The sequence below is a fragment of the Lissotriton helveticus genome, chromosome 1_2 (genome assembly GCF_964261635.1).
Source record: "Lissotriton helveticus chromosome 1_2, aLisHel1.1, whole genome shotgun sequence".
Taxonomy (NCBI): domain Eukaryota; kingdom Metazoa; phylum Chordata; class Amphibia; order Caudata; family Salamandridae; genus Lissotriton; species Lissotriton helveticus.
Genome location: NC_136058.1, coordinates 149,038,371 through 149,110,459, shown reverse-complemented (window position 1 = coordinate 149,110,459; position 72,089 = coordinate 149,038,371).

Below are 72,089 nucleotides of genomic sequence, written 5' to 3'. Positions count from 1 at the left end.
TGCCGGGAGGTTTTTAGGGTGTGGTTAATGGGGAGTATGATGTAATGCACATTATGCGAGCGTATGCTGAAGAATAAAGTAATGCTTGACCGCATGTGGCGTAAGTCATCTGCATGCTCCTGGGCGGGGAGACCCTACACAAGGGAGATGAGTGACAAAATCTGGTCATCTCAACAATTGAGAGAGCCGCATCTGGTTTACCTGATGTAAGTGGCAGCATGGAGGTGGTGAGGAGTGCATCTGATGTAGCATGAGATGTTTCACAACCTGCCAAAGCTTGCACAGGTGTGGCTGTGAGGAAGAGTACAAGGAATAAATGTGCTCCTGCAAAGTTTGATGATTAAGGGTTGTGACTGATGCCTATTTCATATTTGGCTGCTGTTTTTGTGTTTGTATGTGTCTCTTTGGTGTTTATCTCTGATGTTATTAAAGCAGAAAGATCTGTCGCATTTACCAGTGGTAGAATGTATGTTAGAGTATGGAATGATGGAATGTTGGCAAGTGAGTGGAAGACAGAATGTTGGATGTGTAGAATGTGTGGTTTTGAAAAGACAGTTGGAGTTGGGTTGATGTGGTGTAGAGACATGTGTCCTGTCTGCTCCTTAAAAAATAATAATTATAATGCTGTTTAAAAAAACATACACATAAAAACCCTGCACTAGTCCACTACACATCTTGAATTTCCAGATAAATCTTGACAGTAATCAGTGCTTTAAATGGAAAAAAATAAGTGCAGGTACTCTCCAAATTGAGATGTGGACCAGGGGGCGGGGCTTGGGGTGGGGCTAGGGGCGGAGCTATGGGCAGCGCAAAGGGATCTGGCCAGGGGCCCATTTAAGCATAGATGCACGCAGACAGGGTAATCGGTACATGTATTTTAGAAACGCTTACATTCGCTGCTGCCCACATTAATAAACCTTGATTCCCACCTGCTGTGCTACAGCATTACTATCGCCACCTTCATCCTATGTCTGGTTGCAAACAAGTGCTGCTGTACTCTGCTATGCCAGCAGGAATCCTTCTCTTCGATTTCACGAGAGTAACGAAATATGTCTGTTAGCAGGCCCTGCTCACACACGTACAGTTCTATGCACTCCACAGAGTCTAAGTGGACACTGTGCAGGCACACAACGCCCATTGAGCTCAAAGGGCTTCAAAGGGCTTCAGCAACCCCCCTCATGTGTGGCAGCCCGGGCTAAAACAGCCTTCCGGGCACACCCTCAGGAAGAATGAATTACAAACTGTCATTTACCGGCTAGACAGAGCATGCCATGTATCCAGTATCCCTGATGACTCAAAGCCTGGCGGCTTCGTCTCGCGCACACCCGTATCTCCCTCTCTCTCCACCTGCTAATCCCTGCCCTCTCCCTCAATCCGCTCAACACTTCTGTCCTCTGCTTGAGGACTGGCTCCCTGTGACAGCAGCTCAACGGGTTAGGCGCCCGCTGCTCGTGTGTGCACAGCCTTCAGTCCCTGGCGACCTGTCCTGTTGTTTACAGTGCACTGAAACAAGTCAGCGGAGGTAGGCGCTAAGGTATTCATGGCGATCCTTCTCCCTTCTCCCTTCATCCCTTTACTTCCTTCAGCAAAGAAAGGCAGGCTCAGGAAGTTTGAGTTTTCGAGCCCGGGCTGAGACAGCTCATGGGCACACACACAGCCGCACCACATCCGGGTACTTCACAGGTCTTTAGAAGACCATTTGCTTGCTAAAAAGGCTTTGCTCTTTTTCTCCCCCTTTCTTAGAGCCCCTGCATCTCCACTCCCACTCTGACTATTGCTGGGAGAATTAGCCAACCCTCGCCCCCCCAGATCTTGCTCTAGTTGCGCCTCTGACACTGTGTCAGTAATCACAGTGTGAGTCGGCCCACTCCCAAACTTCCTGCGAGCACTGAATGAATGCCTTCTGAAGGCCGAGACATTAGCACTTTGGAAAGCGAGATTAGCACTTGATCAGAGTGTTTCATGTAAACGGATCCACTCCTTGTCAGTGTTGCAATTCTCTTTGAAAATGCCATTTTCACTGAGCTTGGCTCATATCCCCATGAGTACCGGTACTCTCTTAGGACAAAGCGAAGTTCAGGTACTTAAGCGCCGAAAATGTTGAAGTGGCGGTATTCAGTAAAGGTGAGTACCGGCCCATTTAAAGCACTGACAGTAATACGCACCTATTGAAACAAGGGATACCTGGTTCAAAGAGAATACAGGTTATAAAATAGCAGCAATTCAATAGAACACAGAAATAATCCATCTCAATAGGTAAACCCCCTTCTGAAGTGACATGTGATAAATAAATTAGCCACAATTCATAATTCTAATATATATAAAAAAAGCAATCTCAGCAGCTGATCTCTTTTACCCATTAAAGAGCCTAGTGCTGTGACAACAGGCCACCATATCAGAGATAGCCCCAACAAATCCCATCTAGAGACATACTAACTCCATCCATCACCGCCCAATAATAAACTCTCATCAATTATTTATCAAAGTGACTGGTGTAATAGCAGCTAAGACCCATATCTAAGGTATCTTTAGGCATCGAATAACTGGCCACAAAATTAGCCCACTTAGTCAATCGATCCCAAATTCTCTGCCCTTTCTTGAATGCTCGCAGGCCCTTTCTTGCATAAATAGCTTTTCTTAGGTTATGCACCAATAATACCCGGGCAAGCCACTGCTGAAACGCTGGGGTATTAGTATTGAGCCACTCATAGGTAAAACCTAAATATTGCCATAGACACACACAACAAGGCGTCACCCTCTTGTACCCCCTCTCCATCTACAACTCTCAACAATATCATGGAGGGGGTTAATGTCACCCCCAAATTAAGTTTTTCTTTAAAAAAACTAGTAATCTCATTCATCACACTAGAGAGAACAGGACAAGGAGTGAAAACATGGACAATATCTGCCCCATATAGAGCATACCGGGGGCAACAGGTTCCTCTGCCTTTTTCCCATTTAGCGATCCTGTATGATGTGTAATATAAGAAAAAAAGAGGTTTTGTAAAACTGAGCTTGCAGGCTGGCAGCCATTAAAACAGGCTGTGCTTGTAAAAAGGCATGCTGAAATACCGACTACGTTATACCTAATTTATCTTGCCATTTTAATGCATATTTTTGCAGTTCATCTATCATAAAGTTATTTAAAAGATTGTATAATGTACCAATTCTGCATCTCTCCTGGCCCCTGCATATCTACAAGCTCAACCAGCAGGCCAAGCTCCCTTTCATTAGAAAAAAATCTCTTATTTGGAGGTATTTAAAAAAATCCCTCTGACTAATATCAAGTCCTTTTCTAAGTTCATTGAATGGAATTATATCAGTAGAGGAGAAAAAAAAAGTTTAGTTAATTCAGTCCAGCTGATATCCACGCTGTCATATATCGGTCCCTAAAAATCTCTAGTAGGTTATTATTATTCCAATGGGCATATACAAATTCAATCTGCCTATGCCCAGCAATCTCTGCACCATCGTCCATACGTTAAAAGTGGCCAACAAAATCTTAAAACGCACTCTTTTATTATAGCAGAGTTCTAGTGTCGCCAAAGACAACCCCATGCCTCTACCTCAATTAATAATTCAAAAGGAGAGGGGATATTTTCCTGCAGCGCTCCGCCATGCTACTCTCTGAGTCAAATAGTGCAACATTGTAAAGTAGTGGCCCAGTAATATAACATACGATTCAGAAGGCCCCCCCATCCCAACCTCTCTTTAGAAAGTGACAAAAATGTCAATGCTCTTCTTGGTCTAGAGTAGTCCTATAAGAATTGAGAAAATATACCTTTGAATTTGGTTACAAAATTCTGAGGGTATTGCTCGAAACAAATATAACCTTTTTGAAGAAAAATGTATCTTAATTACATTACATTTGCCCACCAGAGAGAAATGGAAATTATTTAACCTAACAAGCGCGTTTTTAGTTCCACCCATCAGGGGAGGTAGGTTATCCCTAACTATTTCATCCATGTTAGCTGATAAACTAACACCTAAATACACAGCATTTTTAATAACCCTTATATCCACCATTGTTATTTTTTCATTAATAATAATTTGGGTCTTCTCCCTATTAAGAGAGTACCCTGAGGTGTCCCCAAACCTTAATGCCTCTTCCTCAACAACCTTAATGGTCGTATCCGGATTGGGAGCCACCAAAGCGATATCATTGGCATATACCAAGATTTTGATATCATAACTTGCAATTGTACCCGTAAAAAGTCTTTATTATTTTCCAGTTTCCTTATAAAAGGGTCAATATAAATAGCAAATAACAATGGGGAGCAGGGACAACCCTGCCGCGCCCCCCTAGTGATCTTAAAAGGCTCCGATATTTCTCGATTTATATAGCCACTAGCAACCGGCTTAACATATATTGCTTTGACTACCTGCAAAACATCCGGGCCAATACCCATTCTTTGCATAGTGGCCCAAAGATATTGGCAGGAGACCCTTTCAAATGCTTTCTCTGAATTGAGGAGAATTAAAGATATAGGATCTCCTGTTACTTGTGCAACTTCAAACAGAGAGCTAGCTCTTTGTATGATCTGTAGTACCTCTCCCGGGAATAAAGCTGTGTTGCCATTTAGAAACGATTGTATGTATCACTTGTGACAAACAAGTAGCTAATATTTTGGAGTACATTTTTGAGTCCCCATTAATTAGAGTGATAGGTCTATAATAACCAAGTTCCTGAATCCGTTGGTATAAAATCTGTACTGGTAGCCTTCCCTGTAGGTAAGCTGGTCATCGCAAGGAGAATCTCTTCCCAGGATGGTGGCCTTTCTAGAAATTTTCAGCAAACTTACAGACCTTTACAATGCTAAGATGTCAGAGATAATGAATTTGAAAGCTCTGTTAAAATTGAAATGAATTCTGGAAGAAAGATTAAAATCCTTGGTTCAGCGGAGCACCAAATGACGAAAGGCATAAATTGAGACTAGCCGAACGGAAACAGACACAACTACTGTCCCAGCTAAAACTGCTAAGAAAGACTAGAAACACCTACAACAAAAGTATTCTCAAATCAATTTTTTTTTATTTAGGATGGAATTTGAGAACACTAAAAACAGACCATGAAAATTCTTTGAATTGGTAAAACAACTATCGAACAAAATGGCCAAAACCACGCTAGAAACAACAAAATCGCAAATTAGCTATGAAGAATTCTCATCCTTCTTTACAGCAAAAGCTAATTCTATGGAAAGTGAACTCAGCAGAGCAGCTGTTACCCTCTCTAACCTGGAGGCTTCACAAATCATCGAATCAACACCTCTTCATTAATCAGTACCCAAAAATGAAGCTCAATGGTCAACCTTCAAGTTATATGACTACAATGATATCTCCACAACTCAAGCGGCCATAAAACCAAACAACCACTACAATGAACCACTCACCACAAAATTCGTGATGTCAACCACAATATCATTTCCAGTTGGACTTCGATAGTCAATGCTTCCATGTCTCAAGGGGCCTTTTCAGACTCCCTAAAGACGTGTCAAGTCATACCCATCATAATTATTTTTACTGAGGATCCCGCAGACCCAAACAATTTTTATCCGGTATCCAACATTCGCCTATTAGGTAAAGTTCTAGAAAAGTGAGTGTAGCAACAACTCAGCCAACACATCTCTAAATTTAAACTACTAGACGATTGCCAATCAGGGCTTAGATCAGATCATAGTACTGAAACGGCAATACTCCACATAGTGGACAACGCCTTACTCGCACTGGACTAGGACAAAACCTGTCTTTTAATCCTTCTTGACTTATCATCAGCGTTCGACACAGTTAACCACGATACGTTGCTAGACCTTCTGGAATATAGGATGGGTTTTTCTGGGGCTGTTCTAGAATGGTTTAAGTCCTTCTTGAAGAACAGAACACAAAGATTTCTGGAGCATCAAATTCTGTTAGCACCTTCCCCCATTCAGATTGGAGTTCCACAAGGCTCAACTCTCTCCCCCTCACTATTCAACATATATGTGGAACCTCTAACAGAAATACTCCGCCTCGCCAACATCTCTTTCCACATGTACGCCGATGACACACAGATTTACATTAAGAGTTTGTCATTGGAGGAAATTAAAACAATGAACGAGGCATTAATGGTGACAATGCAATGATTAACAAGCATTCAGCTTAAACTAAACACGCAAAAACAGAATCCCTATTGACTTGCGTTGTGCTCCAATCACCATACGAAAAAACACAGAAACACAGTGTTAAAAGCTGCTAATGTAAGCTAGTCATGCCTATCATCGCCAGATATGCTGCTCATAAAGAAATAACAGTACACCAACAGCATGTTCATCCATCCAGATAAACATGTATTCCATAGTGCCTTTTCCTCCCTAGCATTTATTCACTTATGAGTGCTGCTGAGACATTTAAATTTAAAATAGGATGTTAGGAAAGGTAGAACACCACAATAAACAAGGAATTGTTCTACTTTTTTCTTATAGAGCGGTGCCTCCTTTTTCCCTGAGCCGTGGCCAGGTGAGGTGAGGTAGCATCGTCATACATTTCGGGTAAGAACAAGTGGCATATATCCATTATTGGAGTTGGGTAGATGACAATGTCTATGTCACTACATTGTTAATTTTGAAAACACTATATTCTATGTTAATGAACTCAAATGTGGCGCACTTTTTCCTTTCCTATGTTACAGATACTGTCAGATGTACGGGTTTTGTGGAGGAAGGATTGTACACTCCGTATTACAGGTGATTCGGTTGTATTGTTTCCAACTGCTTCAAGTGAACTTGTACTAGTTAATTTTCTACTATTTGTTTTGCGTTTTGCAGTATCAATACTTTGGTTGGTCCTGATGAAGGCTCTGGACAGATCGATGTCCGGGTGTGCTGAAACATGTTGACCTCTTTTAACACCAGAAAGCTATTTGGTAAAACTGTTGTTTGCTCTGTTTTTAATTTGAACTGTGAGAGACAATAATACATATAGGGTCTGTCGCAATTCAATTTTAATCTCAATTATCACTGATGCACTGCACTTATTTCCCACACAAGTCAACTGCTCTCATCTGGTAGTTTAGATAGCTTTCCTCCCTTATCAGTTCAATGAAAACATCCTCGGGCTCCCCAATCATTATGATGGAGTTGTAGCCTTAGTGTCACCAGAGTGACTTTAAGAGGAGACCCAGATGATGAAGCATGTCACCAAGTTGGTGAGTGATGGGAGTCCGTAAATGTAATGAATAATTTCCTATTGCGGCGCACATATTTGGTTTTTGTTTTGTAGAGTTCATAGTGCTTAGAACATTGTTGTAGACCCTTGGATACTCGAGGTATGTGAGTACTAAGTAGAAAGTTCCCAAAATACACAAGCATTGCTCGGGTCTCTCAACTCAGGTAGATTGACGACTCTTCAACACTAACGGGAACCGATATGCGCATTGAACTTCAAAGCCCCAGTCCCATTTTGTCGAGTCTGGAAATGCACCTTTAGGCGATTCTCAATGTATAATCTGGCATTACCCCCCTCAACCCCTTTGGGTATCCCCAGAAACTGTAAATTATTCCTCTGTTTTCATGATCTTCAAGATTCCACAAAACATCTGACATGATGGCATCTTGGGATGTATTTTGGATCAATAAAGAGCCAACATCGGTCTCAGGGCTCTGCGTCTGCCCTTCCACCATTGTTAAACAATCAGCAATGTCTACCCAGGTCTTATTCAATTTCCTTACAACCCGGGAGCTTTTTAGAAGCACCCTTGCCTGCCGACTATCATTCCGGGTTTCCTCCTGTAGCTGTTTGATGGAGAGAAAGATGGTAGACAAGAAGGGCTCCAAAGGATCCCTTGCCGCAGAGTTCACCCCTTCAGGTCTCAAGCTTCTCCCCATCGTATTAGGGAAGCTGTGAGGCAGAATAGTACCACTTCAACTGTAGACTGCTCACGCCCCCCACTTTTTTTTCTCTCACCAGTCATTTTTTCCTTTGGGTTAGTACTGAGTCCTAATTGGAACTACTGCTGTTTGAGTCTGAGACTGCTTCATCACTGGTCGAGAGGTTATCATGGTTAAAGAATTTGGAGGCATCTGTTAGAGAGATAAATCTTTCAGCCAGGATCTCAGGTGCCATAACCACTACTTGCCTTCGTTCCTCTAGGCCACTCCCTGTAATAGCAGAGGAAACAACAGTAACTTACTGTTATGCTGCCTCTTGTTTATATTCGGATGGGACCAGTCGCTCTATATCGGTTCTGGAGTGCTGTTCATGACAATGGGATTCAGAAAAGGGGGTGGTGATGGACAGAGCATCTGAGTTAAACAGAACACTCATACCCAGTCAAAAGATCAGGGCTTGATCCATCACCGTTTTTAGCTCACTGCACCATCCCAGTTCAGAACCTGGCTACATGCAAATTAGTCTGTCCCTGGCCCAGTGCATCATGGGAACAGGGCAGACCAAACTACTAAGCCAATTCTTTACTGGAAAGGAAACAAGCTTCCGGGGACCGGTTTCTGGCATTGCAGCCGTCTTCGGCCCGGCTTGCTTGAATCCTGATGGTGCAGTGAGCAAGGGACTCATGTCTGAGCATACCCTGCCACTCCTATAGTGGCCAAAACGATTCAGAAAAGGGGGTGGTGATGGACAGAGCATCTGAGTTAAACAGAACACTCATACCCAGTCAAAAGATCAGGGCTTGATCCATCACCGTTTTTTAGCTCACTGCACCATCCCAGTTCAGAACCTGGCTACATGCAAATTAGTCTGTCCCTGGCCCAGTGCATCATGGGAACAGGGGAGACCAAACTACCAAGCCAATTCTTTACTGGAAAGGAAACAAGCTTCCGGGGACCGGTTTCTGGCTTTATTCAGATACTCTGTCCATCACCACCCCCTTTTTGAATCGTTTTGGCCACCACAAGTGTGGAAGGGTATGCTCAGATGTGAGTCCCTTGCTCACTGCATCATCAGGATTCAAGCAAGCCGGGCCGAAGACGGCTGTAATGCCAGAAACCGGTCCCCGGAAGCTTGTTTCCTTTCCAGTAAAGAATTGGCTTGGTAATTTGGTCTGCCCTGTTCCCATGATGCACTGGGCCAGGGTCAGACTAATTTGCATGTAGCCAGGTTCTGAACTGGGATGGTGCAGTGAGCTAAAAAACGGTGATGGATCAAGCCCTGATCTTTTGACTGGGTAGGAGTGTTCTGCTTAATTCAGATACTCTGTCCATCACCACCCCCTTTTTGAATCGTTTTGGCCACCACAAGTGTGGAAGGGTATGCTCAGATGTGAGTCCCTTGCTCACTGCACCATCAGGATTCAAGCAAGCCGGGCCGAAGACGGCTGTAATGCCAGAAACCGGTCCCCGGAAGCTTGTTTTCTTTCCAGTAAAGAATTGGCTTGGTAGTTTGGTCTGCCCTGTTCCCATGATGCACTGGGCCAGGGTCAGACTAATTTGCATGTAGCCAGGTTCTGAACTGGGATGGTGCAGTGAGCTAAAAAACGGTGATGGATCAAGCCCTGATCTTTTGACTGGGTAGGAGTGTTCTGCTTAATTCAGATACTCTGTCCATCACCACCCCCTTTTTGAATCGTTTTGGCCACCACAAGTGTGGAAGGGTATGCTCAGATGTGAGTCCCTTGCTCACTGCACCATCAGGATTCAAGCAAGCCGGGCCGAAGACGGCTGTAATGCCAGAAACCGGTCCCCGGAAGCTTGTTTCCTTTCCAGTAAAGAATTGGCTTGGTAGTTTGGTCTGCCCTGTTCCCATGATGCACTGGGCCAGGGTCAGACTAATTTGCATGTAGCCAGGTTCTGAACTGGGATGGTGCAGTGAGCTAAAAAACGGTGATGGATCAAGCCCTGATCTTTTGACTGGGTAGGAGTATTCTGCTTAATTCAGATACTCTGTCCATCACCACCCCCTTTTTTAATCGTTTTGGCCACCACAAGTGTGGAAGGGTATGCTCAGATGTGAGTCCCTTGCTCACTGCACCATCAGGATTCAAGCAAGCCGGGCCGAAGACGGCTGTAATGCCAGAAACCGGTCCCCGGAAGCTTGTTTCCTTTCCAGTAAAAAATTGGCTTGGTAGTTTGGTCTGCCCTGTTCCCATGATGCACTGAGCCAGGGTCAGACTAATTTGCATGTAGCCAGGTTCTGAACTGGGATGGTGCAGTGAGCTAAAAAACGTTGATGGATCAAGCCCTGATCTTTTGACTGGGTAGGAGTGTTCTGCTTAATTCAGATACTCTGTCCATCACCACCCCCTTTTTGAATCGTTTTGGCCACCACAAGTGTGGAAGGGTATGCTCAGATGTGAGTCCCTTGCTCACTGCACCATCAGGATTCAAGCAAGCCGGGCCGAAGACGGCTGTAATGCCAGAAACCGGTCCCCGGAAGCTTGTTTCCTTTCCAGTAAAGAATTGGCTTGGTAGTTTGGTCTGCCCTGTTCCCATGATGCACTGGGCCAGGGTCAGACTAATTTGCATGTAGCCAGGTTCTGAACTGGGATGGTGCAGTGAGCTAAAAAACGGTGATGGATCAAGCCCTGATCTTTTGACTGGGTAGGAGTATTCTGCTTAATTCAGATACTCTGTCCATCACCACCCCCTTTTTTAATCGTTTTGGCCACCACAAGTGTGGAAGGGTATGCTCAGATGTGAGTCCCTTGCTCACTGCACCATCAGGATTCAAGCAAGCCGGGCCGAAGACGGCTGTAATGCCAGAAACCGGTCCCCGGAAGCTTGTTTCCTTTCCAGTAAAAAATTGGCTTGGTAGTTTGGTCTGCCCTGTTCCCATGATGCACTGGGCCAGGGTCAGACTAATTTGCATGTAGCCAGGTTCTGAACTGGGATGGTGCAGTGAGCTAAAAAACGTTGATGGATCAAGCCCTGATCTTTTGACTGGGTAGGAGTGTTCTGCTTAATTCAGATACTCTGTCCATCACCACCCCCTTTTTGAATCGTTTTGGCCACCACAAGTGTGGAAGGGTATGCTCAGATGTGAGTCCCTTGCTCACTGCACCATCAGGATTCAAGCAAGCCGGGCCGAAGACGGCTGTAATGCCAGTAACCGGTCCCCGGAAGCTTGTTTCCTTTCCAGTAAAGAATTGGCTTGGTAGTTTGGTCTGCCCTGTTCCCATGATGCACTGGGCCAGGGTCAGACTAATTTGCATGTAGCCAGGTTCTGAACTAGGATGGTGCAGTGAGCTAAAAAACGGTGATGGATCAAGCCCTGATCTTTTGACTGGGTAGGAGTGTTCTGCTTAATTCAGATACTCTGTCCATCACCACCCCCTTTTTGAATCGTTCATGACAATGGGGCATCATGAGCTGGGTGTTCCAGCAACTCTACGTGGCACCTGGGAGCTTGAGTTTAACGTTCTTTTTCTTTTCTATGTTTGAATTTCCGGCGATATGGATTTATCCTGAGTATCCCCTTTGCCTCCCCTCATATTAGAGGTCCCAAACATATGGATAATAGAAGGCTACGAGTACCCACATTCTGAGTGTGTGGCTCTGCAAATGACCCGCTGCGCTGTTTTTTTCAACCCTTCTTCACGCTTTCCTCTATATGCAACATCAACGGTTTTCGCCTCCTGTCCCGCATCGCGGTGCGCCGGCAGCAGCGCCATGACCACCGTCCTGTTGTGGGCGCGCAATCTCTTACGTAATCTGAATGATAGTGGCACATCCACTTTGCAGGGTTGAGTAATAGTATTAACCTCAAGTCTATGAGGTAATGTGTCCCAAGAGACAAGCTTCAAACAGCATTTCAAAATTTCAACAAGAAAAGACTGACTCAAGAAGAAAGTTCAAGATCAGAAATTTAGTGAAAACCATGTAGGTCTATTATAGTTTTTAAAGGGCAATACAGAAATAAGGAAAATGCAATAGCAGAAGTAATTCCATTAAATTACATAGGCTTTCTCCAATGCGTTCTTTGAGAACAATGTGTCTTGCAAAATAAACACTGCGGGCCCGATTCACAGAATGAACTTAAGACTCAATGCTAAACTTGCTACTATTTTGGTATTCACAGAATGAACTTACTACTTTTGGTATTCACAGAAGTTAGGATTTTGTCTTAAGTTTGTCTTAAGACAGACTTAAGACAGACTTAAGACAAAATCCTAACTTTTGTGAATACCAAAAGTAGTAAATTCATTCTGTGAATGCCAAAATAGTAGTAAGTTTAGGATTGAGTCTTAAGTTCATTCTGTGAATCGGGCCCTGCATAACTTGTTGAGTGAGAAATATATATATATATATTTTTTTTTTTTTAAAGACCTTTATTGTGTCAATAGGAGTGGTACACAGCTTGTGTGCCTACAACCTTTAGTATACAGGCCGGCAGCGCTTTCAAAGAGTGTCAAGTCAAGCAATACAATTCTATATGAGGAGAACTTAGGGAACACAGCATGTCGCCTACAACCCAACAGGGCCGGCCGCGTGGAAACGTATCACAAGCAGGTAGGACTATCGGTCAATGCTATTTCAATAGTGTAGAGAGAGTAAACAGGTAACCTATGAGGTCTCATTTTACAATAACTCATAAATCTGAACAACAACTCGGGGATCAGTGTAGCCCTCCCGCTCATCAGCAGTCCCACCACACGCAGTATAAGGTGAAGAGTATCAATCAGCACTTAGTGTCTCTGCACTGCAAGTCTTGCATGTGTTCAATCTAACGTGGGTGAGTGCCTGCTGGCGTTGGGCGAGGAATTGAGAGTAATGGAGGAGGGAGGCTCTAACGTGGTTTGCGTTATGGTTTATGAAGATATCCAATATGTAGTGTCACATATCAGTTAGATGGCGACTGGGAAGTGGTTAATGAGTGGGGAGTGATAGGCGAAAAGCGGAGGAACGTGTCGACTAGGGCCCTCGTTGGTTAGTAGAATGTGGCTATCCTACATTGTGGACGGTAGTCATGTAAGGGTAAAGCAACGGTATGAGGGCGCGTCTAGAGTGTTGGGTTACAGATAGAGGTGCACCTTGTATATGAACCCGTATCAGGCCGTTCTTGTTGTGTTGCATTGTTTGTCGTGTGTTCAGGCATCATGCGTGGGTCTGATTCTGGGTCAGCCTCGGTCTGGTGTCTGAGTAGGTACGCTGTGAACGGGCCCCAGAGGTCCTTAGGACGTGATGTGTGTGGTAACAGTTCTGCATAATTATGTAATTGATCCTGCCAGGTGGACATAGAGGTTAGCCAGGTTTTAAACTTGGGGGCGCGGCCGCGGCCCCATCTGCAGGCAAGTTGTCGCTTCGCTAAGAGAAGCCCCAGAGCAAACAATTTTCGATTGTTCTTCAGCTCGGGGGGAGTGAGTCCCAGCAAGGCGATTCTCGGACATGGTGGTATTGTAGTATCCACAATGTCCGACATAGCTTCAAACACCTCCACCCAGTAGGAAGCGACTGGGGAGCAGGTCCACGCCAGGTGCATGAAGTGGGCACCCGAGTGGTTGCAGCGGAGGCATCTGTCATCCTCGCGTAAGCCAAAGCGGTGTAGTTTAGCGGGAGTGTGATAGAGGCGGTGAAGGAATTTAAAATGCAGTATTCTGAGGCGGGCATTGCCTGTCACTGAGTTGGTATGGGAGCAGCTCAATTCCCACTGGTCATCCGTGAGTGGTACATCCAGGTCTCCATCCCATTCTGCGCGCGCTCGTAGGGTAGGAGGTGTTGCGGCCGAGTACGCATACTTGTATAACATAGAGACGACATGTTTCGGGGCTGTAGTCTGGAGTAGTGCATGTAACGGCGCTATAATTTTGGGCTCGTTCGGGAAGTCGGGAGTGACTGCCTTAACGCCGTGCCGCAGTCGTGCGTAAAGGAAAGTGTCCATGGTCGTGGGGGCCTGATCCCCGAATAGGTGGGCAGAGGACCGGAATTTCCCTTCCACATACAGATCACCCCACTTATGAAGTGCTAGTCTGATAAGCATTTTGCGACCTAGTTCCTCGCAGGCGATACTCAGTCTGGGGTCGTGTGCGATAGGCATAAGCGGGGAGTAGAGGAAGGCAATGTTCGCCCGGGTCGCAATCCTATGCCAGGCCAAAACAGTACAATCCACAGTGGTGGGATCACGCTCGGTCACACGGGGTTCCGTGTAGAGATATCCTGATGGCATAGCAGGCCTCATATACCCATCCTCCACGGCTAGATGTGCCATGAAGGGCGGAGGTCGGAGCCAGTAGGCCGCGAAGTGAGCCTGTGCACAATCAAAGTAGAGGCTGAAGTTAGGGACCTCGAACCCGCCCTGATGGTAGGGCAGTTTCAGCGTCGAAAGCGCCAACCTGGCCTGTTTACCGCCCCAGATCAATCTGGACAGTTGGGAATCTAGTGAGCGGAAAAAATGTGACCCAGGGCTGTAAGGGATGTTCGTGAATAGGTACAATAGTTTGGGGAGTATGATCATTTTGATCAGGGAGATACGCACCGCCATGGAGAGTGGGAGATGAATCCACTTAGTGATAGTGTCCGTTAATTTGTCCAGGACGGTGCCATAATTCGCCCTAATGAGGGTTTTGCGGCTTCTGGTGATTGTTATGCCCAGGTACTTAATCTCGTCTCCCTCCCACACCAGGGGGTAATCGAGAGCGAACTGCGTGGTTCTATACGTAAGGGGGAATAAGGCTGATTTTGACCAGTTGATTTGGACCCCGGCGATAGCTCCGTATTTAGTGATCTCCCGTAGGAGAGGGTTCAGATTGTCTTTCGGCTTATGGATATATAGGGTCATGTCGTCAGCATAGAGCGAGACGAGTATCTGCCTTTCAGGGTAATTCAAAGAGCGCTGGTTGTGGTGTTGTCGAAGTTTGGCGGCTAGGGGTTCGATAGCAATCGCAAAGAGGACCGGGGATAATGGGCATCCTTGCCGGGTGCCTCTTTCTATTTCGAAGATGTCGGATCTAGAACCATTCAGCAGGACCGCCGCGTGAGGTCTAATATAGAGAAGTTTAATCCAGGCTATAAAACTGTAGGGAGTACCCATGCGCTCCAGCAACGCAAACAGATAATCCCATTCCAGGGAGTCAAAAGCTTTGGTAGCATCTAGGAAAACTGCCGCGGCTTCACATCTGGGAGTGATGTCTTGTAAGATTGTCTGTAGCGTGCGTAAATTATGAGATTTAGCACGATTCGGGACAAAGCCTGCCTGATCCGGGAGGACCAATCGCTCCATAAGGAGGTTGAGGCGGGTAGCCAATACATTAGCCAATATCTTAACGTCTGTGTTTAGTAGGGAGAGGGGTCTATACGAATCGCAGCGTTCGGGGGGTTTGCCTGGTTTCAATAGGGAGGTGATGAGGGCCTCTCTCATGCTAAATGGCAACGTACCCTCCTCGAAGGCGGTATAGTACACTTGTAGCAGAATAGGAGCTAAAACGTGGATGTAGGCTTTGTAAAAATCTATAGGTAGGCCGTCCGAGCCAGGGGCCTTGCCGGATTTCATACTCATTATAGCGTCCTTGATTTCGTCGAGTTCTAACGGATGGTGGAGGAATTGTTGTTGGGTCGGGCCCAGCCAGGCTATAGCTGTGTCTGCGAGATAGGAGCCCAGATCGAGTTCCTCTCGCCGATGTAAGGAATAGAGCGTCTTGTAGTGGTTGGTTAGGACATCGAGTTGGCTGGGGAGGTCCCTATGTGGGGTGTCCTCCTCATCCATCAGGGTAGTAATATAATTGTGGTGCCTCAGTGGTCGAACGGTTGAGGCGAGCGCCCTGCCTGGCCTGTCGCCCTCCCCGTATACACGCGCTATGTATGGTTTCCCTAGAAAGTTGCATTCCTTCTCAGCTTCAACGGCGTATTCGTCAATTTTGTGTCGAAGTCGCACCCTAGCCGCATTATCTTGCCCGCTGTGGACCAACTCACGTTCCAGTTCCTTGATCTCAAGTTCAAGGCGTCGCAATGAGCCTCTAAGTGCTTTAAGGACCCCTCCATCTTTTGATAGGCACCACCCCCGGACAGTGACTTTAAATGCTTCCCAGACCGTGGCCATGCTAGCAACAGAGTTGATATTGCGGTCAAAAAAGTCAGTGATGTCCTGTTCTAATTCCGCTTTAAAAGCGGTGTCAGTGAGGTGTGCGGGGTTCAACCGCCAGGATAGGTATGGGGAGATTAAAAGGGGGACACGCAGGGAAAGGAGGACCGGAGAATGATCCGATAGAGTGCGCGCAAGGTGCAGGGATTTCACAATCCAAGGAGCCATGCCAGGAGTTAGGAAAATGTAGTCCAACCTGTTTCAGGGAGGGATTTAGGTGCCGCCAAGAGTCTATTAAGTGATGGTCGTCTACTATGCCCTGTAGGGTGCGCTGAGTGTGGGTGTAGTGCGTTGGTTGCGGATGCGACCTATCTAGCCCTGGCAGTAGAGCGGTGTTAAAATCCCCTCCCAACACTACGCGGGCAATGTCTAGCGATTGGATCTTACCCCACATATTGAGAAGCGACTCTGGGTCATCAATATTGGGGCCATAGTAACAGGCAAAAAGTACCCGATGGGTATGTAATGTGCCCCAGACCATGCAGTACCTCCCTCCCGAATCCACCTCCGTCCCTTCTGGAGTGAAGCCCAATCCTTTCTTCACCAGTATAGCCACGCCTCTGGAGTAGGTAGAGTAGGATGCAAATACCCTGTGAGTAGCCCATCTCGAGGCAAAGAGGGGAAGCCCAGTGGGGGGGAGGTGCGTTTCCTGCAGCAAGGCGATGGAGATTCCGTGTCTGTCTAGGTAGCCCAATATCTGCCTTTTCTTTCTAGGGTCATTCAGCCCCTAACATTCCACGACACCAGATGAAAGTCAAGTGCGGGGGGTCTAGCATTCATGTCTTCCATCTAACCCATGATAATAAAGCATAGCAAGTATATTCGACAAACGCGATCAGACACTTAGAATTAAGATCACAAACCATTGCAATTCGTAAATTCGTCCCATCTACCCCTCCCCGTTCTCGGGACAATGCAATATCTGTAGCATTAGAGCCTAGGTAAGACATAACCAATCCCAAACAATACAACCCTTTTTCACGCCGAGACCCAGTGTAATTTGTCATGTACGTTAGTCCAGATAGCATGCAGGTGGTTGGGTCAACAGACATAGTGGCGTGACATTCCCACCCACCCCCACCCACTACGGCATCCCAAACCAGCCAAGAAATAGAATCCCACCCCCTCCCACAACATCCCAAGAAATTAAAAACAATAAGCATTAACAACCCACCTCCCAACCTCAGAAGGGTAGAGGTTTGCAGGGGAACACACTTTGGGGGTTTTGAACTAGGGGCACCAGACCAGCCTCCCACCTCCCTACTTTCACCCGCCCAAAGGAGCGGGACGGAGGTGGGTGATCGAGCACACAGGTTTACATTTGACCAAAATATATAAGCATCATAACGAGCATCTCACCGGCACAAGTAACAGGTGCGTCGCCACTGACGCATCTCCAGCCGCTCAAGGGGTTGGCAGTCCAAGATGCAATGGAGGGAGTAGTTCAAAAAATTCGGAGGCCTCTGACCATCTCGTGTGACTTCCGGCTATAAAGAGTCAAGGAGTCAGTGGTGGCAGGAGTTGTAGGTGAAACATCCATGAGTAGAGTCAGTCTTGTTGTGACAATGGGGATTGCGACCTGGAGCGCTGTCGCTCCTCATCTGCGCGGGGTCGTTCCTTCCGCAGCTGCTTCAAAAAATCCTCCACTTGTTGCGGGTTTTGGAAAAAATGTTGTTTTCCATGGAGGGACACTTTTAGTTTGGCAGGATATAGCATGGCGTAGGGGAGTTCCATAGTTTGAAGCTTCTTTTTGAATCCAGCAAATTTATGCCTGGCTTCTTGGACCGACGGGGTAAAGTCGGGGAAGAAGGACAGGGTAGTGTTGCCGTATTTTACTGGGCCCTGCTCTCTGGCACATCGTAGCACGGCATCACGGTCTCTGTAATTTAGGAATCTTGCCATAACCGGTCTCGGTTGGGCTCCAGGGGGAGGCCGCGCGGCGAGTGACCTGTGCGCGCGCTCAACAATTAAGTGTGGGGAGAAGGCCTCCCTACCGAACAGTTCGACCACCAGATTTTCCATAAAGACCTCCATCTTCCCCACGTTCGTGGATTCCGCAAGGCCCACGACGCGGACGTTGTTGCGTCGGGACCTTGCCTCCAAATCCTCGTTTTTGTCGGCGATTATTTTGAGGAGTCTGTCCATTTGGGTAGCCTGTTTGGAGCTGGTAGCGGCGCCGTCCTCCAAAGAAGATATTCTTTCCTCTGCCTCCTGGATATGCGTGTCGTGGCGCTCTAGTTTAGAGACTACGCTATCAATGCGGGAGTTAATAGCGTCCATTTTAGAGTCGATGGATGTAAGGCTCTGCTTCATGCCTAATAGGATGGTTTTCCAGTCTTCGTCCCGCGGCTCTGGCGGCGGGGGACTCCTCTCCGTAACAGCAGCTGAGTTGGGCGTGGGCGTTTTCTTGGCCTCGAAGGGGATCTTCGACTGCCTGGTGTCGGTACGGCCCATAGTGTCCTTTGGTGGCGGCAGCGCTGTAGGGGAGGCGGTGACCAGAGCGCAGGGCAGCGTGGACCAGGGTAGAGAGTCCTGGGGGGTCGTCAGGTGCACATAATCACAGAGCGCAGCAATGTCAGAGGTACCCACCCACGGTAGCGTCAGCGTCCGACCACTTCCCGCGTTGGCACTGGCAGGCTCAGGCACTGCCACCGCGGTTCAGATATGGTTGTGCGACACCCTGGGCCTGGGGGAGGAGGCAGAGACCAGTCTGGCGTGTAGGTATTAGCCCCCACAGTGAATTCGAACAGAATCGGTACACTAGGCTGTAAGCCGCTGGATGGGAGTCGATGGGGCAGGTCGCAGCCAGCAAGATGGCGGTTTGGCGCCCAGCAGAGACGAGACCTGGTGGGGCCCGGCGTCCCAGAGGAGGCGGCCGCACCAGCAAGCAGCGAGTCCTCACACAGCAATGAATGTAGGCCGCTCCTCGGGCCTCTTAACCAGTGGAGTCTTAGCGAGGGAGGGGTGAGGCCGGACAGGCATGCGGCACTAATGAGCAGAGTGGGGACAGAGTGTATCAGGGCTCGTCAATCCTCGGCGGGAAGAGCAGCCCCGTTCCGTCCCCCAGGCTCCGGACACCTAGATGGGCTATCTCAGCAGGTATTCAGGCTCAGAGTTAGTCCGGTAGCCCGGGGGGGGGGGGGGTCTCACCCACCCCTGGGGCGCCGCCGGATCAATTCAGGCACAGGCCGAGGGAACGTGGCACGCAGCGGGTATCCAAGTCCCGGACCGGGGGGGGAGGGGGCCGGGCCGCAACCGCTCCACCGCCGGGTCCAACCTCCCGCCTAATCGTGTCCTGGAGCGGGCGGCAAGGTCAGCGGCTATGGTCCCAATCAGGCTGCGTGGAAGGCTGCGGCAGCTCAGTGAAGTCTGTCGGCCTATTCGGTCCACCGGCCAGTGGTGTTCTTGGAGCTTGCAGGTTCTCACCTCACTTGGCAGCGGGGGTCTCCTCAATCGTAGCGAGGACTCCAACGATCACGGATCTCCAGCCATCCGCTCCCGTGGTGGGGGGGTGCGGTTCCGCCTAGGCCTCAGAGCCGCGGTCTTTCTTGGCGGTGTGACCCGGCCGGGCAGTGAGCGCGAAGCAGCCCGGCAGTCCGCCCCCGGGTTTCAGCTGATAACTCGGCCGTTGGTTGGGCTATCGCGACGCTCCCGGCACCGCTGTGTGCGGGGGAATGTCGCGGATGATACGGTGTGTCTTTCCGACGGTATATGCAGGTCAGGATGGTCTTTTGGATGATGAGGGTGCTCAGCTAGTATATGGCGAGTTAAAAACCTTTGTAGAGAATAATCATCTTCTGCACCCCCAACAATCAGGATTCCGTCCCGGCCACTCCACTGAAACCGCCTTGATTGAACTATCTGACTCCATCAAGTTCTTGCAGGATGAGGGAAGACAGGCTGTACTCATTCTGCTTGACCTAACAGCAGCGTTTGACACCATCTCGCATGTCATTCTTATCAACAGAATGCGCGAGATTGGTGTGACAGATACTGTACTGACATGGATTACATCTTTCCTTTCCAATAGATCCCAAACGGTTTCATTAGGTCCCTACTCCTCCAGAGAAAGACCAATTACATCAGGAGTCCCCCAGGGGTCTATACTTAGCCCTCTTTTTTTTAACATTTATATGACCCCCCTCCTTGAACTGATAGAATCCCACGGAATCCTCATTACATCATATGCTGATGACACTCAGCTTGTCGTTACCATCGATAAAAAATGCACGGATGCAGTCTTTAGATTTAAGAACTGTCTCTCCGAGGTCTTTCTGTGGTTGAATAATAACCACCTCAGATGTAACAGTGCCAAGACTGAGATCATACCCCTAGGGAAAGACTTGTCCTTTTCCCCAAAAGATTGGTGGCCAAAAAACTCAGACGCCCCTCCTAGTGCTGTCTCCTCGGCACGCAATCTCGGCATCCAATTTGACGCATCCCTCAGCTTTGATGACCATGTTCGCATCACTGCTGGGAGCTGTTTTAGTCTTATTAGAACACTGAAGAAATTCTTCGACTTCCTCCCCATCTCAGCCAGAAAATCGGTCGTGGTTGCCTTAGTCCTCTCCCGACTCGATTATTGCAACGGACTAATGGCAGGAGTGAAGAAGTCCACCTTGAGGAAACTGCAAAGTGTATAGCATGCGGCTGCTAGACTCGTTCTTAAACTCCCCAGAAGGTCCTCAGCCTCAGCAGCCCTCAACACCCTCCACTGGCTACCTCTTCACAAAAGAATCTTGTTTAAACTCCTATTCACTGTGTTTAAAGCCACTAGAAAAACTGGTCCCTTGTATTTTACCAAGCGCTTTATGTACTACAATCCTACGCGCTGCCTGAGATCCTCAGGAACCCACCTTGTTGTTATCCCAAGATTCAAGTTAAAAACGCGTGGGGGAAAGACTTTTTCCTTCTTAGCATCTAGAGCCTGGAACAACCTTCCCGTTAACCTCAGGCTAGCCGCCACTGAGAGCCACTTCAGGAACCTCTTGAAAACCTGGGTATTCCAGCAATCCGACTCCTCAGTCTTCGCAGCCATCTGACCTGTCCATCACTATGTTTCTTTTCCTGCACGCTCAGCGCCAAGATGCTCCTTCCGGAGCGATAGTCGCGCTTTACAAAATCCCATAAATATCAAATATCAAATATCAATCGTGCGAGAGCCTCACGGCAGTGCGGCCATCTTGGTTTGGCGCCACCTAGCGCCCCCGTTGAGTGAGAAATATAAACAGAGAATGAAAATCATGATTCGGTAGCCATTTTAACAAAGAAGGAGACAAGGCCTAAGTAAGACCTAGAGGCTTACGTCAGAAAATGGAACAAAAACACATCATAATGATTTTGTTTCAATTGCAATAGCTCACGATAATACACATGTGTGAATTCAAACTCAGAACTAACACGCATTTTAGTTCAATTGTGGAAAGCTTCCATAAAATCCCCCTTTCGTTATACATCGTCACAAACCCCAAATTATTTGCAATACAGTATGCATAATTAGCTGCTTCTTGCATCTCGATTTTTCCAACATCTTAAGTCAGTCATGGACTCATTTTTTTACGTCTTTCAACTCCATTTGCTCATTCTTCCTCTTGGACATTGTTATCATCTTCTTCTTCTTACCCCCAAAATCTAGTCCCATCGTTGAGAAAATGAGTTCAGAGAATTTAAATAAAAGGAATAGAACAATCGAATAAATCAGCACAATAATTATAGGGATTAATATGGCATACAGCATTTCCCCACCAAAACTATCAAATCACTCACCAACTTTCCTAAAACACTTTCTAATCTCACCACACCAGGAACCAACCGATTCCTACAAACCAAAGTCTCCAAAGGCTTTTGTTTCACAAGAGATATTAGTAATGTTAGTTATATAGTCATTAATAAGCTTACTGTTATCCAAGATGAAGGTAAAGCACTCTTGTACCTCTAAAACCCGCAGACTCCACCCTCCTTCGCAAGAAGGATATATAGCGCCAGTGGTTCTGCATAATCATAGCACACATTTACAGTACCTCCTGATTTATTATTGTTAGTGCTCCAAACGTAATTGAAGCAAGACGACCTACAAGCATAGATAATCATCTATTTTTCATGTCATTCAGAGCCACACCAACACACTGAATCATAACATCCAATACAAATAAAACAATTTGTCCATATTCACGCTTCACTCTCTTCAAAACAATACCACCACTCATCTTATTCACATCGTCAACCTGAGGGAATATCAAAGCAAGATAAAAGCTTCCACCCAATTACGAGTCCAGTTAAAACAGGCAGTCTTATCACAAGTATAATAAATTTATCTAAACATTGGTTCTTCACCAACCAAAAACTCATTATACAACACATGGCACCTTTCACACTCAGTCTCTCAGACAAATTCTATTGACCTAATTATTTGCGATTCTTGACACACCATGCACAACTCTCCCTTCCTTTAATGTTCCATTCTTGAACTTAGATGCACATTTGAATTTCTGAAATTCTCTTCAGCTTCAATTTATTCTCTAATTTCACTCAGATCTTTCCAATTTCTCAGTTTTCACTCTCCTCTCATTATATTCCTTAACAAACTCATGCTCTTTTTCACTCAGACTGTATATGTTCCTTTCCAGTGTTATTAATTTTCGAGTTCAGTTGTTCAAACTTCCTTAAATACTTAGAATAAGTGATACAATACCCAGAGTCTTCAACTAGAGCAAGTTCTTCCAGCAAAGCGTTGAAATCTGAAAGAGATGGCAACAAGCATGCTGACAAAAACAATCCATGGTAAACTATATGACAAAGGCTACTGGAAATGCATAACAGCCTCTTCAGCGAAGGATGGGAAATATATGGATACGAAACAATCTTTAACATTCATTATCTGAACATATTCCCCTAAGAGATTTGAATACTGATCTATCCCTATGTGTTGATATCATGTGTTCTATTTCATTATGTCTGGCAGTTAGTTCTCCTCATGAAGGAAAAACAGATCCAACCAAAGAAATTAGTTCTAACATAATTGTTAATATCATTATTAAAGAAATCATACTACAAATTTTACAGCATCTGCTGCATGCCATCTTTTCAAAAATGAAAAGGTACAACAGGGTACAAAGTACAAAAAATGAAATACAAAAAAATCAGGAATCAGGTTTTTATTTTATTTTTCTTATTATTTTTAACTTTAAGCTCAAAGTTCATCAGGACTTAGCAAAAGTTCAAGGTGGTTTTTCTAGTTCGTCTTCAAAGATGAACTGACAGCAATTTGTTAGATTAATAATTCCATAAAAGATGGTTACTGATCCTTTGTGGAGGCAATGCTGGATGCGGGACCTCACGATAACGATTAAACTACATTGTCTCTCACTCAACGTTTCATTTCTCGTCATTAGAACCCAAAATATTTACTAGTGACGAGTTGCAATGTGCCATTCTGCTCCCCTACAGTTGTGTGGGATTTTTGTTTGGAGCAGTTTCTGGGAGAGGTGTCACCAAAGGTGACACTTCATCTGGGAGTCCTGCTTGTGCTTCCAGGAGAGGTATTTGGCAAGGGAGGCCCGCTAGCTGCGAAAGTACAGGCATGAGAGCAAGCTGCCTAGAACAATGATGCAGTAGGAAGGTACTTGTGACAGACAGCCAGGAGCATCTACTTGGTCACGCTTCAGAAACATGCTCAATCAGCTATTGAAAACTCCATGATTGACGTTGAGCAGACATTTTGAATGGTTGGGAAGTCCCTCATTCATAGCAATGTTAAACACGGCAAGTGTGATGCCGTATTGAAGACTGGGCTAGTCTTCAAAGTTCTTCTAGTTGGAGTTGGAGTAGTGCTTATTCGGTGATAGGCACACCCTATCACTATTTCTGTAGAGTGAAGTGGGTCAGCAGAAGTGCCCTCCACTCGAAGTGGTTATTTTACGGCATGTAATTTCGGTGACAGGCACACCAATATTTACTGTTGAAGAAAGTGTTTAATTAAGCAGCGTACACCTATGGTGACAGGCACACCCATAGTAACTGTACAATTTTTTTAGTTTAGGGGCAAAGCTTATTTGTTACTGGCACTGCTACATTTATTTTAAAGTACCTTTAAGCAGATTGCACCCAGCTGACTGGCATATACCATAGTAACTATAAAATTTGTATCTGATATTTTTCAGTGGTATATGCAGGCACTGTTGTTCTTATTTTGAGCACTGGCTTTGGTGAATAAGGGCATTTAAGTTTCAGACTAATCAAAGCATTCAAACATCCATACGTATAGTGTTGTCAATTTCATCTGCAGATACTATGGCCTCACAACAATTTATTGCACAACCTCAGCCATTTTTACAGTCTTCTGGCAAACCTGCTATAAAGTGGCATACATGGTTAAGAAACTTTGAGAACTATCTATCAGCCATTGATGCCAGGAAATTTCATCTGGAAAGAAAGAAGGGAATTTTATTAAGTTGCTTGGGGGCTGCTGCTCAAGACATTTTTGATAACTTGCCTGAGAGGGAGCAGCCTACGGGCGAGTCAAGGGGTGATTTTTGAGAGGCTGTTGCTAGATTAGATGCACAAATTGGAGAGCAACTTAATGTAATTGTTGAGAGGTTTAAATTCTTTTCACGGAAGCTGGCTAGTGATGAATCGATTGATGAGTTCATTGTGAATCTTAAGATTTTAGCGGCATCTTGTGACTTTGGTGGCATCATGGATATTTATCTTTTTGATCTACTCGTTTTGGGTTGTTTTAGTAAAAAGATCCAGAAAAGACTCTTGTGCACATGCAATCAATTTTTCACGTAGTTGGTTTGGGTTGCTAGAGGAATTGAGAGATGAATAGTGTCATAAAAAATATTGTCTGAATAAGAACAGTGACGGTGATGTTCGAGACAGTCCCATAACAGGTATTGTTTTCGCTGTGGCTCCAATTCACATTTCACGAATGCTCCTAATTGTGTAGCTGTGAAACGCAAATGTTTAAAATGGGAAAAGTGGGTCACTTTGCCAAGTTGTGCAGGTTAAAGGAGGGTGGTGGCATCCTTTGAAGGAAAAAAGAGGTATAATAAAAGTACGAGGGTTGCTACTGTACAGGTTGAGGAGGAGTACAAAAATTTGAGTGGATGGCTTGAAAAGTTCAAGAATGTCCTTCTCATGATCACTGCTGATTGTAAAAACATGGTCAGAGTACCTTTTTTCAGCTTTAGCATTGATATGGTAGAGTTAACAGTTATGGATGTCTTTGGCTCACTCATTACTATATTGGATCAGTCTACATTTGTAGATGTGTGGAGTGATGTGGAGTTAAAGGAGCGCAACATTTCACCCAGAGCGTTTGGTGGGTTTGAGATTAAAATGTTGGCTTGGTTTGAGGAAATGGCTTCATTTGAAGGTAGGAAGTTTATTTCTAAGGTATATGTGGCAGTGAATGGTAAAGATGTCTTTGGGTGGATGGACCAAGCCAGACTAGGGATTATTCTAAAACCAGGAGATCTGCTTCCTGTGCAATTGGATCTAAATTGGGTGAAGTTTGTCAACTCTAAACTGTCTCTTATAAAAGTTGACTCTGAGTGTGGTGGGCATATTGATGTGTTACTTAAAGAGTACAGTGCTGTGTTTTAGGTTAATATTGGCTGTGTCACGGGTTTCTCACATAACAATAAATGAAATAAAAAGGTTATTCCTACTCTGCACAAGGTCAGAAATGTGCTGGAGAGTGTACGCGATGATGTGAAAGGGTTGTTGGATAAAATGTGTACGAAAATTGTTATTGCTCCAGTTGAGTGCTTGGAGTGGGAGTATTGTGATCTCTCGCAAAAAGAATGGGTAGATTAGGTTGAGGGCCGTTCTCTGCTCACTTAACAAAAACATCATTGTTGAGTTTTGCCCTCTTCCCAAGATTCAGGAGATGTTGGCGCAAATAGGTGATGCTTGTATTTTCAGCACTATTCATTTGAAGGCTGCATATCACCAAAATAGATTAAAATCCCAGTTATTAACCACTTTTATTACTCCATTTGGAGCATTCGAATATTTGCGATTACCATTTGGCTTGGCATCAGCTGCCAATATCATTCAGAGATGTATATATGGCTTGTTTAGAGATGTGACTGGTGTGATGACCTATCAGGATGATATACTCATTTTAGCTTCCACTTTAGCTCAGCATGATGCTACCCTACGCAAGGTGTTCAGTAGTCTTCAGAACAGAGGAATGACTGTACACAAGGATAAGTGTAGATTTAGAGTGACGGAGATCCAATATTTAGGTCACTCCATCTCGGAGAGGGGCATTGAACCCAAAGAGGATTTGTGGGAGGCAATTCCCGATGCCCCAATTCCCAAAAATAAAGACCGCTTACGTTCCTTCATTGGTTTAAGTGAGTACTACGCAAGATTTGCCTGTGGATTTGATATGACGTCGGAACAGTTAAAATTGTTGTTGAGGATCGGAAGGCAGACTGCTCCTCAGGGAAGCTGGCCGAGGCATAGGGAAGATAGACAGGGCAAGAGCCTGGGAAAACATAGTAGGTGAATTAGTAGCAGAGAGACTTGCTAGCAGTGGAGTAGGCTCCCCACCACAACCAGCAAGTCCAAAAGGAAATGGCGGGCAGGGACACCGAGAATAGGGGAGGCAGGAGCCGTAGTAAGCCAGAACTGGCACCTTGCACACAAGAGCCCAATAGTATTTGAAGAGCAGATTATATCCACCTAAGCGCAACTCAAGGAGGGAGGGGGGATGGTTATGTTTGGGGGTAAGTTCTGAATAAATGCACCAGGAAGCAACGCCAGACTGTTTTATATACTTGTCTGATGATGTACAAAGCCTACGACTGTAGATGATGTATTTGAAAACCAATAACATCTGGTTGTAAAAAAAACTGTTGTTGAGGAAAAAGGTGAAATTGTGCTGGACTGAGATACAAACCAAGACATTTGAGGAAGTGAAACTTTGAATTTTCCAGTGTGATTCTTTAAAACCGTTTGTGCAACGTAGAGTTGGTGAAGTTACAGTGGATTCCAGTGTTTCTGGCACTTGTGCTTTTTTATATCAGAGGATTGATGGAAAAGAAAGGACAATTGCATTTGTTTCTCATACCCTGAAGGGTGCTGAGTTGAAGTACAGTACTATAGAGAGGGAGACTGCGGCTTTTGTATGGGCTGTAAGCCAAATCAAGACATATTTGTAGGGACAGAGATTTAGGATTTTTACTGATCATAAGTCGTTGATGTATCTTATGGATGACAAAGGTGTTGATAAATAATTTTCCAGACTACTCAGATTAATCACTTCTTCACAAGAATTTGACTTTGAGATTTCTTACATTCTAGGGAGTTTGAATGTCCGTTCTGATTGTTTGTCACGGTTGCCTGTATAATGTAGTGATAACTGTGATGAATTAATGTTGGATGAGTGTGTGATTGCAGCAATTGATGAGGTGGAGGGTTGCAAGTCTGCAATTCTGACTGAGGAGTGATGCAATATGGGTATTGCAGATATGTAGTATCAGGAACTTATCAATCACATTAATAGTAAGATGGTGAGAGTGTCAAGATGTGCTTTGGGTAATATCAAAGATTTTTACTATGTGTTGCCTGAGCTAAGCGTGGAGTCGGGCATTGTGTTGAGAGGTTGTTTATTTGTTCCACCTGAAAATTTGAGAGGAAGGCTTATTGCACTTGCCCCTGAAGGTCATCTCGACATCTATAAAGAAGTTTCTGCATAACCACTATTTGTGGGCTGGTATGGACATGATGGTGGACACCTACATATGAGTTTGTCAAGAGTGTCATTTGTCAGATAAGAGTTGGCATGTGAGTAAAACCCAGTTGCTCAATGTAGAGATGCCAGAGCAACCTTGGAACAAGGTGGCGATTGATTTTTTGGGGTCTTTTCATAGTTTGCCTCTTGACCAGAGGTATTTCATAGACATAACTGATTATTTTTCCAAATGTATTCATTATAAGGCTGTAGCGGCACTCACTACTGAGTCGACAATTTAATTTTTTAAGAATGTATTTTCTTTGGAGGGTACTCCAAAAGTGTTAGTGTTGGATAACAGCACACAATTGACTTTGACAAAACTGTGTACTTTTATAAAACAAAATTGCATCAAAAATTTCAGAGTGGCTCTTTATTCTCCACATTCTACTAGTTTGGTAGACATGGCTAATAGGCTGATTAAAGAAGGTGTCCAAACTGCTATCTCATCCAGTTTAGATGTAACTGAGTATTTGAGGTATAAAATTAGAAGCTACCATAATACGCCTCATTCTTCTACTGGTGCATCACCTTTTGAGTTGCTATGCAAACATATTGAATGTTCCTAAACATTTCCTCCTGTTGATGGGTTTGGGAGAAAATGTGGTTAAGGACTTATCTGAAGTTAGAAAAACAGTTGAGGTATCTCAGGCTAAAAGGATGGTGTACTATAATAAGAAATAAAGGGTCTCATTTGGATGTTGGTTTGAAATCCATCCAAGTTTTAAACTCCGACCGCCCATTTACAAAGAGGGCGGTTGGAGTTTAAACCAGCTGATCAAACCGACTGGCTTCTGACGGGCTCAAGGAGCCCGTCGGCCAGTTGTAAGCCGCACATAATCCCTTAAAGACGGCCTTTCCACCTTCGGGATTATGATGTCAGGGCTCCCTTCCCTCTGTGGCCTCCGGTTGTTGACCTGGGGGGCACCTATTGTGCCCCCCTGTGAAACCCTGCATCGTGTGGCAGGCACCTTGAGGTACCACCACATGGTGCAGGGATTTACAGTAACTTCCATTTCTCTAGGGGAGCTTGTGCTGTTGACGGTTTCCGACCGCAGCACAAACTCCCAAGGGAAATAGGAGTTTGCAACGGCATGATGTGTGGTTGCATCGTAATTGCGGTTTGGGACCGCCGACCCGAGGTCGGTCAGTTCAGACACTGCAGAGATGTCGGTCAGAGGCAACTCAGACTGACATCATAATCAGGCGCTTAATGTGAAAGACAAAAATGTTCATGTGGGAGATTGGGTATTAATACAAAAGGCCAATTTTGTACCCAAAGGTGCTTCCAGGTTTCAGAGACCATTTCTTGTTGAAAGGGTGAGAAGGTTGATGGAATTTAACCAAAGTCATTCTCAATAATGCAAAACAAGCTGAAGTATTAAGTAAGTGGTGGAAGGGAAGGTGGTCATGAGCATGTTGAGCATCCACATTGTACATCTGCTCAAGATGGGCCTGTATCCAGAATGTTTCAGACACTTCTGTACAGAATGTAAACCAATGTACCCAGGACTGTGTTGTTAGACCGGGGAGGAGTACTGTCTTACCAAGTAGATTTAAGGACTTTGAAATGTGAATTATAATTTATGTATTTTTTCTGTTTTGGGAAGAGGATGTGTTGTATCCATGGAATTGTTGTGTGTTTGCGTCCTCATGCTTGTTTGACTCATTGTTGGGCTTACTTAGAATGCACTGAGAGAACGGTGTCCCATGAGAGACAGTTGTGGAGGCGTTGCTGGGTGTGGGGCTTCATAATAACGAATAAACTATGTTGTCTGTCACTCACCATTTCACGTCTCGTCATTAGAACCCAACAACAGTGTGGACAAATTCACCTGCTGAGAGACAGCTTTCACCACATCAACCAGACCTTTACAATAATCCAATACAATTTCATCTTTAATTGATACAAGTGTTGCTGAAGGAATGTATGGGATCCACATAGCTCTGCCCATGTGGGTTTCATGAGGGGAGAGGCCAGTCTTTTTGTTTGAAGTACTTCTAATGATCATCTAAACAAGAGAAAGAGCTCCTAGCCATTTCAAGGTTGTTGAGGTGCTCACCTTTGCAAGTTTGGAGTTAACAGTGACATTCATCTTCTCAAATATACCTGATCTTTCTGGTCGGAAATTGCAATGGAACATTTGCTTAGTTTGTAAGGCTGTACACAGTAATTTCAGGACCTCATTTGTAAAATGAGTTCCTCAATCTCTCTCAATAGAAATTAACATGCCAAACCTTGGTACTAACTCCCTCAGCAAGAGTTTGGCTATAATTATACTGTTGCTTCTTTTTGTTGGATAGGCCCACGGCTTCTAGTATTGAGAGTACTCCTAAAAGAAAATTGCATGTCCTTGTCGCAAGAAGTGAACTTATGACAACCCATTTAGAAAACAAGCAGACAATTGTGAGAATATATCAGAGCAAATTATAAACAGGCATTTCTAGAAAGTATACCTGAAGAGTATTAAATGACCCTTCAGATTTACCTATGTCACTCATCGTAACTAATGTCAGTCTTTTAACCACACACATGAATAAAGTACGAAGTCCATCACCATTCTGTATGCAGGGTAACCTTCAGGAGGAATGCTCTCACCTTCCACAAAACAAAAACTAGGGTTTTAGCCTTTCTCAATACAGCACTCATTATTCTCACTCAAAATAAATCCCAAAAACAAGATATACAAACATAATCTCACCCAATTCTATTTTGGTTGTGGCAAAGGTCGGCCAATCACAGCACGACTTTCAGTGGCAACTCACCAATGACAGTATGACTTGTGAATACGTCTCAACAATCTCAGCGCGACTCTTAATGTCAGTCCGTAAATTGCAGCGTCATTCTTCTTGGAAGGGAAATCAACAAAAAGCCTTTCAATCTCACATACACAAAAATAAACAAACACAAAGTTGTCTGCTCAACCTTAATAATAAAGGAAAAGTAGAGAGTAGATGAAAAATAATCCCAAAATTGGTAGAAACAGAAGCGGTACCTCTGCAGCACCTGTCATTCACAAAATTTGCACTAAGATAGTTTCCCATCTAGTGGTATTGCACCCCTGATTAGCACGTTTACTCCTGTGCACCAAAGAATAAACAAGCACTATCTAAATTATCCCTTTCTTTGCATTTTCCCCCTAGAATGCCAAGCCCTTTTGGGGTTGTTTGGGGTAGTTCACGCTTAGGCCTCCATTACTGTTTTTTCCACATAAAATCTCCACACCAAATTTGCTTCCTTTTTTTCCAACATATTGAGTATTTCAAAGGTACACAGGGTTTGTGGATTCCCCTGAAGGGGACTGAGAAAATAGTAAAAAAAAATACAGATATATTTTGGATTTTTGGGGGGAAAAAGAGGAAAAAAGTGCTCCACAAAAAAATTGCCTTCTTTTTTTTTATCAAAAATTACATCAGCAAAAGGCTTTCTAGAACATTCAGAGCTGAATCAAAAAAATAATTTTTGCATTTTTCAAAGACGTAGCCCATTTTTCCTAATTTTTGTCTTTCAACCTACTTCCAGTTTGAGATGGGAACCGGGGTGATCCTGGAAAGCTATAGATTTCCAACTGCTAGACAAAATCTTAGTTCAGCAAACGGTCATTTGTGTAAATCCCACAAGATTTTCTCAAAGAAACTAACTTTTGAAATAAAAGAATAATGAAAATGAGTAGGAGAAAATGGCCATTTGTGGCAATATTTTAGTGTGTAACTTCTTGTCACGATGGGTGATTTACAAAAGCCATATAGCAAGATGTCAGCTAGACCCTTCTGGTTGCCGGTATATGTAGGTTTTTTCCAGGAACTTGAGGTACCCAGAGTCCAACAACTGAACTGCACCTTACAACGCTTTTTCATTGTGCATCGGCTATTTTGCAATTCGTATGGTAAAACATAAAGAGTGAAAAATTGGTATCAAGGAAACCTATGTATTTTTTAAATAGACAGCAGATATGTAGTTTGGGAGCAGTGGTTATTTGCTCATCTCTGAACTTGTGGGTACCCATACTCGCATGTTATTAAGATGGCATTTTTCAAAATGTCTTCTTTCTTACACCCTGGCTCACATTTGGACGGCTCAAATGCAGAGAAATACAATTGATAATAATAAATGTTCTTCTAATCTGTATTGCCACATGTCTCCAGAGGAAAATTATGCCTCATTAGTGTGGGTAGGCCTAGTGCCTGCTACATGGAAGGAATCAAAACACAACATGGACACATTACATTTCTTTCACTTAAAGCTGGCCCTTTTTTTTCAATGTGGGTAGCTGCTAATTTAGGGCCATAGCTCAGCCTTCACTTAAGTAAACCTAACAAACGTGTGCATTATTTAAAGTAGTCTCCTCAGGAATCCTGGGTCGAGCAACTTGTGTGGCTCCCACCAGTTTTTTGCCCAGAATACCTTGCAAACCAAAAACTTTATATAAATACACACATTTTCTTCACATTTCTGTGACGAAAACTTCTGGAATCTGCAAAAGCCACACATTTCCTACCACCTATCCTTTCCCCAAGTCTCCCGATAGAAATGTTACCTCATTTATGTGGGCTGGACTTGTGCCCGAGACAGGAAAGGCACCAAAATGCAACATTGACACAACACGTTTTCACATAGAAAAATGACCCTCTTTAGGTCTCGCCTGAGCCAGCGGGCATGCGTTGCTCTGCGGGACGTTTTGTAAGGGGGCTTCAAAATCTGACCACACGCTCGTGCTTATGGTTAGTTTTTGCTCAGAGGCTATTGGCCTTTGCGTGAATCTTTCTAAGAAAGACAGCAAGCAATTGAGCAAAGGCCGTGAAGGCATGACCTGGGACTTTGTCACTTCGGTTGAAGACTTCTCTACTTTTGAAGTTGAGTTCAGCGTGAGTGATGCCTCATCATTTCCAGACAGCGCTGACGTCACAAATGACGAGCACAAATTAACTGTCATCACTGAGAGCCGCAGGCCGCCATTTCTTATTTCTGTGTCCTGCCTCAGCTTTCAGCAAAGCGCTGCTCCCAGCTTTGTGGAGGGAGGGGCATTGTGTGGAGGCCGATGTAGGAACAAGTTTTGAATTACCATTTATGTAGCCGTTGATCACAAATCACCCCAGCCAATTATAGTGCAGGCCCCATCCAGCCCTTGTCAATGAGAAGCAATGCAACATCATGCATGGGGCATGCGCTCTCCGCTCTGCGGAGCTCAGCACGAAGAGCGTTCCTTTATTCAACGTATACACGAGAGAGGCCCGGAAAGCCTTTATATTTGCATCTGGTTTTTCTCATTTATGTTGCAGGCAACACATGTTAAGGGAAAGTCAGCGCACGGCGCCCATCCCCAAGCCTCATTAGGCTACAGGGACCACATCCCCTGGAGCTGAATTGAACTAAAAAGGAGAGGGGCCAACATCCCCCGGGGTCACAGGTGGGTGCCCCATTGCCTACAAGGGGCACCCTCAAAGCAGCGGTTGGGGATTGCTGGGGGAGACCCAGGCCCCCAAGGCCCAAGCTGGCTGCCTGCATGATGCGGCAGCCGGCATTGCTCCTGCTTGGAGGAATCAGCTGTGTGACTTGTATGCTCCCTCCGCATTGAAGCAATATCTGTTCAAATCAGTGATAGTAATGTATATTTCACTGAATTCCACCATAATATTGCAATTTAACTTGATATAACAAAGAGGGAAATGGGGCCCCACACTAATGATGTAGTAAGAATAACAAGCATTGGATAGCCAATAGGCCTCACCTTTGGGACCTTATATGTTTTTAGTTATGCAGCACAATATCCTTGGTGCAATAACATTAACTGTTGCATGGCTAAGAATTTATAAGGTCCCAAAGGCGAGACCTATTGGCTATACGAATGCTTGTTTTTGCAAAGTGGCTAGCTGTTGATTTTGTGCCCTAACTCAGCCGGCACCTAGGGAAACCTTGCAAGCCTGCACATTTTTTAAAACTAGACTCCCAGGGGAATCTAGGTGGGGTGACATGTGGGGCTCCCACGAGGTCATGAACCCTTGCAAACCTTAAACTTTGACTAAAAAAACACATTGTCCCCTCATTTCTGTGATGGAAATTTCTGGAATCTATATGGAGCAACAGATTTCCTACCACCTACCATTCCCCCAAGTCTCCCTATACAAATTATATCTCACTTCTTTGAGAAGTACAAGTACCCGCAACAAGGAAAGACCCCAAAATACAATGTGAAGGCATCAACATTTCCTGTCATAAAATGTATCTGATTTGGCAATGGGGTTAGCAGCATTTTTCTTTGGCCGGGTATTGATGGCCACCCAGACATACCCACCAAACCTAGACATTTCTGAAAACTGAACACCCAGGGGAGTCAAGGGTGGTGTGCTTCATGTAGATCCCACAAGGTTTTCCTACCCACAATGCCCTGCAAACCTCAAAACGATGCCTAAAATTGCACTTTGTCCGTGATTTTTTGTGGCCATACCCCTAGCGCTGATTTCTCCACATTGTGTTTTGGGGCATTTTGTATTACCTACGCTAGGCCCAGCCATTAGGTGGAGTAACATTTTTATCGGGACAAGTGGTGGACGGCAGGCTGGTAGGCAATTAGTGGATCTCAGAAATGCAAGTTTAATTTCAAAAAGACTGTTGCACCCTTTCTGGGGTGAGAGCACGGAGTGCAGCCTTTCTGCCCCCCGGAGGAAAGGCCCGATTCACAGAAGTAACTTCAGACCAAATCCTAAACTTACTACCATTTTGGTATTCACAGAATGCACTTACTACTTCTGGTATTCACAGAATGCACTTACTACTTTTGGCATTCACAGACTGAACTTACTACTTTTGGCATTCACAGAATGAACTTACTACTTTTGGTATTCACAGAATGGACTTACGACTACTAACTTTACGTCCGCACTCGGGCGGAATTTCCGCTTTCGGACCGGAATTTCCGTTTCCGGGCCGGCCGGAAGATACGAACTGTGGCATTTGATCATTTTAGCCAAGGGTAAACACCTGTCCAAGTACCTACCATCCCCCGCCATGCATCAGCTGAAACTCTGCAGCCAATCCTAGCCCTGCAGCGTGTATAAATGCAGAGCAGACACACATAAACCCTTTCAACATGTCACTGAATGTGTGTGTTGCACTGCCCCTTGCCATGCGGCAAAAATACTTGAGGAGGAGGAGGAGAGCAGAGAGGATCTTCAGACAGAGGATCAAACTATTTGGAATGTCCATCCAAGATGTAAGGGCCAGGTACCGTTTACTTGCAGAAGTCATCTTGGATATGGTATGTGAGTGGGAGCAGAAACTTGACTCTGTGACCTGCTGCTCACATGCAATACCAGCATATCTCAATATCCTTTCTGCTCTCCATTTCTATGCCACTGTGTCTTTCAAAAGGGTCTCCAGTGACCATGTGGGCATTTCCCAGGTGAGCCAGTTGCGGTGCCCGCATCAGGTACTGAGATGCATCACTGCTAGAGCCCACAACCACATATACATGCCACATACATTGGCCATGAGACAAAGGGCAGCAAGAGATTTCTATCTCCTTGCAAAATTCCCACGTGTGCTGGGTGCAATTGATTTTACCCATGTGGCCCTCAAGCCACCACGCAGCATTCCACACATCTTCCGCAACAGACACCAATGGTATTCCATCAATGTGCAAGCTGTCTGTGAAGCCAGTGGGAGGTTCATTAATGTGCATGCAGTGTTCCCAGGGAGTACCCATGACAGCTTCATTTTTCGCATGTCACCTCTTGCCCAGTGGATGGCTGCGGGAGAATTTGGCAACATGTGGCTACTGGGTAAGTACAAAGCACTATAAAAATGTGGGATATGTGTAATTGAAATGTCTGAATGCCCCCCAACAGTAACCATTGTACAATAAGAATCATGAAGCTACATACATGGCCCAACAGACACTGCATGTACTAAAGTATAGATCATGTCCTGTGAAAATCAAAGAGGGAAATGTAACCAACTGCCCTTTCTTTACTCCTCAGGCGATGCTGGGTATGCACTCTCCCCACATCTCCTCACCCCTTACAGGTGTGCAAACACTGTACCTCAGCGTAGGTACAATAGGGCACACATACAGACTCGAGCCATCATAGAGCGCACTTTTGGTCTGTTGAAGTCGCGATTCTGATATCTCGACCATACAGGGGGTGTGCTGCTGTACTCCCCAGAAGTTGTGTGCAAGATCATATTAGCCTGTTGTGTTTTGCACAAAATTGCTTTAACGCATGGCTTACACATACCTCTGGAACCTCGGCTAGCTCTGAATCTGGGAAACCAGGTCACATAACCGAGGTCAGGGCATGCAAGTCCGTGATCAGCTTGTTGCCACGTTTTTCACATGAGCAACCTGTAGTGTCATGGACAAAATGTGGTTTGCTGTCTGTTGTCAATGATGAAACATGGATAGATACAACTGTGTCAATAAATGTCATCCTGAGACAACATTGCAAGCCACACTAACTGCATGTAAATCACAGCTGCTGACAGTAGTCAAAAGGTGTAGCGTGCCTCAGGTCATGTGCCCATGTCAGTGATCCGTGTAGTGGATGTCCCTAAAAACAACAATTCACGCAGATGACAAACGATACATGTCCTGAGAGACCTACCTGGACGTCATGAGGATGGGTCACTTAATCACAAAAGGCCATAACCATTGCATACTCAGGCCTGTGCCCTCAACAGATTTGACTCCCCCACACACGATGGGCCCAGAACGTGAGTGATGATGTCATGGGTGAATCAGGCACCAAGTGTCTGTGATATATCCACATTGCTCCACCCAGGGCACAAGTCGTAAAAAAAGAAGTGGGGGGACGCCGTCATCGGAAGTGACGTCACGACAGGAAGTGACGTCACGAAAGGTGCCGAGCTCCTCATCCCAGAGAGGCCAAAGAGTGAAGTCCACCTGTTTGGCAGGGGGGACGGCGTCCCCCGGTAAAATAAGTGGGGGGACGCCGTCCACCCGCGTGGTACCCCGACTCGAGCCCTGGCTCCACCCCAATGTTACGTAACACATCACATATCTCTGATAATGAGCACTCAATATGGACTACATGTAACATAATGCAAAGTAGGAGAAAATGAAACTGGGGTTTGATGTTGTTCAGCCTTCCCTTTCCGTGCAGAAATGTCATTCAATGGTCTGTTCCCCCTTTTGTTACATATTCATGATTCTCACCTGCACTGTCATTTCAGTTTTTTTAACAACAGAACAGCAGGATGGCAGTGGATTTGATTACTGATTGTGGATGGATCAGGATGAATACAAAATGGCTGCCAACTATTTCCTGTGATGTATTTCCTGCCTCCCACTTCCTGTAAAACATTTCCTGTATGAAATAATGTGTTCCGGGTAATTTTTGGAGGTTACAGACCGAAAACGTAATTTCCGGTTTCGGAGCGTAATGCGAGTGCACGGACGTGGTGTTTCGGAACCGGAAACTACATTTTCAGGCCGCAATCTCCGAAAATAACCCAGAACACATTATTTCATACAGACAATGTTATACAGGAAGTGGGAGACAGGAAATACATCACAGGAAGTTGTTGGCAGCCATTTTGTGTTCATTCTGAGTCATCCTCTATCACAATCAGATCCTCTGACATCCTGCTGCTCTCATCTCGCTTATTTACCCCAAAATGGCTGAGGGCCTCCCTTTCATGGAGAGGGAATTAGCCATCTTGGTAGAGGGGGTGCTGGCCAAATATCCTCAGCTATATGGGGACCCTGAATACCAGCTGAACACTGCAGCCCGGGCCAGGCTATGGGCCAACATTGGTGAGCGCTGCAGTGCAGTGGGAGTCCACACCAGGAGTGCTAGGGCATGCCGCAAGCGCTGGGAGGACCTAAAATGCTGAGGAGCTGGTGGGCCTGTCTTCCCAGCACCATGTGTGTCATCCTCGGCTCTCCCCACTGTACAGGAGGGTCCTGCGAGCAGCTTGGCCGACCCTCCATGCTCAGCTGGAGGAGCATGAGCAGCAGAGACCTGGTAAGTGCATCATATGCAATATGTGTTTGGGAGTATGATGTTATTGAAACAGTGCTGTCCCATTGTGTGCCCCATGCCTCCATTCATCGATTCCGTGTCCATGCAGCAGTCACCAAGATTGAAAAGGCACACTGTGGCATATGGACTGCACAGGGCAGAGTGCATTTTGGGAGTTGTAGTTTCTTCATGACAACTGGGTAAATGAGCCACACTTGTGCATTCATATTGAAATCTGCTCTGCCAGCATCAGTACCACTGAACCAAGGAAATCATAACTGATGTGTGCATTAGATGAGCAATGGTACAGACACTGTCCAGTATGCGCCTGGCAGTCCAAAGGGTATTGGATGCTGTGAATTGCATTACATTTGTAGAGTTTGGGTTCCAATTTAGACCGATCATCATGTGCCATGGAGTCTAGACAGACTTTGAGATCCTTGCATCACTCTTAAGTGTTTCTAAATTTGCAAGGTGTGTCCACTGACAGACGTCTCACCCTCAGTGGCCTGTATGACATTTCACATGTACAGGCAGCTGTCACAATGAACCACAACTGTTCACCGGAGTACTGCACTACCTTATCAGTCACCAAAGACAATATTTGGCACCCGATTGTCAGATTATGTGTGGGGACAGCAAAAGGCTAGACTCACAATGTAGCTAAAGAACTAGCCCAGACCCCATGTGGATGTGTCACCCACATTCTGCATTTGTCTTGTCCCATACAAAGCTACAAAGAAGATGGCACTTGTCCAGACGTTAAATAGCTGCAATTCCATATCAATGGCCAAATTCAAATAAATCTGGACTCTTCATGTTCTACTTTGGTGGACTGGTTTTGGAACCTGCCCATGTAGCAGTGACTGGACACACAGATCACAAGAGTGCCAAGGTTGAGGGTTGGCCAATACAGTTGAGTAAGCCACAAAAATTCACGTGAGAAGTCCATGTCAGACTCAATTCAGTAAATGACAGTGAACATACTAACAACTGTAGAGTGTGATCAGAGAAAAATAAAGTCTGACCATGGCTCATCTATGTATGTGTCTCGTCCTGCATGAAACAACCACCACATCAGGAGTTTGCTTACATTTCAGCAGGCACAGCTGGCGAAATGGAAGAACAGCAGGATCAGGTCCGGAGCAGGAGGCCATCAGTGCGCCGGCGGCTACACCCTCTTTCCATCAGCGAGAAAGAAGAGGATGAGGAAGGACCCTTAATATCAGGAGGCAAGGGGATTGCGCCCACCCGGATTGACAAGGAACACTACTCTGGTGCTACGTCCCGGGTGGAGGCTGTGGACATTGAAGGTGGGGGGGAAGAACTAGACACTTCTGCCCATGACGTGTCCGCTGGCATCATGCTACAAGTGTGTCTGCAGATACGCATGATGCGAGAGGACATTGTCCGATCTCTGGACATCCTCACCACCAGCTCAATTCCATGGCCACAGCCATGACGTCTGTTGTCTCCGAAATCCCTTCCCATACCACCGTCAATGTCTCCCCCTGTCCTTTGCCCCACACTGTTTCCCTCCGTACTCCTCGTGTGTCACGAACCCATGTGGTGACTGTTCCTGCACCAGCCAGTCGTGTGACTGCATCGGACACTCAGGGTCTGGACATTGTTGTACTAGAGGATGACCAGAAGGACACTTGACTTTTTGACTGAAACGTCCTTGTGGACAAAGATTTCATTTTCCCCTTGTAAATAGACTGGTTTCCCTGACGCTCCCTGACGTGTTATATTTTTGTTGCCCCTTTCCAATCCAAGTTCCCTTCTCCATCAGCATTAAGATTATCATTTGTTTTCCTTTCTCCCTTCCGAACGGACGGTTGTTCTTCTGTGCATACATAAATATCTTTGAGGAATTCTACTTACTTTAACTTGTTTGACTTGTCTGGTTCAGAATATGGAAACATATTTGCTGAGTCATCTGCTATGCATATAATAGCTTGTTGCAATGATGGGTTACACTTGTAACTGTGTCACACACACACACACCTCCTCACATCTCTAGAACACCAATATCGTTATACAGGACATGATACACAACAGAATCTTACTTTTGTAGATCTTTATTTTTCTATACACATATTCACATGGTCAATTTGTCTTGCGGTTCTTGTCACTGGCGATCGTGCTTGCGACTTTGCAATTTTGGAGGTGACGATCGCTGTGAGGGGTCAGGTCGGGCTTGGCGCCTACGTGTAGGTGGGTGTTGTCCATGTGCCTGTACAGGGTGATCTACATGTGCAGGGGCAGATTGTGTTTGCACATTTGGAGTTTGTGCCTGTACAAGGGCTGGTTATGCATGTGGTGGGCGTGCCTGTACAGGGGTTGGTTGTGTTGTGCAGTTGGTGGCAGTGCCTGTACGGGGGTTGGTGGTGGTTGTGCAGGTGGCAGGCGTGCCTGTACAGGGGTTGGTGGTGGTTGTGCAGGTGGTGGCAGTGCCTGCACAGGGGTTGGTGGTGGTGGTTGTGGAGGTGGTGGGGGTGCCTGTTCAGGGCACCGGTGTGGATGTGTGCCTTTGCTGTGGTGCTGTGTGTGGATGTGTTGTCCTGTAGGCAAATATGATGGCTCCCCGCCCTGCGTTGACCGTGAAGGGAGACCTTGGATCACTTTCAGCTGCTCTGACATCTTCCACGATCGGCTTCTTCCTGACTGAACGCGACACAACGCTGGAGAACTCTGACCTTTGACGCACGCAACGCAACGTGTAGCGTCATCACAGCGGCCATTTTGAATTACCTTTCTAAATCATTACGCCGATGCGCACGGCAGCGCATTTTGGCATTACCACAGTAACTGATCACGCCGATGTGCACGGCAACACTTCGCAAAAATTTAATTTTCTTTAAATTTACAACGTCGATGTGCACGACAGCACATTGACTTTCTATGATTTTGTGTGGGAAGTGAGTTATATTTCCTTTATTCAAAAAAAGACACTTCTACTCTGAATTTGGCTTTATTTTATGTTCTTTGAATTGGATATTATTACTCTTACTATAACAATATGGCTACTACTTCCAGCATGTCACAACCCACCATTTCTTTCTGAGGAAGGGGAACCTATACTTCCTTGGAAGAGATGGCGAAATCTTTTTGATTCGTATTTGGTGGCAATTGGGGGGGGGGAAAGTTTTCAGCCGCTAGGAAGCAGGCGATTTTATTGCATAATTTAGGGGTTGAAGGTAGGCACACATATGATAGCATGGATACCATACCAGTGGAGGGAGCTGATGGTGAACCTTCAGACATTTTTGAAATGTCTATGTCTATGTTGGAAAGTTATTTTGGTCCAAGAATTAATGTTGTCTTAGAACGGCATAGATTCTTCACTCGCGTACAAGGTCCTGTTGAACGTGTAGGTACTTATGTAGCTGTTCTAAAAACTCTTGCACGCACGTGTGATTTTGGAGAATTATCAGAATCACTTGTGAGAGATCAGCTTGTGAGATGCACGAGCAGTACAAGAGTCCAAGAAAAACTGTTATCAAAGAACCCTACTCTGAAAGAGGTTATGGCTATTGTAGAGGGCCTGGAGAATACTTCCACTTGGGTTAAAGAGATAAGGAAAAATAAAGAGGAAGCAAATCACACTTCGGTTGACATTAAAAAGAAAAATCAGGATGTTGTACATAAACTAGAGGAAGATGATTTTTTGGAAGAATGTCCTGATGCTATTGCCAAGGTTTCAGTTAATGCAAGAAACAAATTGCCTCAAAAGAATTTGTTAACTCAGAAGAGTTCTCAAGAAAGTCGTCCCTCCTTTAGTAAAGAGACTTCCTTACCTAAAGAACGAGATTTTCGGCAACAACGTTCTTATTCTAATCAGAGAATGCGTTGTTTCAGATGTGGTAGTTTTTCTCAAACTTCGAATTTTCCGAATTGTTTTGCAAGAGATAGCATTTGCAATAATTGTGGGGGTAAAGGTCACTATGCTCATGTTTGTAAGTCTAACAAAAAGAAAGAGTCTAATGAAAATGTGTCTGACATTGTACGCACTGTGGTTGTATCAAATGTAAAAGATATTGGAGAGAATGTTGATTCTGAACGAATTACTATGCCTTTTTGTGATATAGGTATTGACAAGTATGTATTTAAACTTATGGCGGACTCAGGATCTCCTTTCACTTTGATAGGAAACAAAATTTGGGATGAGGTTGTTGGTCTAGAAAATATTCCACTTTTACCTCCAGACATTGCTCCTTTAAGCTATGGTTGGTCAAAAATAGATAATTTGGGGTATACAGTAGCTAAGATTTCTTTCAGGGGTAAAGAAATTACTGGCAAAGTTTATGTAGCTGTTAGAGGAGATAATCTTCTTGGATGGAAACATCAACATGACTTTGGTATAATCCTAAATCCTTGTGCTAAAAATCCTCATGATCAAGTCATGCTTATGGAAGACTTACTTTCTTCTACCCTTCCTGATGGAATTAGCAGTGTGTCTGAATCTGACAAAATATTTTCAGAATTTCCTAAAGTGTTCTTGGATACATTGGGATGTTTAAAGGGATTTGAACACAGGATTAATCTTAAGAATTCAGCGAAACCGTGTGTACATAAAGTTCGGAAAGTTCCGAATATGATGGTTGAGCCTTTGAAGCTGGAGATTGAGAAATTATTGAAATTGGGAGTAATAGAAGAAATAGAGTCTTCAGAATGGTTGAGTCCGATAGTTTTAGCACCTACGGATGGTGGCAAAGCGGTGAGAATGTGTGTGGACTTGCGTGGACTAAATGAATGTATTTAGGTGGATCGGCAACCCCTGCCGAATATTTCTGAATCAATTAGTATTTTGAAAGGAGCAAACATTTTTAGTGTTCTAGATCTTTCTTCTGCTTACCACCAAATTGTTTTACATCAGAAGTCCAGACACTTAACATATTTTGTTACACCCCTTGGTGCTTATCAGTTCTTAAGAATGCCCTTTGGGTTGGCCTCGGCTGCTGCCTGCTTTCAAAGGGTGATGAAAATGGTTCTTGGAGATCTACGGAATGTGATGTTTTTCCAGGACGATATTTTGATTTATGGTGTGGATGCAAGGGAGCATGATGCAGTGTTAACGTCAGTGTTAGACAGATTATCTGATAGGGGACTCACAGTTAAGAAAGAGAAATGCAGAATTGGTTTGGATTCAGTTACTTATCTTGGGCATGTAATTTCAGGGAAAGGGATACAACCGAAGTTAGAATTGGCCGAGAGTATTGTTAAGGCACCGGCTCCAGAAGATAAAGATCAGGCTAAGTCTTTTTTGGGCATGGCGGAATTTTATTCCAAATTTGTCAAAGGTTTTGCGAGCATTGTTGAGCCTATAAGATCTCTTTTGAAAAAGGGTGTACGGTTCACTTGGTCTAGTGATTGTGAGGAAGCTTTCCGTTTGATAAAGACTGAGATTGGCAAAATGCCCACTTTGGGCCATTTTGACTCTAAATTAAAAACTATTGTCACAATCGGTGCCAGCCTTAGAGGTCTTGGTGCGGTACTTTCTCAGATTGTGAATGGGGAGGAGGTTGTGGTGGCTTTTGCTTCAAGAGCTTTGAAGGATGCAGAGATTAATTATTCTTGCATTGAGAGAGAAGCATTGGCAGTATTTTGGTTAATACATCATTTTAAATTCTTTTTGTGGGGCATTCCATTTGTTGTGAGGTCTGACCAGCGCCCTCTTGTTTAGATATTTTCGTGCCATCAAAGTGATCAAATGACACCCAGATTGAAGAGATGGAGTGAAGGACTACAAGAGTTTAAGTTTATTGTGCAGTATATTTCTGGCCAAAATAACAAGCCTGCGGACTGTTTATCTAGGTTGCCGATTGAAAGAGATGGTTTTTCTAATAGCATGGAGTGTGTAAATTGGGTACTGGAATCCTCCTTGTCTAAGGATGAATGGTTGAGTTGTGTTGTGAATGATGTTGTTTTTCAGTCTTTGAAGGATGTCATAAAAAAGGGTTGGCCTAGGTATGATCAACTTGACAATGAGTTAAAGCCATATTGGACGGTGAGGAATGACTTGACGTTTTGTCAGGATAATTTAATGAGAGGGGACAGACTGGTGCCTCCAAGTGATTTGCGTGAGAAAGTTGTCAACTTGGCTCATGAGGGTCATCTGGGGAGGAACCTCACCAAGGCCCGCATCAGAGAGAGATACTGGTGGCCCGGTATGGGTCAGATGGTGGAAGCTGTTGTAAAGGATTGTCATTTGTGTGCTGCTAATGACAAATCACACACCTCTAGCCAGTCTCCTCTTTCTCCAGTAGAGGTTCCTGTTACAGTTTGGACTAAAGTGGGGTTGGACATTGCGGGTCCTTTTGAACTTATGCCCTCACATGAGAGGTTTGTGGTATTGTTGGTGGATTACACTTCAAGGTGGGTGATTTCTAAATGCATGGGTGTGGTAAATTCTAGAGCCATAATTGAGTTTCTTAAGGATGTATTTGTATCAGAAGGGGTGCCTAAGTATGTACTCACGGACAATGGGGTAAAATTTACCTCCAATGAGATGGATGTTTTTCTTAAAGATCTTGGGATTGTTCACCAGAAGACAGCACTTTATTCGCCGCAAGAGAATGGACTTACTGAGCGAATGAATAGGGTTGTAAAAAGTTGTGCGCAAAGGGCCTTGGAGTCTAAAGTTTCTTTCAGTAGCGTGTTGAGGGAGACCTGGTGGGCACATCGCACGGTTCCCAATGCTGTCATGCAGAAGTCTCCTTTTGAAGCCTTAAGGGGGAGAATGGCTAGTTCCAAGCTCAACCCAGGTTGGCTTCCTGAGAGGGTTTGTGATGATAGTGTTGAGAGTGAGTTGAGAAGAAGAGATGCGCTGGCTAAATATCAATGGAAGTATAAACAACGCTATGATGATAGGATGGCTGTCAAATTTAGAAAATGGAATGTGGGTGATAGTGTTCTTGTGAAGAAACCAAAATATGGATACAAGGGCACTTCCAATTTCAGTGGTCCTTTCATCATTACTGCTATCAGGAAAAATGGTGTGACTTTAGACCAGGGGTTCTCATAGTACGGCCCGCGGGCCTCCAGCGGCCCGGCAAGCCTTCCCTGGCCGCCCGCGGACCTGGCAGACAATTTACCCATGTTTAAAAAAAAAAAATTAAGAGTGTCTGCTGCCGAGACTCTGCTGCTCTGTGTGGGCCCGGGCATTCCAGTGATAGTCCGAGTGGAGCTGCGGCTGAGAGGTGAAATAAGAAAAAAAGCCTCATTAACATACGAATGGTCTTTTAAAGACCTGTGAAGTGTTCGGGTGAGGCTGTGATGAAACCTGATTTACGGTTACGGCTGGGCACTGAGGCTTAAACCTAAAGCCCTTGGGCTGCATACAAGGCTGATGCCGGAGTGCGTCACAAATGGGGTTTGGTCTAGGTGTGTGAGACCCCTGAGGCCAGGGCTGGGATTTTGCTTAATTCTGCCGATCTCTGAAGTGCTCTGTCTAAATACTTTCAGCTTTATATGTGACAAATCGAGTTAAAAGTGAAATCGAAAATCAAACTGCCATTGTGCGGCGTTGTGACAAGAGTCTTTTGAGTTAATCATATACCCTTAAGGGAGCATCCTTAATGCACTCTATCACCAGTGCGCACGTTCTGCATCCTCAATGCCTTGTTGTAAAATTGCATAAACAAGGCCCCCGTTTAATCCTGACTGTGGGTGTCCCTGCTGATCCAGATCTCGTGTGACATCCCCGGGGATCAGGGGGTTAAAACAGAGGCCGTTTGTAACGGAGAGCCTCTCCAGCTCTTGCCTGAGCGCTGCGCCCGAGGCCCGGCTGGCGACACCGAGTGATGTGCACTTTTCACAAGTGCATCACTACGGTGACCCCATTCTCCCAGCAACAGCATCCCCACATGACCTGGCAGGTAATCTCGTACATGGCATCCGCGTGCAGCCAGGGAGGGAAAGGAGAGAGGGAGGAAAAGGGAGACAGAGAGAGGGAGACAGAGAAAGGGAGACAGACAAAGGGAGAGGGAGAAGTACAAAGGGAGGGAGACATGACAGAGGGAGGGAGGAGGGAGTGAGAGGGCGACAGAGGGAGGAGGGTGACAGAGGGAGGAGGGAGACAGAGAGGGAGAGGGAAGGAGAGAGATGGAAACAGAGAGGGAGAGGTAAGGAGAGAGAGACAGACTGAGTGAGAGAGGGAGACAGAGAGAGAGGGAGACAGAAAGAGAGAGCGAGAGGGAGACAGAGAGAGAGGGAGTGAGACAGTCCGAGTGAGTGAGACAGAGGTAATCAGGGAGACATATAGAGGGAGAGAGAGGGTGACAGGTAGGGAGACAGACAGAGGGAGGGAGACAGACAGAGGGAGACAAACAGAGGGAGGGAGACAGACAGATGGAGACAGAGAGAGGGCGAAAGACAGACAGAGGGAGTAGGGAAGCAGATGGAGGAGAGGGACAGAGGAAGGGAGACAGACAGAGGGAGACAAAGAGAGGGAGAGGGAAGGAGACATAGAAAGGGAGAGGAAGACAGAAAGGGAGACAGAGGGTGACAGACAGAGGGAGGGAGGAGGGTGACAGACAGAGGGAGGGAGGAGGGTGACAGCCAGAGGGAGGGAGGAGGGTGACAGACAGAGGGAGGAGGGTGACAGAGTGAGGAGGGAGAGTGAGGCGGGAGACAGAGTGAGGGAGAGGGAAGGAGAGAGAGGGAGACAGAGAGGGAGAGGTAAGGAGAGACAGACAGAGGGAGACAGAGATAGAGAGGGAGTGAGACAGTCAGAGTGAGTGAGACAGAGGTAATCAGGGAGACAGAGAGAGACACACACAGAGACAGAGAAAGATAGATGTGTGTATGTGTGTATGCGTTTATGCCGGGTCTAGTGGCTCAGTGGATGAAGCCGTCTGCTGCAGGGACCTGTGTTCAACCTCATGGTCACAGGTTTTTTTGCTGCTCTAGCCCCGCCCCCTCCCCCACTGACCCCGCCCACACTGGTGTGGCCCTCGGACACAACCCACACTGTAAATTTGGCCCCCGAGAGAAAGTTTGTGAGTACCCATGCTTTAGACAGTGGGTGCACTTGGAACATGTCTAGATTGGCAAAGTGTACTGAGTTTAAAAGTCATTCTAATAATGGTTCTGTGTCCATTGATAATTCCAGTCACACTCACACTTCTTCTAGTCATAGCCAAGAAAGTGAGGTTGGTAGTTCAAGACAAGTTCCTAGATCAAGACAAGCTCCTGGGAAATTTAGGGATTTTGTTCTGTATTAGTTTTATCTTTTTGTACAGTTTCTTTCAATGCTGTTTTGTTTTTTTTAAGTTTCAATTTTCATTTTCTTTTATTATGATTAGGGGATGTGTTATGTTTACTGTCACTTTAAAAAGGAACACTGTGTACTCTACATCATAGATGGAATGATTACATTCTAAGTACAGAGTCAGTTGCTGTGGCTTGCTGTTGATGGTTGTACCAATAAACCTGCTCTTCTAATTTATCCTGTTTAAGAACTTTTATCAATATGTGTATGACATATTTTGATCTGATGATTCTCTCACCTTCTGCTTGTGATTTAGGCTGGCACAGAGTGATTTATTTCTTGGATAATTTGTGGCAGATTTACAAGCCTCTTGAAAAAGATTTACACTACTGTTGCATCACTTCTGTGACACAGCGGTGGTGTACAACAGGCAACACATTTCGACTTATTCTCAACGTGACGCATCTATGGTGATGCGTCACGTTGTGAAGCTCTGCGCAACATTGAACCTGCGTCAGCTTTGATGTAGGCAGGGTGGGCATTCCTTTGGGATATGTCTCATAAAAGTGATGCAGTGAAATCTACACGATTTGACGGAATCACTTTTCAGAGGCCGCTGCGACGCAACCTTGCATCTGATTGAAGCAGACCTAAGGAATGGCGAAGCACGTTAGGTATGGGCGGTCCATGGACATTGTTGGAGTTGCGTCGCACATGCGACATGACTCTAATGCCATCAGATACAACACACATCTCTCCCTGCGCCACAGTGCACCGCAATGTAAATGCGACGCATCTGTGGTGGCGCAAGAGTTGAATTGCGTGTCGCATTGGTACTGGTACTGGCATTGGTACTGGCGCATCCCTGCTAATATTTGCCAATTGCTACTTAGCAGGGTTGTGTATGTGCGGCAGTAGTACTGTGCCCATGTTTTCAAAAGGGGGGAGGGATTTGCCATTTCTAATGCAAAAGGTTTCTGGAACTTGTGGTGCTACATACAGAGGGTCACACATGAGTCTCTGACTGACTATATTTTTATAAACACTTTGGACAACTTCCTTACTCACAATGACAGTGCAACACAGACAATCTTTTCATGCACTTTTTCTTTTCATCCCATTTACCTGGTACCACGTAGCGGACGTCACTGACAGGCAGCACGTGGACCAAGTGGGGGTGTATTGTGTTAAGGATATCCTCCTCCAGTGGGGTGAGATGGATGCAGGGTCCAGAGTATGCAGCAGGGAGGATCCTGTTTAATTTGATTCTCCTTCACCCTCTTCTTTCATCCTGCCACTTCTTCTTGATGTCCTGGACTGTGCGCCTCTCCTCCTCCAATGCTGTGACAGGAATAGCTAATACTGCCATATGGCTGCCTTCTGTGTGCCACTGGTGCAGTAGGGTTGGAGTCCATATAGGCGTTTGTGGAGCCTCACTATATACTCCACAAGCATGGTGGTCTCCTCTGCAGTGTAGTTCTTCTTTTTCCTCATTAGTTCCATTTTTCTATGGCGATGTCAGCAATGTGAACACAAACTCTCTGTGGCCAAACCTGTTCCTTCAATGTGTGCTGCTTTTATGTGTTTTGTGGTGCTGGTCAATTAGTGTTAATTGGCTTCAGCTGGAGCGTGGTGGTGGATGGTAGGTACTTGCAAAGTTCATAATGGCAAAATGGAGCTATTGGCTGGGATTGGCTGCAGTGTGTCAGCTTATCCATGGTGGGGGATGGTAGGCACTTGGACAGGTCTTTACCCTTGGCTAAAATGATCAACGGCCACAGTTCGTATCTTCCGGCCCAGATTCTGGCCCGGAAGCGGAAATTCTGGCGCAGAGGCGGAAATTCTGGCCCGAGTGCGGACGTAAAGTTGGTAGTCGTAAGTCCATTCTGTGAATACCAAAAGTAGTACATTCATTCTGTGAATGCCAAAAGTAGTAAGTTCATTCTGTGAATGCCAAAAGTAGTAAGTGCATTCTGTGAATACCAGAAGTAGTAAGTGTATTCTGTGAATACCAAAATGGTAGTAAGTTTAGGATTTGGTCTTAAGTTAGTTCTGTGAATCGGGCCCAAATATTTTGGGAAAACACTCTTAACCACTCCGGGGGGGGAGGGGAGGGGACAGAAAGACTGATGCTCCTATTCTGAGGCGGTAGCATGTAAAATCATTCTCAATCACTCAACATTCATTCCACCCTAGTGATACTCACAATCCTTTCACAATTGAACAGCACAAATTATGGACTCTTGGGTAATATAGACAAAATCTAGATCAGGTACAAAATCATATCTCTTAATCTCATATCTCAATTCAGATACCAAAACTGTGGTTTCACTATCTCTTAGATAATCTGCATGACAGTGGCACACATGGTGTGTGGGCGGGGGGGGGGTGTTTACCACTCGAGTTCCTAACCATCCTCAAACTGTATGATTGCACATCTCCTTCTTCTTCCTCGCTTTCTCTTTACGAATCCTTGTCCTTCTTTATTGGGCTAAACACACCATGTGACAAGGAGGCGCTCCTATAAACAAGCACCGGAAGCAGTATCAAGTTGCTTGGCTTTGAAGATTTTGAAGATTTTTTTTTTTAATTCTTGCTGCAAGGAGATTCTAGATCCTGCCTCCTATTTCCTCAAGAAACTCCGATGAACGGCTGTTGCCGTGAACACCGCTACTTAGCTGCGAGGACCGCAAGAGCGGGTCCTCTTTCCTGATTTCCCTTTCGGTGTACGGTTGCTGCCGTGAACACCGCTGCGTTATCACGAGGAACGCAGGAGCGGTTCCTCATTCTTGATTTCCTTTTCGGTGAACGGCCATTGCCGTGAACACCTCTACTTAGCTGCGAGGACCCCAGGAGCGATTCATCACTCCTGATCTCCCTTTCAGTGTACGGCCGCTGCCTTGAACACCGCTGCATTGTCACGAGGATTGCAGGAGCGGTTCCTCCTTCCTGATTTACTTTCGATGTATAGCCGCTGATGTGAACACCGCTGCATTGTGACGAGGACCGCAGGAGCGGTTCCTTGTTCCTGATTTCATTCTGGTTTACGCCCGCTGCTGTGAACATCGCTACATTGCTGCAAGGACCACAGGAGTGGTTCCTCATCACTTTCCTTTGAAAACATCCTCCCTTCCAACACCAGTTCTTCCTGGCACGCTGTGAGGGATTATCACATACAGTTATACTTCTCTTTTGTGTTCTCCACCACCTTTCCTGTCAGGCTGTGGATTCCCCTCTACTGGATTGAAGAATTCACCCATTCCTACGGTATTTCCTTTTCCTGTTATATGTTGGGTTCAGTGCCCTGTCCTAATGGACTTCTAGAACTAAAATTATTCCTGCATTTTGCCATTCCAAAGACGATTCTTTTGAGAACCTTTAACTCTTATTCTGTGGTGAGTGAGTGCATTGTATGTTTTCAGAACAGTAAGAGTAAGGCTTCTCTCTACTTGTTGTATGATACCCCTTTAATTTGCCCATTTGTACGATTGTGTCTTCCAGACAGTGGCTCGCCCTTGTGGACCCAAGAACAGAAGAGGCAGAACCCGTCATCTCTCCCTATCCTTCACCAACAAGACATCCTGTTACCCCATTGCACTAAAGCTTTCTCCCAAGACTTGTTGGTTTTCTTTTCTCTTCCCTTTCCCCTTGGGATCAATCACCCATCCTGTTCTACACAGTGTGGAGGATTGGTCTGGAGGTGAGAGGGGAGACTATCTCCATTTCCGTGGATCCTGGTTTTCAGGTGAGTGGGATTGTGACACCCAGAGATGATGTTAACCTCAAAATCTATGAGAATATGCATCCTGGAGAAAAGGTTCTGACTGCATTTCAAAGACACAGTCAATAAGAAGGACACGCAAAAAGAAAGCTCTAGATCAGAATTTCAGAAAACAACCTGAAGTTTTAATACAATTTCTAAAGTGCAATGCCGAAATTAGGAAAAAGGCAAATGCAGCAGTAATCTAATTAAATTACATAAGGGTATTTTGCCAAGAAGACTGTTAATAATTGGAATAATGCAATAATAAGTAAAATCAAGAAAACAGTCTAAGGGCCTGATTATGAGTTTGGCGGTTGGGATACTCTGTCACAAACATGAAGTATATCCTGTTCGCCGTATTAAAAGTTCCATAGGATATAATGGAATTGTAATACGGCAGACGGGTTATTCGTCACGTTTGTGACAAAATAACCCTGTCTGCTAAACTTGTATCCTGGCCCTAAGTCTAAAATGTGCAGCACATCAATCGTAAATCAGGCAGCATCCCAAGTAGAGACCCAAAAGATCTGGCTCACCCCCAAATTCTAGGACTTATATATCCATTTTTAGCATAGGGAAACATAGAAACTACAAAGGCAGCACAGTGTGCGCATTATTTCAGCAAATCATATTTCATATGTATATATTTTTTAAATTATATTTTTATCGATTTTCTTAACAAAATACAGATATACATATAACATTTAGAGCATTTCGCTGTTTCATTAGGCATGCACGTATTACATAAAAGTGTTCGGTGGTTTGGTCTTGGTCATCATTTGGGTTGTTTGACGCGTTACAGTTTTGAGGTTCGTTATAACATATATGACGAAAACATATAACATATAGGCGGTCGGCTGGTGGTTGTGGGTTGACCATCATATACTGTGGGTGGTTCTCGATGTTTGCTTTCGCGCTACTGTCTATGGTGGCTTGTGTGGGTCTAGGAAGCTGTCTAAGGATGTCCACATCTCTCTGTTACTTTTCCTCCAGGGTGTGTGTCTTAGTGCAGTTGCGTCTGCTCCTCCTAGGTACGTCACCCAGTTCAGCCATTGTTTAAAGGTAGCCTTTGAGGTGTCTTTCCATTTGGCTAGTACTGTTTTAGTTGCGCTAGTGAGAAGGAAGTCAAGGAGGTTTCTGTCCTGTTGTGAGTGAACATCTGTGCAGATGTGTGCTGTTGTTAGAGTGCTGAATTCTTGTTGTAGGGTACAACCTAGGACCTTATTGGTATAGTCAAACACCTTCTTCCAGAATTTGCTGACCTTGCTGAAGTGGAAAATAAGGTGGGCTGCCTATTTCTTTGTCGCAGTTCCAGCATCGGTTGTTGTCTTTTAGGCCTCGCTTTTCTAATTTGGCAGGTGTCCAGTACGCTTGGTTCAGCAGCCAAAATTTTGTTTCGGCTTGTACTGGTAATATTATGTTGCGTGTAGGGGCCCTCCATATGGTCTGTAATTCTTGTTCTGTCAGTTTCAAGCCTATCTGTGTTCCCAGTATTCTGTGTTTTTTTTGGCGTTGAGTTTTGTGGATGTTGGGCGGAGGAGTTTGTACAGCTGTGATACTTGGTGGCCGGTCCTGTTTATGTTTTCCATATATTGGAATATTGATGGGGTCCGCCTGTCTAGATTTGCTTTGGTGATGGCGGCTTTAATCGCCAGGAAATTGTATAGCTCTAGGTCTGGGAGGGCATGTTTTTCCTTCATGTTGTTGAACGTGAGGGGCATTCCTTTCTCCTCCAACTGGGCTGGATGCGAGAGCCCTGTTTGTTTCCATGTTGCTATGTCCAGGGGTCTACCTCTGTATTTGATTTTGGGGTTCAACCAGAGTGCTACCCATAATGAGTTTTTGATGCTTGTCTCTAGTTTTTGGTCGACTTTGAGTAGAGCTTGTTTTGTTAGTTTAAAAATCGGGTTCCCTTTTAGTGCTTTTTAGTTGGTGGTTAGGAGCGTGAGTGGATCGGTGTTGCCGAGGATGGCTTTTTCTAATAGTAGCCATGTCGGAGTGTATTGTTGATTGTTGAGCACCCAGTGCATCCCCTGTCTGGCTACCGCGGCTAACTGTAAGGTTCTAGGTTCTGCTACATTAAGGCCCCCTTGCTCTTTCTTTAATCTCAGTTTTGCGAGCCCTATTCTCGTTTTTTTATCTCTCCAGATGAATTTGTTAAGGGTTTGGTCTCTTTTCTTGTGGAAGACATTTGTTAGTGCTAGGGGAAGCATGCTGACTAAGTAGTTGACTATTGGGGTGATCATCATATTGACTGTTTCTATTCTTCCCCACCAGGTGATGTATTTGGGCGACCATTTTTCGAGCAGGCCTTTTATCTTGTCTATGGTGTTTTTCTCGTTCTGTCCTAAGGTGCTTCTTAGATTCCTCCCGAAGCTGATGCCTAGGTATTTGATAGATCTAGCTTGCAATGCTAGCCCTGAGTTACCTAGTACTTATTTAGTTGTGTGTATGTTTAGAGGCATACACTCTGACTTTTCTCTGTTTAGTTTGTAACTGGAGTGAGATGCGTAGGTGTCTATGGTGTGCATGAAGCCGGGTATGGACTTGGCTGGGTCTTCTGTTGTGATTAGTAAGTCATCTGCATAGGCAGCTAATTTGGCTGTGGTTTTGTTTATTGTTATACCTGCTATGTTCTTGTTTGCAATGATGTCTCGTATCAGTGGTTCTAATGCTATTAGGAACAGCAGTGGGGATAGCGGCCAGCCCTGCCTGGTCCCTCTTTGTATGTCGAAAGGGGTTGAAGTCGCGCCATTGATAGCCATCTGTGCTTTGAGGTTCTTGTAGAGGGCCATGACCTTCTTTATGTAGTTGTCTCCCAGATTGTTCGCCTGCATGCGTTGTTCTAGAAAGTGCCAGGAGACTCTGTCAAAGGCCTTTTCTGCATCGAACGTTATTGCGAATGCCGAGTTGTGTGAGTTCGAGCATTGCTCTGTGATTTGACAGAGGAGTCTCGTGTTGTCGCTTGACATTCGTGTTTTCATGTATCCTACCTGTGTGTTTCCTATTAACTGTGGGAGCAATCTATTGAGTCTTGTAGCTAGTATTTTGGCGTATATTTTGCAGTCTAGGTTAATGAGAGAAATTGGCCGGTAGTTTTTTGGCCATTGTGTGTCTTTGCCCTCTTTGGGGATGACTATGGTGTTGGCCTGAGACATAGTCTAAGTCACATAACCGTTCTTAGCACAAACCCACTAAATCAATATTGATTGTCCCCTTCTGACCTAATATCATCTGTAGGTGTCAGAACAAACTAGTTGCATGAACAGAAAGCATTTGTGAATTAATGCAATACAGTGTGCTAGTAGGAAGAGCCTTGAAAAGTAGCATGTTTTCCTCCAGAGGGTTCTTCGAGAGTAATATGTCTTAGAAAATAAATAGTGCACAACTTGCTGCATGCAATGTTGAGCGAGAAATATTAACACAGAATGAACATTATGAATCTGCAGCCATTTTAACAAAGATAGAGATTAGGGTTAACTCAGGCCTAGTTACTCTAAATCAGAAAAACACACTTAAAACACATCATAATGATTTTGTTTCAATTGCAATATTTCATAATACTAAGCACGTGTGAATTTAAATGCAGAACTCATAATATTGCATATTTTAGTAAATTATTGGAAAACTTCCACCCTGTTTACTTTCACAGTCAGAATCATCTCTTCCCAAGGGCTTAGGGCATTTTATTCTACAAGAATCATCCCTTCTCAAGGGCTTAAGGCATTTTAAAACAGAGGTTATAAGAAGAGGGGGAATAGGTTATGCACTCTTGTATGTGATGCGAGTTTGTATTTTAATTGAAGACTACAATTCATTATCATCATCATAAAATCTTTATTCAGATTTGCACAGGTCCATAAAAGCATCAAATACATTACAGATCAAAGTTTCATATCACATTTAAAACATCACTCAATAAATATTTTGATACGTTAAAATACACAAGCAGGACTTACTAGTGACTTCATCATTTAAACCTTAAGGTGTATACACTATAATTTCACCATGTGAGAAGTTGGCCTGATATATGCTGTCCACTAATTAAAGTGTGCACCTTGCACCAGTCCAAACGACCCTTATGATGTATGAGGTCAAAGATAACCTTTAGAAAGCTATCCTAGTGGTAGCTGTGGAGAGCAGCCTTCAGGCTTAATCTTGAAGGAATGTAAAGCAGCTTGTTTGACCAGAATATCACCTCCTGAATCAATTTAATTAAAGGAGAACCACACAGTAGTTATATAAAAATATGTATTTTTTAATATAACACTCTCTAGTATCCTCTACACGAGCATTGAATGCAAAGCATACAATACAAGATCAATGGAACAGTTGTAAGTAACACAATACACAGTGGGCTCCAGGGGGAGACCAAACCATATACTAAAATAGTGGTATAACAACCACGACTTGGGTCAAGACAAGGTCTCGAGCACGGAGAATCACTGGGACCCCAAGGAAGCACCCAAGGTGAGTAGATAGGGAACCAACGGAGGACTGGTGCCGCGGGCTCCGTACAATTCTATGGGGAAGTTGCGGTTGCAATTTTACAGTTTAAGGACTTTCGAGGAGGACTTCGAGGAAACCCTTTGGAACTTAAGGGGTTGGAGAGCCACCCCACCCGTGGATACCGTAGTATCCGAGTTACCAATCCCAGAGGAGCCGGGTGCATAGGTCTGGAGTGGTGTCGGAAACGGCCGTCGTTCTCAATGGAGGGTGGCGAAGAAATACTGCTGCAGTGAAGGTGAAAAGGGTCAGGTGGAATCAAAGCCTGGATTCTGGAAGGAAGGAACCTGAAAGCAGAGGGGACAGAGTCTGGATCACTTCAGAGTGATCAGGGGCTCGGTAGACGATTGCCCACCGATGTTGGGTGCTTCAGGTGTGAAGAAGGGATATTTGACTCTACAGCCACGAGGACCAGGAGACGTCGACGATGACAAGGAGCAAAATGCAAGCTGTCCTACGAAGAATGTCTAGTGCTAAGAGGTGGGTGTCTGGCTGGAGCACCTTCAAACTTTGGCCGAAGCAACCCATGCAGGTAGGTCAAGCAGATTACGGTGTAGACCAGCAAGGTCCAGGGTACTCACCAAGCAATGGGGAGTCAGTGCACGCCTGAAGCAACCAGGAAAGCCCAACAGAAATCAAGAGGACCCTCAAAAGGACCCACAGGAGATATGTGAGGTGACCTCAAGCAAGATCACAGCCCGTGCAGCACTCGGTGTGGGGAGGCCGGAGTTCTTTGGTGCAAGCACTGCTCAGGGTCAGGACTACACGGAGGCCAATGCACAAGCTTAGGAATCGCCAACAAGCATATGCAACTGCAAATAGATGCGGTGCACAGGGGTTCGGGTTATGCAGTCCCCACAAGGTATACTGGCCTCAAACTTGCTGAGAGGGCAGATCAACCTCAGGGACCTTCGTAACTCAGCGCCTGTGTGGCTAAAATCTTCGGAGTCTGCAGCAGCTCGGAAGCAGGAGGGCAAATATGTGTCTCTGGTCGTCAGCATCCATTTTGTGCTGTACGGGTCGAGAAGGCTGGAACCAGATAGACTAGTGACCCCACAAAGCTCGCTTCAGAAGGGTGGAATCATACCTCCCACGCCGGTTATCAGTGTGGAGATATATTTCCAAGGTGTTTGATACCAAACACGTTATGTTTCTATGCAGCCGTTTTCAAGATAGCTTCTACCGCAAGGTTATAATGCACCTCTACCTATGAGTCACAGCCAACCCGGGAGAATGGTCACTGAAGGCTGCAGAGGGGCTCTGCTCCTGCAGGGGCACCCTCTCACATAAAACCCAGTACCCTGCCTTCAGGATTGTTAACGCGGTACAAAAGGGGGTGGTGATGGACGGAGCATCTGAACCAATCAAACACTCACACCCAGTCAACAGATCTGGGTTTAATCCATCACCGTTCTTTAGCCCACTCTGCCATCCCAGTTCAGACATGGCCATATGCAAATCAGTCTGACCCTGTTCCCTCATGGGAACAGTCCAGCCCGAACTGCCAAGCCATGCCTTCCCTGGACCGGAAACAAGCTTCCTAGGACCGGTTTCTGGCATTTCAGACGTCTTCAGCCAGGCTTGCTTGAATCCAGTGGCAAAGTGAGCAAGGGACTCACGTCTGAGCATACCCTGCCAACTTATGGCGAACAAAGCGGTACAAAAGGGGGTGGGGATGGACGGAGCATCTGAACCAATCAAACACTCACACCCGTCAACAGATCTGGGTTTAATCCATCACCGTTCTTTAGCCCACTCTGCCACCCCAGTTCAGGGGTGGCAATATGCAAATCAGTCTGACTCTGTGCCTCATGGGAACAGTCCAGCCCGAACTGCGAAGCCATGCTTTCCCTGGACCGGAAACAAGCTTCCTAGGACCGGTTTCTGGCATTTCAGCTGTCTTCAGCCGGGCTTATTTGAATCCAGTGGCAAAGTGTATGTATAGGCATTTATATAGCGCACTACTTACCCGTAGGGTCCCAAGGCGCTTCGACCGCTGCGAAACCCTTCCTGGCTTCCCTGAGAGATGGTCCCTTAATGGGTATCTCCAGTGTGAGACCAGGCATCCCCGGCGGTCTGGTGGGGCCGTTAGTGAAGATGAGGCAAGCTAATGCCCAGAGTTGCCGAGTGTGATCGCTGATCAGAGTGGGCACCGAGGCGAGAGAATTATCGAGTCCGCTGACCCTGGTCCAGAAACCTGCCGCGCCGGGAATCGAACCCTGGTCCCGGGCCGTCCTCTGCTCTCGGGTCTGCCGCCTCTAACCAGTGAGCCACACTACTTCACTAGTGAGCGTTCAGAATTGATAAGGCCTGCCATAGGGGTGACTTATAAGTTTTAAGTGTAGTGACCTATAGATATAGTGAACCTATATCTACAGTAAGTGGTGCAAGCACCATCTTACACAGGTTGCAGTAGCAGACCTTTAGTTCCATTTTGCATGGCCTCTCATAGGTGGCATAATACATGCTTCAGCCCCCTCTGGGGTACCTATGCCCTGGGTACATGGGTACCATATTGACTAACCTATCCACCACTTAAAATGTACTTGCATGTTTCACTATACTAATTCAACACTAATCCTCAATGGGTCCCGGAGTAGCGTGCTACTCGCTAAAAAAGCACTTCGACGCCTCGCCAGGGGTAGTAAGCGCTATATAAATGCAAATACAATACAATACAATACAATATACTAGGGACTTCTAAGGGTACCCCAGTATCCAATCTGGAGTGTACCAAAGTACAAGCATAACAATTTAAAGGAGAAAGTAGATAGACTGGGGTCCTGATTAGCAGGTTCCCAGTCAAACTAGTCAAAAACAGTGCAACATCAAGCAAAACGTGGGGGGTAACCATAAGAAGCAGATCCTACTTTCCTACACAGCATAACATACATAAGGCTAAAATGTGTAAAAAGACTGTTTTAAAACATCCCTATTTCATAAAACCTGTTTGTATCTCTTTCTAAGTGCTGAACGGCCCAACAAATGTCTTCTTTTCCTAGATGCTGTAAGTAACATAAACCTTAAAGTAGGTATCTGAAGTGCAGTTTGCATAAGATAGGTATTAAGAACGCCTACCTTGAAACCTCATATAAAGGGCAGAACAGTGTCAGATGGCATGTGTTTTGTGTAGATGATTGATCACACACACTGTGGTAGATCGTGGGACCAATAGTTGTGTACAGGAAAGGCTACCAGAAAATGAATCGTGCAAAATCTGAAAAGAGATAGATACCCCCCGTAGACAGGGTTTGTTACCCAAATCAGATAAGGTTCTATCTCATATGTTGTCAACAATGGAACGCATCTTACCAGTGCTGGCATACTTTGTGCTTTCCTTAGCCTATTGCAATTGTAAGACTACAATTATACTTGTAAACAAATTTAGCAGGTTTGTTCTGCTTATATGGCATTCTAATTTGCTTTCGGTGCTCTTGTATGTCATGCTTATATAGACATTCTGCCGCCCTCTGTTTAAACAGTGCCGGTGGGATACCGTTCAGGCCCGAGACCCCTTCCTTTCTTCCCTTTGCAATCTGCTACATTATTAAGAGCAATTCTGAGGCGCTAGTCTTATACTCAGGCATTAGATCTGTGACAGACGTTGTTGGTAGGGTTGTCTCCTTTAATAGGGTGCCTTCCAGGTAGTCCCTCGGTTTGGAAGAATTGGCCAAGTGACCATAGTTTGGTGATTGAAGTGCTCATTTCAAAAGCGAGCCCAGGTTTCCTGTGAGATATAAGAAGAGATGCCTCCATGCTGCGGGCGCGTTATTGTATTTACCATTTTCCAAAAGCGAGCGCCATTGTTGTGATTTATGTTGTGGAGAAGCTTTGCCCAGGTCTTCTCTTCATGGTTTTTGTTAATGCCCCATTTCAGTTTTTGAGCTTTGTTCTTTGTTGTCGCACAAAAGAGTGGAGATTTATGTTCCCTGGATCATATCGCATGGATCTTAAGGAGCAGTTTATGGATCTTTTGAGAACCTTTATTTGAGCCCTTTGCACTTACGCGTTCCTGTTATCCCGCCTGGGAGAGATATATTTTGGGAGGCAAGGCATGACGTTCTGAAAATGTAGCAGTAAAGCATTCCCAGTTGGTAATATGGCTCTTTCTTGCTGTCGGTTGTGAGTGTAAAAGGTTAAGTTAGGACTCAATTTTTTCCACCACAAATAAAAATTTGAGGTATAAGTGGAGCCCAAGGATGGTGCTGGGTGAATGCAGGGAGGTGCAGTGGCTGATAAGAAGGTTTCTTGTGGGTGATGAACGCTGTCCCCCTTGTCTCCCATTCTGAAACCGAGTATGTAAGGAAACAGTGAAAGGCTGTGTAATCCAATATAGAGCAAGTTGAGGAAGTATAGTGGCTCACTACAGGAGGGAGAGTCTCCAGCAAATCTTCTGTTGTCTATCTACCAGTGGATCTGTCTACCTACCTGTCACTCATCTGTCTGTCTATCTATCTATCTATCTATCTATCTATCTATCTATCTATCTATCTATCTATCTATCTATCTATCTATCTATCTATCTATCTATCCTTGCAACTGTGTCAGTTGTATGTATAACTATCTATCTTTGCAACTTTATCTATCGTCACAGCCCTATCTGTCTGTCTATCTACCTGTCTATCTATCTACAAGTCTTATCTGTCTATCTGTCTACATGTGTATCTATATATTGGCCTTGGATAACCCCTGGGACGCCGCGAAGGCACACTAGCTGACCTGCTCCATACCTGTCTTGTTCTGACGCCACTTCTCGCCGCTCCCGCTTCGCGGGAGCCGCTTCGCGGGAGCCGCTTCGTGGGAGGTCCGCCCACCAACGCTGATTACCAACGCTGCTTGCCTGCCCTTTGCTCGCTGGACACCGGAGGCGCTGAGAGGCTGCAGGGGAGGTGCGCGGCAGGGACTCACTTTCCCAGGAGTCCCTGCGAGACCAAAGAACATCCGGTCAGCGCCCCCTGCGTGCCCCGCCTCCAACCGCCCTCCCACCCATAAAATCAGGTGAAGGACCGATTCGCGGGACGCGAGCGGGACGCCGGGCGAAGCCCGGGCAAAGGGCGGGCCCTCTGTGGCCCTCAGGGGACCGAAGAGGCCGGGACGGGCCACCCCCTTAACATCTACTCACCTGCCACCCTGGGCACAAGGTACTTCATGAGCTAGGTTTGTAGCATATAACAATACAACAAGAATGAACCAAACAAGGAACACCCCGGTAGCGACAAGATCTACTACAAGATTAAAACCAGCCAGCACACCACTACCCACCATAACTGCCATAGACCTTATGCTACAAAAAACTATTGGCATAGTGGCGGATGCCATACAGGATACAGAGAGACGACTCTCCCTGACCCCGGATTTGTGCTTCCCAGACTTATCTCTACACACTAGCGGCAATATACACATTATGGATGCCACAATCAATTCCCAAGAATCTTTGTTAATGCAGTCTTTCACAGACTTGCCAGGTTCACACATCAAAGAAAATACTCCGAGAGCACTACCTACATGTCAGATTGGGAATCTGACGGAGAGCAGTCCTCTAGTGACAATCAGCCTTGACAACAATACAAGCTGTTTGCTTACTTCATCTCCCCACTCAGAGATACAGATAGTGGAGGACCAAATACCTGCCACTCAACCCATATCAGGTATAACTCAAGATTCATCTAGGGCAACTCAGCAACATAGAAAAAAACGTAAGACCAAGCGCCCGTCAAGGAAAATCCACGGCTTAATGAATAAACCGCAATATTCAATTAAAGACATTTGGTCAAAACTTAGACAGACAAAACTTTCCACGAAAGCTATGACCGGGATTCCCTCAACATCTATCCAGGATCCAGATATAATTTTAAGTGAGAAACCCATAGAGAGCAATCCGGTTAAAGAACTGATTAGTCAAACGGATCATTCATCTACTCTGAAAATACCCCTCTTGAGCGATATAGAATTAATGGTCAAATCTCTTTTACAGCCCATCAGTAATCGAATTATTAATATAGAGAAGGCTTTAGGAAAATTTGAGAGAGCACAAAATGAAGTCTCCTCCAACATGCTTAAAATACTACAAACGCCCACTTCCATCTTTGTCCCAGCAAGTAAAACACTTAATGAAAATAACAGCAAAATTGCGAAAGCTTTTAAAGACCCTACAATTAGTGTCATTAAACAGCCTTCGCATCAGCGACAGGGACTTCCAGTTACCCCAAACATAGTAACCACTACACAAGTTGCTCTTAATTTACCACCCTCAGTAGCTACGCCTACAAGCAACACACAAGTTATACAGGTAACTGATGTACCCGATGATAGTGAATGGGCCGCTGAGGGTAGCTCCCTAGATCCAGCTATAACAAACATAAAGCTGATGCAAAACCCGACGCCATCAATCTCGAATATTCCCACTAAAACAGCAGGAGCAAATCAGTTTAAATCCATGACAGCAAAAAGACCTATTTATCTAAATCTTCCACCTGAATCAAATGCCTACACCATTGTCATGATTGGGGTTCCCACACTGACCGACAACAGGGGGAGACCTATACGGAACTAAAAAATAAGGTAATGCAGTGGTTAACTTTACACAGACCACTCCCCTCTCATATAAGTGGGCAGATTTGTCATGTGAAGAGAGTAGATTGGGTGGGCCCCAGATTTAAATCAACAGAGGGAGACTGCATTGTAGTTAACTTTAGAGACAGACGAGTAGCTAACTTTATCACCAGCTGGAGGAGTCCCTTAACAAATAGTCTGATTCGTACGAAGGGCCTAAGCTACTTTTACCCTTCTAATACAAAAGGGCAAAACAAAAATGCCCAGTCCTCTTACCACCAGGAAGGCTTGTTGGAGCCCTTAATTCATGATCAGCCCTGGGTGCCACCTTTTGCCCCTAGTCAGGTGATGACTACAGACTTTGAACAAAGAGGATATACACAACCCCGTGAAGGCAGACCACATAACCATCATCTATCAACATTTGAGAGAAGGGAACCCGTACCATATGTATATAAACGAGATCAGGTACACCCCTATCCGTTTCATAACCAATACGGAGTTCCGATCTCAAATAGATATGATGTTTTTTATGATCATGGTCAATTGGATGAGGTGGATTGACAGTTATTTGCCCTGCCCCCCAACGCCTCTCTAGGCCCTTTGAATTGGGCGGAACAATCTAATATAATGAGCACTGACAACTTAGCTAGTACCTTAGCCCCCTCAAGAGTGGCATTCACTACCAACACTATAGAGCCTCTAATAAATCCTCCCGAGACTCTTTTTCTACAAGCAGCATCTCTTCCTTCCACCCACGATTTTTGCAGCTCTACTCCTATTATAGCCCCTAACTCGCCACCTAGTACTAGAAATCAATTAGCAGTTATAGCAAATCGACATAACCAAGACTTGCATCTGCCCACTGGTTTAACCGAAGAGTCAATGGCCGAGCACGATGTTCTCAAGACTATAAAATTCCTGTCATGGAACATAGCAGGACTGGCTGTAAAAACAAAGGATCACACGTGGGTGGAATTCGTAAGGAACTTTGCTATACTGTGCTTCCAGGAAACGTGGCTTGTAGACAATAATGTTTTTATTGAGGGCTGTTCTGGCCCCCCTCTCTCGGTCTCCCTCCTGTCCCCGCTTCCTCAGTTAAAACCCTTGGTATAAAAATTAATTCTCAACTTTCCCTTCACTCCCAGGTTAGCTCTGTGGTCTCTTCCTCTTTTCTCTCACTGAGTACTATACGTAGGGTGTCCCTTTTTTTTTCTTTCTTTTTCTGCTCTTAAACTTATTATCCTCGCCATGGTGGTGTCCCGCCTGGATTACGGCAACGCCCTATATGCGGGTATTCCTGCATATAGCTTACGGCGTTTGCAACTCATACAAAACCAGGCGGCCCGCCTGGCTTTCAATCTCCCGAAATTTCATCACTCTACTCCCCTTTTGAAGTCTCTACACTGGCTCCCTGTACGAGCCCGGGTCCAATTTAAGATCGCCTCCATTACCTTCCTGGCTCGCCTAGGCTCAGCTCCAGAATTCATCTCATCTGAGATCACCCCTTATGTTCCCAGCAGAGAGCTACGTTCGTCTTCCCAGTCCTTACTCATGATTCCACGCTACCGAAGAAAGAAGTGGGGAGGCTCTAAATTTGCCACCCTTGCCCCTTCCCTGTGGAACTCTCTTCCCCTGGAAATTCGAACCCTCACCCTGTACCCACAATTCCGCAAACAACTTAAGGCCCACCTATTCAGGAAGTCCTTTGAATAATCCCCTTCGCAGTTCCCCCGTTTCATTTCTGGCCCCGGATTTTTGTTAGTTGTAGCGCCAAGAAACCGCTGGTGTATGCGCGCTTTTACAAATAATTTTAAACTCAAACTCGAGGGCTTTCAGAGCTTCTTTGTGCCAGCTATACCATCGCCCAGTGGCAGACCAAAGGGGGGTCTGGCAATATTCATCAGCCTTTCCCTTATTTGCCAGGCCAAAACTAAACATATGGAAAATAGGAACATCCAGGTCATGGAGCTAAGGAGGGGCAGAAATGCACTAACCCTGGTAAATTTTTATAACTCAGTAACTTCACCAGGAGAGTGTAATATCGTCAAGCTCCACAATTATTTGCAAGGCGAAAAGGCAAAATTACCACGGAACATAATAATCGCTGGAGATTTGAACGCGCATATCTGTGGAAACCCTGCTATGACAACTATGGGCTCCCTGGGGTGTGAAAACAGGGCAGGCCTTCATTTTGCTCACTGCTTACGAGGTACTCACGTCAACAATCTAATTGACGATCTGAATTTGAGCATCGCTATGTCTCTGAAAGATGATTCCTTTATCTATGAAGCACCAACTTATAAAGGCTCCGAGCATGGCTCCTTCTTCGACCATATCTTTCTTTCTGTTGACCTGGAAAACCTAGCCTCAAGCTTTAAAATACATGAAAGTAGTTTCAGCGACCATAACCCAATCTCAATTATATTAGGAGCGGGACTTTTTGACTCACAGAAAAATCATAAAGACATGGGTGCTTTAAAGTTAATCAATGGAAACCGTCGATTGAAATGGTCCATGATAAATAGTGACACTCTGTATGAGTCAGTCAATAAAAGTTGTAACCAGGAATTTAGCCTCTGTGTTTCGGAATCTACACCACCTGAAACGATTTTATCTGCCTTTGCTGTCGTGGCTCATAAAATTGGACAACTGCTATCTGTACCAATAAAGGGCACAACCTTTTACCAGCCAAGATGGTTTGACAACGCTTGCTCAGTAGCTAGTCGGAAATTGAAAATGTCCCTCAAGAAAAAACCAAGGGACTCCGAATATATTAAAATTCTGCGATCCGAATACAAATCGACTTTGGCACTCCGGAAAAAGGAAATAAAAGCCCATATCTGGGAGACCCTGCTTGATCCATCAATCCTGGGTAATAGCTCCAAATTCTGGAGCATAATCAATAAGCCTATGTTTGATGATCCTAATGCTTCCAGCCTTGGAACCAACATACCCGAGGATGAGTGGATATCCCATTACAGTTTAATCTTTAAGAGCGATGAACCCCAGGCAGCATATGAACCTAAAAATTCAGAAGAAGATCCTTTGTACTTCACAGTTGAAGAAATAGAGAAGGGGATTCGTGGCCTGACTAGCAACAAGGCCCCGGGCCCAGACAGCCTTCCACCAGACCTATATAAATCAAACATCACTTTATGGGCCCCAATTCTCACCGCGGTCATTAACGCTGGAGTTGCAACTAGGAGCCCAAAGTCTTGGGGTACCTCAACTATAGTACCCATCTACACAAAGGGTGACAGAAACAATGCGGCTTGTTACAGGCCCATCTCCCTGATAAACTCAGTTGCAAAAGTAGTGGGAGGAGTAATCTTAAACAGGCTGACTACGTGGGCCAAAATCAACAACGTAATGTCCCCCGTTCAGTATGGGTTCAGACCAGGACACTCAACAATAACTCAATGCCTGAACCTATATCTAATTAGCGGCAAGTATACCATGGCCAGAAAAGGAAGTATGTATATGGCATTTATGGACTTATCATCGGCGTTCGATTGTGTTGATAGAGGCAGGCTTTGGGATGTTTTGCTCCAAATGGGGGTTGAGAAGAATTTGATTAACTTTTTAGCTGACCTCCATAGTGATACTCGAGCAAATGTCCGCTATACGAAAGATTTGAAAGTTACCAGAGATTTCAGGATAAATCGGGGGGTTAGACAGGGCTGTATTTTAGCGCCATTTCTTTTTAATCTGTATATTAATGGACTTGAGGAGCATCTTTTAAACACAAACATTGATTACCCATACATAGGGAGAAAGGGTGTGCCTGTTCTGCTCTATGCAGACGATGCCGTCCTTATCTCCAGAACCGCAATGGGCCTTCAAACACTACTTGATTCTTTTTATCTTTTCATGAAATCACGGGGCCTAAGTATCAACAACACAAAATCATTCGCTATGAAGATAGGTTCTGGCTCAAAAAAATCTTATCCCTTTTTTGTTAATGGGGAAAAAATACCTATAACAAAGACTTTTTCATACCTTGGTGTATTATTTGATCATAAACTCGCTTGGGGACCTGCGATAGTGAAAAAAAAGGGAGAGACAACAAGGACAAATGCCGCAATAATGGACTTTGCACGCAAAATGGGAAACACACCAGTGGTTGCTTTGTTGAAACTGTATCAAGCTAAAAGCACCGCCGTGGCCTGTTATGGGAGTGAAATCTGGGGTTTTGTCCCGGTGGCTGACCTCATAACAACTGAAAACAATTTTCTAAAGCAAGTACTAAGTCTTCCTAAAAGTACAGCCAATTTCTCCATTCATGAAGAACTTGGTATGCCCTACCTAGGAGACAAAATAGCTGTAAACCCGCTGTTGTGCTGGTTAAACTGTTGGACAAATAATGATATACCGTTTACCCAAAATATCCTTCTTGACGCACTTAACTGGGAAGGAAAATATAAGATACCATGGTTAAAATATATCAGAAATTGTCTTCATGAAATGGGTCGGCTGGAACTTTTCTTAACACCACAGCAAGTTTCAAAACAAGATATAATCCACGTGAAAGACACTTTTCTGTTGAACCGGCAGCTAGCTAGGGAAGAGTCTGAGCTTAAGAAAAGCAGTGTGAGGAAGCATGTTTTAACAAAAATCTGTGTGCAAATTGAACCCTATCTACCCTGGCCTACCTCTAGATATGATCGTTTTTTGATGACCAGATTTCGTTTTGATTTGTACCACTTGTTGTTAGCTGTACCTAGCGGGGCCCATAGGGGACAAGTGTTGCCAGCTTGCGGCTGCGACAATAAGTCTCCGCAAGATCTGGCTCACTTTTTATTTATATGCTCCTATTACACGATACCACGAAAACTGTTTTTAAAACCTCTTTTTAAACAAATGAACTTTGTACAAATAAGACCTGCATTATTTTATCTTCAAATGCTACATTGTGAAAGTACACTGCTTTTATGTAACTTTTTAAAAACAGCCCTGAAATTCAGAAAAAGTATGGAAGGTTAACTCTCCCAGGAAATATGCCCCCCTGAATAAGATGTTCCTTAGATTATTTATATTCTTTTTTTCAGGAAATGGTCTCTTTTTTGCTCTTTGTAATTTCTCGCTATTGATAAACTGTCTTTTTTAATACTGTTTTGAATGTATACACTGTTTTTATTGTACTTTTATGACTGCATTTTATACAGTCGAATAAAGGAATTTTGAATTTTGAATTATTGGCCTTTCTACCTGTCGGTCTGTCTATCTACCTGTCTGTCTATTAGCTACCTGCCTATCAACTTACCTATCAGTCTGCCTATCTTTGTAGCTCTATCTGCCTGTCAGACTGTCAATCTATTTAAGTAGCCCTATTTATATCTGTAAATGTAGATGTAAATTGATACTTGTATAGCGCACTACTCACCCGCAAGTGTATCAAGGCGCTTGTACGAATACCGCTGTGGAACCCATCCTGGCTTTCCCTGTGAGGTGTCCACTCCTGGGCACCCCCAAGGTGGAGGCCTGGCATCCTTAGCGTTGTGGGGGTCGTTGTGGAGATTAAGCAAGCTATTGCCCAGAGTTGCAGAGTGGAACTCCATGATTGGAATAGGCACCGAGGCGAGAATGATCAGGTCCGTGGAATTTTGAGCCCATGACCCGCCGAGGCGGGGAATTGAACCCTGGTCCCGGGCTAGACCTCTGCATCAGGGTCTGCTGCTCTAACCATTGAGCCACACTTCTCCACATCTGTACTAGCAACCCTATCTATAGCTGTCGATCTAGCTTTACAAACCTATCTATCTGTCTGTATGTCTACCTATCTACCCACTAGTCGGATCTGTTTCTCTATCTACCTGTCTACCTAAATGTCTTTCTAGCTATGTAGATGTCTGTCTATCTAACTACCAGTTTGTCTATGTATCTATACTCTATCAAACTGTCTATCTATCTTTGCAACTCTATTGGTTAAGTTGTCTATGTAACTATCTATCTTTGCAACTCTGTCTGTCAATCTATCTATCTATCTATCTATCTATCTATCCATCTATCTATCTATATATCTATCTAGTTGTCTATCCATCCATCCACCTTTGCAACCTCATCTGTGTATCTATCTATCTATCTATCTATCTAGTTGTCAATCCATCCATCCACCTTTCCAACCTCAGCTGTCTATCTATCTATCTATCTATCTATCTATCTATCTATCTATCTATCTATCTATCTATCTATCTATCTATCTATCTATCTATCTATCTATCTATCTATCTATCTATCTATCTATCTATCTATCTATCCATCTATCTATCCATCCAGCCATCTATCATAAGTGTCTTTCTTTCTGTCTGTCTATCTGTCTGTCTACTTATATGTGTAGATACCTGTCATTCTATCTACCTACTTATCTATCAACCTGTCAGTCTGTCTACCTACCTGTCTGTTTGTTACCTTCCTGCCTATCTGTCAACCTATCAGTCTACCTATCTTTGTAGCTTCATCGGTCTGCCGGTCAGACCGTCAATCTATCTAAGTAACCCTATTTATATATATCCTAGCAAACCTATCAATATCTGTCTATTAATATTTACAAACCTATTTATCTTTCTGTGCGTCTACCTAGCTACCTACTAGTCCGATCTGTGTATATCTCTATCTACATGTCTACCTAAATATCTGTCTAGCTATCTACATGTCTGTTTATCTAACTACTGGTTTGTCTATTTAACTTTAAGAAAGTTACAGTGTCCCTGAAGTCAAAAGATCAAAAAAATCCCGTGGAGATGGTCACCCAGGATTTAGTACCCACTGTGTTTAGTTTGAATAATAGGCACAACCACCCAGTGTAAGGAAAATAATTATGTAAATCACAATAATTCAGGAATATATAAATCTAAGACTGAAAACCAGCATGCAGATATGTCAATTTCTCAAATACAATTTTTGTGACAAGTTAAAACAATACAACAAAATAAACTAAAAAATGTGAGCATGAATTTATTACACTTTACAAGATTAAAATTTTTTGTTTTCATACAATTGTTGAATACATCATGTTTACCAAAATATTCCACAATACATAAAAAATGTTCATGAGAACACAAGTCGACGTGGCGTTTCGGTTAAAAACCTTCTTCAGGACAGTTTCTCATACAGTATATATAAACGTTTCTCACTCAGATAATCATTCTGAGGTATGAATCGTGCAAGCAATAGAGGGAAGTGTCCTGTTTTTGGTCCACACTCTAGGCAGCAAATATCCCAATTGATCAATAAAGGGTATATTTGTAAATGATATTGTCTTTATATCCGATCTGATGATTCCACACTGTGTCGGAGGGGCACCGAGTGGTTCACATAAACTAGAAATTGGCTTGATAAATCGCTGTAGCCGCGTGCTGGATAAGCTTCGTCAGCTAGTTCTAGTCCTTGTCATCTCTAGATTCGAAAAAACGGCCTCCCTGCTCCTCCGATCACAGCGTCTGGGGGTTCTGTTCTGAGCATTTTGTTGTATTGTTTTAACTTGTCACAAAAAATGTATTTGAGAAATTGACACAATTGTTTTGAGCAAAACAGAACCCCCAGACGCTGTGATCGGAGGGAAATAAAGAGTGTTCAGACCAGGTTACTTCTTTGGGGGTGCATAGATCTAGTTTAAGGTTGGAAAAAATTGCATCTAGAGTAGACTATGGCCTGCCTTCTGTGTGGGACGTCTTATTTGTGTGCATAGATTGATGTTAAGGAATGCTTTTAATAGTTTGAGAGCCTGCTTATCAAGCGGGTTTTCTTCATGGGTATTGAAATCACCTAGGACTGTGAAATTTGTGTAGTTGACAACTTTTTTGTCTAGGGCTTGAGAGATAGAGTTACTAAAGTCACTTGCATATCCAGGGGGATGGTATACCATGACCAGTATAGTTGTAGGGGGTTTTAGCCAGACTTCCTCCATTAGTCTGTTGTTGTGTCATTCACATTTTCCTCCACCCAATCCAGCATGCATCATGGGGCAATAGGTGAGTTCACTTTAGCCTCTGGCTAACTTCACTGTGAGTTACGCATACTGCCATTTTACAAGGAGCACATGCACATACAAAGTAGTTCCCTTCAGTGCTAGGGACTTCTGTGGTAATTTGTGCTTGTTTGAGACCATTTTTTTTTGCCTTTACCTAATGTTTTTTTTAGATTGATGAGGGCCTGGCAGCTTCCCGAACAATAACGTTTTGCAAAAACCTTGAGAGAATTGTAAAAAGGTTGGTGGCTTTTAGACAAGTTGTCCTAATTTATTTTTCTATAAATAATATTTGTTTCTCTGAAATAATTGGCTCACACATATCTCGCACGATGTAAGGTTACTAGATATGTACTGCACAAGATATATGATCACATCTACACCAATGATGTATAACAGTGCTGATGATTACTGCTGAGAGTATGTTAAAAGGCCAACACAAGAATTATTGGCTTTGCCAGTGCTTGGTCATATAGTGTTTTTTTGTTTTCATAGAACATATTTGGGTCTCCTAATTAGCTTCCATTAACTGTGCCAGCCAATTTAGTACGACTCGTGCTGCCTCTCTCGCCATTATGTTCCCAGCGAACATCAAATTGTAATATGTATTTGACAGATAATTCCTAAATTTAATCCCATGTTTTTAATAATAGAAAATATATATATATATCACGTTGGGGTAGAGTGCCTCCTAAAAAGACTTCTACCAGCAGTACGTTGTCTCTATAAACCCATACAGAGAGGAGAGTGGCAGGCGCACAGTGGCAGCTGAGATAACGTGTCTTTGGGCTCCTCTTTACATTTAACAGAAGCCAAGATGGATGTCAGAAGGTGTCTGCAGATGAACCACCGCCATGCACTTCCTGTTTCTTTATCTCTCTTTTGCAGGTTCTTGTTCCTCCCTGTTTTCTCCTTTTGTCACTGTTTTCTTATCTTTTCATACCTCCTTTCTCTCTCCTCTCTCTTGCTCTGGGTCAAAGATTGAGGATGAAAAATATGTTCCGAACCCCAGAAAGGAGGCAAGGCGGCACCAACCCAAACCACTGGCACAAATTAATCACTGAATACCACAGTGCACAGCTGTGTTTTCCACGAACAATAATATAAAATTCGACTTTTAGGAAATTGCCGTTTATTTGAATTGGACGCTTTGGCCTTTGCATTAATCAGTCTTTTAAAGTCGGGGCAAATTATGGAAGCAGACAGGAGTCAAAATGGGGCCTTACTAGAATAGTTATTTTTGTAACATTTCACCTAATTTGAGTCGTAGTCATTGCAAATAGAAGCGGCACAACATTTTAGGCACATTTTATGGCTTCGGCCTGTATTATGTTAAGAAGCAATGTTCCAAAGAAGGAGAGATAAGGATGTGGGAAGGAGTGGTTGTTTTAGGTCATCGCATATAGGCCTATAAGTAAAACGGACCTGTTGCCGTCTCTGCACATTGCCTTTTTAGATTAGCTGTTTTGAACATGATTCCATGAGCCTTTGTTCAAATATTCTAATTCAACAACTGGGCCTGCAAAACAATGAGCACTTTCTCTTGCATAATACAGGTAATAACACTACAGCAACATTAAATGTTAATTCCAAATTTGATTCCACAACAAAAGAGATGAACAAATACTTACATTAAAAATACCAAATTTATAACAAGTCACAATGAATTAAAATATCTAGAAATGTCCTGAAATAAAAATAAAACCTCGCAATATCCTCAAATAAGAAGTGTCCAAAAATGTTAATTGAAATTAACCACTTTTATTTATGCCCTTGAAGTTCTCGGATGCTGACACGAGTCTTAGCCATTTAGACGCTTTATACGTATAGTAGCCATCTCCAAGGCTTTTGCCACATCTGGGTAATTTGGGCTTTAAATAGCCCAGGGTTTGGTTGTACGTGACCAGCTGCCTTTGTAAGTTGCATTACTGATGAACATATGTCTTATCTTATTAGAGTTAATTGATGGGCAGTGAGATTCATATATGTACAAATCCAGTTGGCTTTGAGGCACTAAGCGATGTGTATTGTCCCCTGCAGTGATGCATTTTATCATGCCTGTTTGCCAACAAGCACGGTGGAGAGATAATTGAAGACTCTACGTGTCCCGCTGGAAGGCGATCTTAAATAAATATTAGTAAGAAAGCTGATTCTAAAGAAAGCAATGGAAGGTCGATTTAGAAGGTCGATCGGCATCTCTAAAATCATTGAATCCGAAAAAATAAAATATGTATGTATATATTCACAAAAAAACCATAGGTTTCAGGGACGTTATGGTTAGGAATTAGTATTTAAAAAAACGTAGAAATTCACTGAAAAAAACCACAGGTTTCAGGGACGTTATAGTTAGTTGGAC